Source organism: Thunnus maccoyii, chromosome 12 (genome assembly GCF_910596095.1).
Source record: "Thunnus maccoyii chromosome 12, fThuMac1.1, whole genome shotgun sequence".
Lineage (NCBI taxonomy): Eukaryota > Metazoa > Chordata > Actinopteri > Scombriformes > Scombridae > Thunnus > Thunnus maccoyii.
In genome coordinates, this window is record NC_056544.1 from 15,022,874 (window position 1) to 15,084,276 (window position 61,403).

The 61,403-nt window shown below is 38.4% G+C and overlaps 3 protein-coding genes across 3 annotated transcripts; all 3 read right to left on the reverse strand.

Annotated features, from left to right (window-relative positions):
* Positions 1-27,378: 27,378 nt before the first annotated feature.
* Positions 27,379-36,694, reverse strand: plk3 (polo-like kinase 3 (Drosophila)). Its single transcript, XM_042429566.1, has 15 exons — positions 36,382-36,694; positions 35,254-35,361; positions 35,019-35,135; positions 34,572-34,701; positions 34,358-34,445; positions 33,755-33,850; positions 33,240-33,438; positions 32,986-33,112; positions 32,562-32,677; positions 31,130-31,250; positions 30,933-31,016; positions 30,267-30,429; positions 29,902-30,031; positions 29,598-29,708; positions 27,379-29,424 (listed from the first exon to the last, which is right to left on the reverse strand). The coding sequence occupies exons 1-15, from the start codon at positions 36,595-36,597 to the stop codon at positions 29,227-29,229; spliced, it is 2,004 nt and encodes a 667-aa protein (XP_042285500.1). The 5' UTR covers positions 36,598-36,694; the 3' UTR covers positions 27,379-29,226.
* A 947-nt stretch (positions 36,695-37,641) lies between these two features.
* On the reverse strand, positions 37,642-41,870 carry LOC121908601 (calcyclin binding protein). The gene is made up of 6 exons (XM_042428766.1): positions 41,722-41,870; positions 40,264-40,474; positions 40,060-40,156; positions 39,860-39,959; positions 39,288-39,382; positions 37,642-38,865 (listed from the first exon to the last, which is right to left on the reverse strand). Exons 1-6 carry the CDS (start codon positions 41,737-41,739, stop codon positions 38,703-38,705), a joined length of 684 nt encoding a protein of 227 aa, XP_042284700.1. The 5' UTR covers positions 41,740-41,870; the 3' UTR covers positions 37,642-38,702.
* A 1,178-nt stretch (positions 41,871-43,048) lies between these two features.
* On the reverse strand, positions 43,049-47,105 carry mrps14 (mitochondrial ribosomal protein S14). Its single transcript, XM_042429075.1, has 3 exons — positions 46,999-47,105; positions 44,338-44,502; positions 43,049-43,638 (listed from the first exon to the last, which is right to left on the reverse strand). The coding sequence occupies exons 1-3, from the start codon at positions 47,065-47,067 to the stop codon at positions 43,456-43,458; spliced, it is 417 nt and encodes a 138-aa protein (XP_042285009.1). The 5' UTR covers positions 47,068-47,105; the 3' UTR covers positions 43,049-43,455.
* Positions 47,106-61,403: the final 14,298 nt, after the last annotated feature.

The window sequence follows — 61,403 nt, forward strand, 5'->3', positions numbered from 1 at the left end:
ATAATTATTCTTTAAAATAATTAAACAAATATTAATGCAGTGGTCAAATTAAAATAATAGAATCAGACAAAGCACATACAAAGCTGGAGAATCAGATAAGGAAGAACTTGCAGTTATGTTATGCAGAAATGTTGTAGAAACATGCAAACTGCAAAAGCCCCTTTCAAGACATGGAATCTGTAACATTGCTGGCTTCATCTATCTGTTGAAGCAAATACTTTTTGGCATTCAGACATTGGGTGTCCATTACGTTAATGGTTTTATCCAAACATGACAGGACCGTTACAGACCGAGCTGCAATGCTTGTGTGATATTTGGCACCTGATATGTAAGAGGGAGCGGTAGGCCCTGTGCCACGTGGGGGGGAAAAAAGTGCATGAGAACACATTTTTTGACTAATCTGACTTGAGGACGGTCTCCTAGACAACTTAAGAGTTGGCTCATTCACAGTACTCCATGTTTTTTTTTTTTTTTAACAGGTCTGTGCATACTCGATTCAAATTAAATGAGACATTTATTGCAGTGTTCTTAGAAGGTGGAACAAGATGCAGATTTTATATATTTTCTGTTTATTTAACTTTATGCTGCTGTAGCCTTTATGTCAATCAGAGGGCATTCAATTCAGACTTGAGCTGTGTTATGTAAATGTTACCAGGTCCAACCTACTAGAATTTCCTTACTATTTATTTATGTATTTTTACATAATAAGGTGGATGTCTAAGAGGGGATTTTGTTTGCATCAGTAGCAAAAACAGGATTTTCCAAGCTACTGTTTTTAGCTCTGCACCTGGGACTATACAGGACTCAGCAAGGGAGATGATTCTCAGGATGAAATAGTGAAGACCTAGTTTCTGGAAAACACATCAGAGAGAGAGAAAGATAGAGACAACAAGAACCAGGCAGAGCAAGAGAGAAGCAGCTGCTCACTGGAGAAAACATTAGGGGCACTTCTGAACAATGTAACTATCCCATCTCCTCTCTCTCTCTCTCTCTCTCTCTCTCTCTCTCTCTCTCTCTCTCTCTCTCTCACACACACACACACACACACACACACACACACACACACACACACACACACACACACACACCAATCCATGAGCTGAATGGGAGAAATGCAACAAAGACAGTTACACTGTCTCCAAATATTGACCATTAAAGTTCAATGATGAAATTTAACACATGCTTCCAATGTGAGTTTTAGTTATAAATGTTAACACACACATGATACTGTATGTAGGAGCAATGAGCACTCAGAGGATATGAATATGGATTAACACTTGGTGACTCACCAAGACACACACTCCCTGTGTGATTATGGGTTGTCGCGTTACCAAGGCAACACATCCTGTAATGTGTTAATGTCTCATTTCTGTATGTGTGTGTGTGTGTGTTTGTGTGTTGGTGGGTGGAAGGTGACAGTAATGTCACACTTACCCCTAGTTGCAGAGAGTCAGATAGCACAGATATTTTCAATGTGACACGGGGGCTGCATACTGAGGTTCACTGGAAAGAAATTGCTGCAATGAAATGACTGGACCTTTACAGTGTGTTACTAATTTTAAAATTGATACTGACTTTCAAAGATTTCTTGAAAAAAAAATGTTATAAAAGAAAGCTTGGATATAGGCTTAAATATGCAAATATGCAGCTCTAGTCATACAAATGACAAGCCCTATAATCAAACTGAATTGCATTTCATTTCAGCCTATTTCATTAATTTAGCCTGACATTGTATTCATGTAAGTACATTTCTTGTTGAGAGGGACGTTATTTTGTTTTGCCTTAACAAATCAGTAGTAGTGAGTGACATATCCCTCTTGTCATTTTCAGTTGAAACCATGGATTGTATATAAAGACGGACGAAGAAAGATGCAGCGTCACCCATTGGTTTGCATTGGAGCCAGTTTGAAGTCCAGAGTTGCCAGGACTTTCCAAATAAGCACTGCGGGGTGTTGCCTTTCAGGCTCTGGAAACACACCCTGCTACCTCAGACTGAAGCTAACGCTAGCTTACTGGGAACACCAAGTGGTGCACACTACAGTAAACAGTCAGGCCCTGTAGAGTAAATCATTATGGCAGGGCATTCATTAGAACATTCTTTTATGAACACATATCCATATATTGAAGATTTCTTCCACAAACTTGTACAGCTGTGTTAATCTCATCCATGCTTATCAACATTTTTTCTGTAATATTTTTCATGAAAGTATGCTATGTAGGAGGATGGCGCCCCCATTCTTAACCCGCCTACTCAGATCTGATTGGTCGAATGTTTCTCAATGGCGCACAACACCAGACCAATTGCTGATGTGGGTGGCAATTCAGAAATAACTTAAAAATGTTATTTTCATTCCCTAATCTGTTGTTCTTTTGAAAGGGTCATTTAATATTTTCTTACACCACATACAAACACACGCTTATGTCTGTGACACTGTGCAACTTTCACATCAGTGTGAAAATTGTGCAAGATAAAACAATGACAGTGTACTGTAGCGTGAAATCCAGGCTTGAATATTAAGCTGATAGTAGATATAGACTTGACAGTTTTAAATATGTGTGCATGCAAGAAGTGTGTGTCAGTGTCTATAGGGTCTTTAGTATAGTGCAGTTCACAGAAATGGTTTCATCTGTATATAGTCATTCCTTGTGTATATTTCTGAATATTGCTGTGTTGTTATTCTGTATAATTACATTCAGAGCCACTAAACCAGAGTCAAAGTCCTTGTAAGTGTAAACATACAAGAACAAGGACAAGGATTCTGGTTCTGATATCAGTCTGCAATCTCTCTCTTGTTCTCAGGGTCACAGAGGAACATGGCTGTTGTAAATGCAGACAGCCTGTGTATGTGTGTGTGTGTGTGTGTGTGTGTGTGTGTGTGTGTGTGTTTGTTTTCATACTGTATGAAGTCACTCAGTATGTTTTCACTCTGAGTGAAGACGCATGTGATTTATCCATGTGACATGTGATTAAGTTAGACTGAGTTGACACTATATGGAGCTATAAATTCCACAGGAGTCCCTTTGAACTACCGTGCTGGTGGGAACAGATTAATTAATGACAAACTCTTATGAAAGTAAAACACACACAGAGACCGACACACACTTGACAGATGCAGATGAATATTCAAGACGGACAGGAATATTCATGACAGAGCTAAATATTCACAACAGAACAGAATACAGCCTTTCATGTAGGACTGAGTTTCATCTCAACAAAGATTAGCCTGGAATTTCTGCAATCCCTCAGAGTGGGAGTGGTGACTGCTTACAGGGAAGAGTGCAAAAAAAAATTTTAGGGCTTGACAGAGACTTCAGGAACTGAACTCTGTCCAAACCTTTACTCATACTCAGGGTTAATTAATAACATTTTATAGAGATATATATCTGTGTGGTTGTAAATACCAAGCTTGTAAGACTAACAAGAATGATTATGAAATCATCCTGCGAATCCTCTGTTTTGTGTTTTTATTTCACAAAAGTGGTTACCATGACACTGTATATCAGTGTTGTTTGAACAGCAATGTGATGATCATTATGTAATCCATTGTGTGGGAGAATTAGAGGTACCTTAAAGGGGACATATCATACTTTTTGTGATTTTCTGTCACTTATAAATTGTTATAATATCGGATGTCTATATTAAACATGATTAGAGTTTCAAAACTTGAGGTGAACATATGTAAAAATGCTCCCTGAAAGTCAAAAGGCAGGGCTTCAGCCTGCTCTGAACACTTTGTTTGCAATGTCACCTCTACTTCCTCCTCGTGATGACGTCAAATTGTTCACTCATGCCCACAAATGACCGTCCATTCCGTAGCCTTTGTTGTTAAGGTTGTTCACATTGTCTATTGGCATATTTTGGATCGGATTCAGGCTTGAATATGTATGGATGTATATGAGAAGTTTCCATTTCGAGTAAAGAACAAGAAAGCTGCAGGAAGCCGAGATAGAGCTGACCAATCAGAACAGGCTCATCGGAAGGGGGGCCTTAAAGAGACAGGAGCTAAAACGGCCTGTTTCAGACAGAGGCTGAACTAAGGGGCTGCATAAAGAGCCAGTAAAAGATAAATAAGGAGTTTTTTGAACTCAAAGATATTCCAATAGAGCCCCAGAATAAAAATTGTGGACCTGGAAATGTACATGATACATCCCCCTTAAGTGTTTATTAGGGACAGCATATACCCTCATACAGCATAAGTAAGCTTTTTGTGACCTACTAATTCATGTTAAAGATATTTGAATTGTAAATGTGTGTTTAATGTTTTTCATTTATCTTATCTAGGATGTTCTGGCATATATGAATGGGATGTAGTGATTATGATGTCATTGGTAATTCTGGTATATAAATCTTTCATTTCCTTCATGATGGTATTCACCTGAGGAAGGAAGGAAAATGTCACTGATAAAAATACATATAGAAGCTCTGATGGCATTTTTCTTTTGTGTTCACATCTGTTATTGGTGACAGAATATCTTTGTCTTAAAATGTACTGTACTGTCAGAGTTGGTTACTCCACAAAGGTTCTTAGTATCTTCACCACCTTTTGTCAACAGTCTGAGAGAGTTCAAATGAGGTTCCTCTGATTCACAAAAGTTAAAGACAAATAAAAGAGGGTACAGAAACAGAGTAAAGTATGAGTCAATGGTGTTGTTACGGATGTGTATGTGGAGAATTTATTATTTGATTTTAAACAGGCCGAGGCCATCTGTTTGTTCTTGAGAGCTGATAAGGATCTGATGACATTCAGACTTCCCTCAACATTTTCATAGTTTCACTATCATCTGCTTTTCACTTACCCGTGCCCTCTCAACTTCCCTATTCTTGTTCACTGGAATCTCAGTAATCAGAGAAAGGTCACTGTGTAAAATGAAGTGTGTGTTGTAGCATAAAAACTAAAACCTCAAGAGAGGTAAACTGAAACCTCAGAAAAAATTTACAAAGATTCTGGTTAAATAGAAGCTATTTGTAGTTATCTGACCAAAATAAAAAAAAGTCATAGTAAGGTTAAGAAAGTCACTCTTTTAAAGGAAATGAAAATTTGAGCTACTTATAAGATGTCTTATGAACCCATGTGAGGATACGCCGGAGTAGATGAAAACAGACCAATAAAATTTCATGAGCAAGCAACATCTAGAGGCATTTATAGCAATAAATATCAGACATATCTGTGAGCCATCTTAAAACACAATTCTGCCAATTATTGCTATTTACAGTCTAATCTGATGTTCAGTGATGAGCTATGAGTAGTTTTGATTGCCTTTAGACATGTTTTCCAGCTCTGGTGGTGCAAATTGTCCTTTAAATGTTATTTCCTACCATGATCTTGTGGCATTTATCCTCATGGCCATCTGTTGTGTTTAAATGGGGAAATGCATGCTGGTAAACCCTGAAAAGATTACAGGAAAAAAGGTAAACCCCAACAACGTCAAGCTGAGAAACCTTTGGGTCTTTCATGATAAAGTACACAACTTCTCACTTTGGTTTCACCCACACACCAACACAGACACCTCTACAAACACACACACACATAGTTCAGATGTAGTTGATATAGTTTTCTAGGATCCCCTTATTGAAAGATTAATTATGAGTACACAGAGTGGGTTGTTCTGAAGAAGGTGGGGCAGCCCCGCAGTGTGTATTCAAATATATCAAAGAACTTTATGAAAAATAGTGGAGGCTGTGGTGGGGAGATCCAGAAGTGGGTGGCTGGGTGTTTTGCTGACTAAAAGACCTATTGTTTGACAATTGTTTACCATCTCAATAAATGACAGTGACTTATCTAGTTCCTTATCATAGAATTTCCCTGTGTCAAGAGTTTGGGGAGCTGTTAGAAATAATATCATTTAAGTTCAAACACATATTAAGTGTGTGTACACCTTCTATATGTTCCGACTGTGTATCTGAACCAGCCCCATGCTTCAACTACGGTACTACCACACTTATCTGATGCACAACCCTCTTGTCAATGACAGTGCCACTCCTGCCACCTTAAACAACGTACAGTAGTCATAATCTGTCTTTAAAGGGCGACTACTACTAAGTAATAAAATGCACACCCAGGAATTTTGCTGTCATAGCCCTATCGGTCAGGTACAGTGTTGGAAGAGTTACTTGAAAAATGTAGTCATTTACACTTTACATATTACTTGTTTTAGAAAGTAGTTATATTAGTTTACTAGTTACTCAATAGCAAAAGCGATTTGTGACTTATTACTTTACTTTTGTTACTCAGCCCAGCTCCGTCAAAGGTGCCTTTAAACACCTGCATAGTTTCACTACCCATGTTACACCTTCTACGTCTAACACATGTAGAAAATAAATGAGACGTTGTGGTTTAACAAGCAGCCAGCCTACAGAAGGTATTTCCTGACCATCAGCAGCTTAATGTTAACCCCGATGACTGCATGAAGTACCGTCTTGTCAGAAAGGCTGGATTGTTATTACACCCTCCAACTCTGAACTAAATCAGCTGAAACCAGTAGGTAACGCTTGCGAGCCAGATAGATGACACAACAAGTACATAAGACAACTTTGGAGTTACCTGGAGTCGCATTTTCCAACATCTACAGCCCCCGCACCAAGCTAGCATGTACTGGACCAGTTTGCCCATTGAACACACAGAGTCGCATTTTCCAACATCTCCAGCCCCCGCACCAAGCTAGCATGTACTGGACCAGTTTGCCCATTGAACACACAGAGATCAAACTGACATCAACTCTCCATCAAACTACCGGTAAGATGGCAAACAAGTCAACCCCCGAATCGTTAAAGTAACAGAAGGTTACAGAGATTAGTAACTGTATTGTTATTACTCAATTTCACTACTCGTCACTTAACAAAGTAATCGCATGATTGTACTGCCCAACACTAGACAGCTATAACCAGTAGTTTATGGTGGCTAATGTTAGCTAATAAAACTTTAGATACAGTGAGTATCGCTGTGTAACTGACATTACTCAGTTCGCTGACTTAATGACTTAATTCGCTACGGTGTTGGGCAAGTTATTTGACAAAATGTAATCGCTCAATTACTCAGTGAAAAATAATTACATTTAATTACTCAACAGAAGAAGTGATACATTACTTGTTACATTACTTAGCCCAATGTGTCAAAGGTGCTAAAGCTGCCACACACCTCATCCCCATACATTTAATAAATGTAGAAATAGAAAACAAGACATAGTTTATGAGTACCCAGCCTTTCAGTTTGGAGGTATTTACTGATCAACAGCTATCTTAGCCTTGATGACTGCACACAGCACTCCAGTCCTCCCAGTAAAGCTGAGGGGTTCACACACCCACCAACTCTCAACAAAACCAGGTGATGGTGAACCAGGTGATCTTAAAGGCAGAATGAGTACCATTTTCCTAAAAAATAATGCAAAGGCTAATACAAAATCAATCCCTCTCAATCCTCACTTATGACCCACTAGAACTGTGTGGTGGTGTCTGTATCTACAGAGACCCTGCTCTTTTCCTGTATTTTCTTATTTTGCTGTGTTTGGATGTTTCTGGGTGTCAACCTTTGGGCAGTGGGTGTGTAGCCGCTAGCCAATAAAAGCACGCAGGGTGTGAAGTCGGGACTCTATAAAAACGTAGTAAGATAGTGATGCACGGCAGTGTAGTGCTTCTGGTGTCATTGAGCTGGGGAGGAGGGGCCAACTTTGAATGTTGTGTTTACAAACTGCAACTGACGAATCCTACTCATTCTGCCTTTAATGTAGGCCTATCAGTGGTTAGCTAGCCAGCTAAGACACAATCTGTAAATAAGACAACTTCAGAGTTACCTGAAGGCATATTTCTTTTCTTTTCTTTTGGCCTTCAGCCTCTGCCCCAAGCTAATACATCCAAGACCAGTAGTAGACTGTATTTAACACACACTTTCTCAATTGTAGACTCAGTTGGAACATTCTGACCAAACGTTATCCTCAGCTAATAACATCCTGATTGCAAATAGTTGTAAGTCAAGTCAACATACTTTATCTGAAATAAACTGTATCAATTATATTTTAGTTGTTACATTGTAATGATAAATTGCTTGCATCCTGCCTACGAGATAAACAAATTAACTTACTGTATATATGGTTCCTGGTGGTTAACCACTACCATCTACAATATCCGGTTTCCCAAACTAAGCTTAGGATGGGATCCAAGATGGGGGTTGGACTGAAAAATCATGAATCAAGATTTCAGCTCTAGGGGCTCACAGGGTCCAAGACCTCTTCTGTAGTAAACAAAGTCATACAACTATTCTAGCTGTCGGAGACAGCTTGAAATATAGCACAATAATCCCATTATCTCGGCTCACTGAGTTTGCTTCCAGTCAGTCAGGTTTGTGGGTTTTCCCCTCATTCCTCCTGGATTAGATTAAATTCTTCTATCAATTTGTATTATTGTCAGCTTGCCTTGGGGTTTGATTCGTAGACAGTATAGTAGTATGCTGTCCTGATGACCAAATGCCAATTTCGACTTCCTAAACATCTCTAACAAGGTTTTAAAATGTGTTTCCTAAGTTCTGTATGCCATAAACATTCTTGTTGATCATTAGTTTTTGACATGAATCATGTTGGTTTACTTTTATGTAAACGAGTTGCTGTCTCATTTATGTAAATTCTAAGAAAATGGGGATTTTATTGGCAGAAGTTCTGTCTCATAAACAAGCCTTCTTTCTTTTCTCTAACTACCTGTGTATGTAGGGGAATCACATTGCAGGTGCTTCCCGTCTTGTAAATCAAACGTTTTCCCTTCATGTTTCCAAAAGGTAAAGCTAATGCAGAAATAAATCTTTACTGAACATAAAGTCTAAGATTGTTTAAACATGAGCTTTTCATCTGAACTTTCATGAAACTTGGCTTTTTGCTGTGGCTGTGTGAGTGTGTGTGTGTGAAATGATCCACAGTGTGGGAATTCCCCTCTTATCAGTCAGTCTGGAATCTCTCTTTAGCACTAATGTTTGTTTGGGTTTGTGGAGAACAGAAAAGAGAAACGGTGAAAGAGAAGAGGGGAAGAGAAACAAGCACAAAGACAAAAAAAGAAAGTGTGAAAAATCATCTCACATCTTATCTGTGATCTTCTTCCTTAATCTTTGCATTCAGATAATTCTAATTAGCTGTATTATCTTATAACTTGGTTTCTTCTTTTGCCAGTTGTATTTTTCTACAGAGTCTTGACTTTGAATTAGGAGCTAATAAAGCCTCTGGGGGTTTTTCAAACAACCCCCACACAGAAATGGGCACAGCACAAAGTGTCCCATTGAGATGCGTGAGAGGGCCCATGGTGCCTTGTCCTACAACAAGCTCTTATTCTACAGACAGACTGAAGCTCAAACATACTCATAGTAGGAGGCTTTTCAGTGTGTCAAACAGAGAAAGTAGACTTCAGAGATTGTGTGTGGTGAAAAAGAAAAAAAGGCTTGTCTTGAGGCTTACAAAAACACTTCACAGTGAAAAGGGGAAATGTTTAGCTGAGAGAGACTGGACCTAAATCTGACTTTGCGATCTTGTGAGCTGCCGGATCAAAGGAATAATTATGCCCATACAGAGATTACATTTGAGTCTGTTAGGTAATTCCAGGCATGAAATTCCCATGTGACTGTACATGTTTCCCACTTGTACCACCTTATGTCACAAATGTCATATTATCACATGGATATTCCTAAAACTATATTTTTCAAGTTTAAAACATGTCCCTCATACTTACCATGTGATTGTACCACATGATCAGTCATGTATGTATGAGTTTCACACCCAGGAATCACATGGGATTTTCCATAGTGAACTAAGTTTCTTAAATTTTTGTTCTAGTTGTCATATCAATAGTAACTAGTAAGCACATCTTGAGTTGGGATTTTTTATGTGTGTGTGTGTGTGTGTGTGTGTGTGTGTCTATTTCCAAGGTAAAGAATAAACTTTCATGCTTACCAACATGGATAGAAGTGCACTGAATTAAATCAGAACAGCTACTGAACTTGCATAAAAGATCAATCCCAAAGACAGCAACCTCCATCTGCTGATTAAAACCGTGATATGTTTGAAAGCTCAAAAAAAAAAGCTAGTTTGAATTGTTTTATAGAAAATAAACTAAAATCAATCAAACAAACAATATGAACATGCACTGAATAATGATGATGATGAGTCATGCAGACCTGACAGAACCAGCTTTCTGAGCTACAAATAAAGTTTTTCATATTGGAAAGATTACCAATTACTCATTAAAAGTAGACACAGCAGTAAGGACACTACAGTATGTGGAATCTAAGCAATAGCTTTTGGTCAAAATGGTACTGTCTCTGGGGTTAAAATGCAAATGTGTCATTAACTCAGCAGAGATTTTGGTCAGGGTCAAAAGTGTACTGTCCCACATTATGATGATGATGATGATGATGATTATATCTATAAGAAATAAGGTTTAATGCAGACAAAATTGCTGTCATGCTTGTCTCTTTTTCTTTTTTTGTCACGCTTGTCTTTTGGTGACCTTGCTTATTCAAGTTTCCAGTTTCACTGCCTATCATGTGAGGGAGGGATTGACCTGACAGATGAAAGACCTTGATCAGCTGTCATATGAGTGGAGGAGCTGCTGATCTGTTCGCTCTCAATGATCTCATTCAGCAGGGGATGAGTTGTCCGTCTCGTCATGCTTACTATCACATGTACGCTGGTGACCACAGTGTGGTCTGAGCTTTCACTTGCCTTTCCTACTTCATTCAAAGTACATGAATTTAGTGATGATGACAGTGTTGATGACTGATGATGAAGTAAATATACTGAAAATAATACAACAGTTATTAAACACCTTTTTTCATCTGAAATATCCAGGCATGCAAACACATATCTACAAACTTTGCTTCATAGATGCTGTTGCTGTTTTGAAAGTAAACCTTTATTTACTAAACTTGACCTAATAATTGATTTAAACTATCATTAATCATCAGTTTACTGTACTAGCCCTATAAAATCCCTTTATAAAACTTGGTCTAGAGCTTCAGTGCATCCTCTGCATCACTGTCTTCTGGCCATCTGTTCCCAGGCTCTGTGTTTTTTGTCTTGTCAGCAGAATCTCTCCCTGTACCAAAGACATTAATGGATTAACAGTCTCTCACACAAGGTGTCTCCACATAATTCAAGGGTGTGGACATGCTGTTCCTGAAATAAGGGAAAAATCTTTGTCATGGAGAGCTGACAAAGAGAAATAGAGTATTGAAGAAATAAACAGTATCAACATAAGTAGCATGTAAATACAGTATTTGTTGAACTTTCAGAAGAACTCTTGAGTATTCACACTCTTGAACTTCTTAATAAAAAATAAAAAAAACCCTCATTCACACGAGATATTTGCACAGAAGGTCAGTATAGAGCATTTACATCTTACACAGTCACTTTTCATGAGAAACAGCGGGCAAGTATGAACAACTGTTACCATAATGTCAAGCAGCACTGACTCAACTCTGTTGAGTTAAATGTGTAGCCCACTTCCCAGCACAATGTGTGTCAATCTGAACAAGTAGGCTCCTTATCTCAGTGAGCATAACAATAACTGGCATTAAACAGATTTTCCAACAGCAACAACTTCAAATACTCCACCTGCAAATGATTTCCATCTTTGTGGTTTTTAACTGATGGAAAAATCACATGGTAACACGAACATTTTTATTTTGCCCTGTCTGACAAGTTTGTTGTTGCGTAAGCACTGTGGCTTCCTCAGCACCTGACAATCAGGAGGGTGTATGTGTGTGTGTGTGTGTGTGTGTGTGTGTGTGTGTGTCTGACACAGGATGTAAGATAATCATAGTTGATATTTCCACTAACACTCCCACTGTAGACCCCCAACCCCGTAATTTCTTTTCAACTCAGTTTCCACGCATTTGTTTATTGTGTGTATATGTAAGTGTGTATCTCTATCACAAATGTGCACCCACGCACACACACACACACACACACACACACACACACACAGACAAGACAGTCACAGTTTTGACTTGGCTCTGTGCTCAAAGAGCTTAAAAGCCATCTGCACAGTTACGTTGTCATTAGCAGCACACTCTATCAGATATCAAAAGACTGAAGAGCTCTACTGATGTAGGCTCCTGTTTACAATCTGTTACCACCAGATAGTGCTTTACTGAAGTCATGTACATATTAAAAATCTGCTCTGTGTGTATATTCACCGGCAGTACTGCCATGATCTGGTGTTACTCTGAGCTCATGTCAGCACTCAAAATCTATAACAATTATGAAAAATTTCAAAATGGCGTAGCTCTTAGAAGTTTCATTAAAATAATAGTTTAGATGTTGGTTGTAAATTTTAATGTATAAAATGACTATGACGTGCTTTTAAGAAAAGAAAAACCTGATAAAGAATCTGTGGGGAAAATATAAGTGAAATCAGTTTGATCACCAAATATTAATAAGTTATGATTGACTAATGGCTATGTTGAGGAGGGAGTGGGAGGCAGGGTCAATATGTTAAAATGGTATGACTATGACTAAGGCAGTAGGAGGAATCAGATATAAAGCACAATGTATTAAGACATATAAAAATACTCATTCACTGTATTGAACGATAATGATATGATATGGTTTTTCCACAAAAAAAATTATCACTTTAAATTCTTTGAAATGACATCTGTTCCTATCTACTCATTAAATATTCAAGAATCTGTTTCCACATTATACTTGTGTAAATTGAACTGAACCAGGATTGACCCTGAACTAGTTGTGATGTCACAGATGCTGCTCATAGACCCACCCCTAAAAAGCTCATTTTCGGTGACCACAGAGAAACTTTCCACTTTCAGTATATGAATGTGGAAACAGCTTTCCACTGTCAAACTCTGCATATGCATCATTCTGCACAGTGAAGCTCAAACATTCAACTGTAGGGACAAGAAGAAAAACATAATTTTGAGTGGAGAGAGACTTTAAGTTAGTTTAGTTTAGTAACTAGTTTAAGTAGTAGTATTCTAGTAGCCAAGTGATTAAGAAGCATTCTGCATAATTGCATTGTCCCCTGTTTAATTCTAGCCATTGACCTATGCTGCAAGTCATCCACCATCACAATCCCCATGTTTTCTGTCTGTCTCCACTATCTCTATCAATAAAAGCAAAAATACCAAAAAATAATATTTGTCTAATAATCTTTCATTGTGTGTTAGCTTGTAAGCTTGCATTCTTCATATTGCCCAAACATTGCCTTTTCCTCCATCTGTTGTTCAGTGGATTAGGGTGAAAGGGTGTGTGTCACTTCACCTGCATGCATGTAAACAGCGCATGTGGGTCTTTGTGTGTGTGTTAGTCATCACTAGATATAAACAAAATGAGGATTCACTCAATAAAACGTTGCTCCATAGCACTGTTGGTGGCCAAAACCTCCACAGGGTATCTTTAGAATAATAATGAAAAATTAGCTCTAAAATGTGGAAAACAGAAGGAAACCAGGTAACAGGTTGCGGGTGACACTTGAGATGCTGTGAATGAACTTTATTTTTGTGTGAGCAGACGATGCCTCCTGAGGGAAACATAATTTGCTGTGTTAAAGTGATGGATGGGAAAGCCATAAACATAAGAAATCTATCTGGGAAATGAATGTGCTAGTCTGAACAATGCATTAGGATGCACCAGGTCCGAACACAGAGTCGTGGGAAGGGAAAGGGGTCTGATGAAACTGATGCAAATGACTCGGAAACGCTTGTTCCTGAGAGGAAACGAGTGTTAGCAAAGAGACCCCTCAAAAGTAAAAAAAACCCGCATACACTCACACAGGCCTTGGCTTGTGGCCTTGGCTGTGATTCATATGAGGAAAGAGCATTACAATAGCCTTTCTCTCTCTCTTTCTCACACACACAAACACACGCACACACAAACTAAGGGGGGCTGGGGAGAGAGACAGCTCTTGAGAAAACAGAAGTTACTAATTAGGTAAAATTGTCCCTCAGCAGTTATATGTCTGGCTGAATTCTTCCCCCTTCATCTGTCTCCCTCCAGATGTTTGACTTCCTGATGCATTGACTTTGGTTTTAGCACTGTTTCATGTGCTGTTGTCACAGCAGGAGAAATTGTGGCTGATCATTAGTGAGAATGAATAATGAGCCCAGCTGAAACACCAAAGAGAGAAGAAAGACGCAGCAGAAAAACAGGAAAAATCCCTTCAAACCGGAGACATTAGATACAGGATAGAAACAGGAAGTTCATGATCATGAAACAGACATTTAATTTCCCAGTATGCTCTTTTTGACAAAACTTCATGAATGGGCAACCACCTCTACTGCAGTAGCTTCAAGTAGATTTAATAACACCAGTCCTCTTCAAAGCTCCAAAATGTTGATTAGATTGGCTTTTTAAAAAAATATTTCTTATGAATGGCCAAGGATTTGAATAAATGTGCTTGGAAACCACTTCACCCTCTTTTCTGAATCACTGCTGGCTGATTTACTGAAACGTGGAGAGAAAATTTCAGTCTGGCAGCTGCGAGTGGATGACATTCTCCTTTGTGCTTTTAATGGGAAGCAGAAGGAGCATCGTAAAAGGAAACACACATTTCCTGTAGGACTGGCGTGTGACGTATGCATATAAGTGTGTGTGTGTGTGTGTGATGGACTCATTGCAGCCTTAACAGGCAGGAATGTGACATCAGCAGCAGGATCCCGCATGCGGGATAAGCTACAGCCAACACAAGCACACACTCACTCACATCACAGCCAGAAAAAGATGTGGCCAAGGGTCAGTGAAACAGTAAAAAAAAGGAAGGGAAGGACGTTCCCCTCCTTTGACTCTTTTCCCATACCACCCACTTCGCCCTGCCTCCTGATTTCCTGCTTCAAAGATTCTGAAGATCACAGCAGTAATGTTGATTTTTTTTTTTTCCCCCCGTAAATGTGACGTGGAAACAAGGCCACAAAGTACGCAGTCCTCACAGGGAACATAATCACTTCAACCTTTCTTTAAACAACTGCTTTTCATAACTGTCTTGAAAGACAAAGTAGTGTTGAAATGTGAGCATCGCGCGCACACACACACACACACATAGATTACTTACTCGCACACAGAGTAGACACAAACTCAACAACTACACCGCATTGTAAAACTCGCATTTAATTTTAGGCACTTAGCTAGTTTTTTCCTGAGTGAACAGAGGAGAAATTCACGTGAAGGAAACCAACACGTGGAAGGGAAGTGTGACAAAGTGGTGCTACTGGAAAAAACATGTGATGACTGAATCACCATTTCGTTTTCACTTTATTCTTCTGTCTGACTCTGTATATATGTTATCTACTTTTTCTTTGGGAATGAGGAGGGGAGATAATTTGCTCTAAACAATCTGTAGTGACTGATGTATTCATCCTGTCATCCTGTCAACATAATTTTTGGTCGAAACAAAAGCTGTGGTAGTGTTAGAGCAGTTCATTTCACATTTGTCGATCAAAGAAACAACAGTTGGGTTGATCTCATCCATGCTGGTCGTCATTTTTGTGACCATTTTTCTGTCAATATTATGTCTGGCTCTGGCGCCAGAAAATGCCTAAAAACATACAGTTAGTTGTTTTTCCAACTGTGTAACAAGCTGTCACTAAGCACAACACCAGACTGATTTTATTTGCTGAAAAATATAAGATGTGGTCAGCCTGATCTGTCAGGTAAGTTTTATTGAGTGTAGAAAATGGTTTGAACAAGGTTTGTCAGAGTACTGCAGACACTGCCAAGGAGGGCACCAGCACAAATGCAATTATGTCAAATAAAAAATGTATTTATATTGATTGGATTGCCTAACACTGAAACCTGTTGTTTAATAGGGAATGAAAACTGCTTGATTGATGACTTAACAAGGTTTTAATGTTTATACACACTTGTTTTAGACCTTTAATGAACAGTTTGAGACATGCCATTAAAGACTGACAGACAGGGAAAGGAGGTTTGTGAAACTAATCAGCACTGTCTGACAATAACTACATAAATTGAGTTTGTTGAAATGAATTTAAGACAACAGCAGGGTATAATAACTTCATGCTTCTCAGCTCAAACCATTACAGAGGGATTTTATTTTAGTTCCAGTGGAGCTTAAGTTTGTATCCAAATGTACAGTACTTCTTTACTTTGCGAGGCAGCTGGAGTCGTGAAATCACGACATCACAAGATCACGCAAGCATCCATCTTGGCAGGCTTCAAGTTATGTGCTTGTGTCCACCACCGGTGGTTCAGACCAGTCAGCGTCCTATGAGGATTCTCGCATGATCTCGTGATCTTGTGAATCCAGCTGCCTCGTAAAGTAAGACGGAGATAGACAGATGGTTCATCCAATCACCTGCCAAGTATTTTTTAAAAGTGCCTGCCCTTTTTCAAACATTTTCCAAGGACGACTTCTCAGATGGTTCTGCATAACAAACCATCTGGTGTGTCAGGTTAAGTACTTCTCGCCTCGACTGCACAGGTGTGTCCTTCCACAGGATATCATTTCTGTTTTGGGAGTGGGTGGGTGACCTCACTGTGAAAACATATGACTTCACTGACATAATTCATTTAAGGGATTTATCATTGTATAAATATAAGTGCGACAACAACATATCTTCCGGTTCACACTAAATTGTTAAGCTTAAGTTTAATGTGAGAATAATGTGAAAGGACTCCCTGTATCCACCAAAAGAGACTTTGGAATCTTTTTATTACAATCCACATGTATCAGAATGTAATGATGTTGAAAAAATCGCACTATAACATTTACTGATGAATTCCAACAAGAATTTCTAGTACTTTTACATTGATACTGTAAAAGAGAAGGCTCACATTTTTTCACATCTGTCTTAGAACAATATTCATATGCCGAGATGTACATTAAAAGAGTTCATATGTGACTTAAGCAGTCTGAAATAGCCGAATCAAATGGGTATCCTCCAAAGCTACTGTGTTTTTAGAACAATCTTACAATCCCTCAGCAATGCAACACAAAGCTGCCTGGGGAAACAAAAGGAGGGAATGCTGCAATAAAAAGAACTTTGGAATCTACCCTCTTGGTATGACTAAGTCAGACACGTGATATCTCACATTAGCTTTGGCTTTTTCTCTCTTACATTGGAATTGCGGTAGGAAGGGTTGTCGTCATGGTCAGTAGTCACAGGAAGAACAATTATAGTGACCGACAACAATGTCAACTAACATATCGGCACGGGAGTATTATTTTAAGACAAACTTGAAAAAATGCGAACCCATCTTTCCAGCTCAATTCCTGTTGCCGACAAACATGCATTGTGACAGAGCCACTGAGTGTCAGCAGCAGTATCCAGACATGTTCAGACACATCAAAGTCATAGTCTCCCTTCCCTGAAGCGCAGAATCCCTTCACAATGATAAACTGACCTCATTTAGATCAACAGATTTATAAAAAACTATAATCTTTCGACATGTGGCAATTGATGGTGCCGTTCAGCTCTGTTAATCACTGCCTTGATATCCATTTGCAACAATGAGTGTTTTGACAAAATAAATGAGTGGAAGGAAGAAGATGACTTTGCCAAAGGGGCTGAGAAAGCAATCATGGTTGAGGGAGGTTTGGCATACTGCCATTTAGGTACAGTAGGTATACTGTTGCGGAAATGACTTCATGCTGTAATTGCTGTATCCAAAGCGCTTACTGTGTTTTCTGCTGTTGAGGTGATCAAGGACACACTTTTCCATATGAATTATGTTAGATTTTTTAAGTTTTTTCTTCTGTGTGTATTTGTTTTTATCTTCAAGGACTATGTTTTAGAAAAGCACAATACAAATAAGCATTATTATTAACAAGGCAAGCTGATAGATGATATTTGGTGGTCATTTTGCTCTGCCCTTCCCAGAAACCACTTAATATTCAAAGAGTGACGCCAGTGATATCTTTGGATTTCCGCTGATGAAGTTTGGGTTTTTACAGCTCTGTTGTTTTCACAGCTCATCCTGTCATGGTGGCTGCTGCTTCCAATGTTTAGATCTTGTGCTTAAGTTAAACAAACTGCAGTTGTTGCATAACATGCTTTACTTCCTTTGAATCAGTGGATTTTTCCCAGAAAAGGCCAACCAGATGCTTCTCAGCTAACAGCTTTTATAAACTGAACACATTACTAATGCATTACCTCATTTTGTACAAATAAGAAGCCAAAGGGACTATCATTCGCATCACAGATTACGTCAAAGAGCATTGCTACTTTAAAGCTATTTTTACATGTAATATTGGTTTTGTCGGTGTGGATATATGCGCAGAAATAATCCACAAAATCAGTCATGTGGGGCTAGAAACACAGTCAGACAATCATAAAGGATTTAAGCAAACCCCCACAGCCACGGCTAAGACACAGGTCGCAAAGACAAAGATGAAATTGACTTTCTTAAGTTTTGTTTGATTTTGGGGGATTCACTGACCCCATACTGATCACCAAAGCTGAAGAAAAGCAGCGCACAGTTAAAAAGAAGATAATGAGGCTGGCCTGTGAATATATTCACAACACAGCCAGTTTCTTTCCTCTATTTGTACCTGACAGCGAGAACAGATAGTGTCAGTAACTTAGCAAGAGATTAAACTGTTCATTTCTTTCTTTAAAACTTTACTCCCTATCGTTCTGCCTCTAACATGGATGCACATCAGAACAAAATGCATCTCTTTCTGTATTTTCTTTGCTGCTTCCAAAATCGCCTACTATGTACTACATACCTAATATGTTTCCATCGTTCAACATACTTTTGTGTGAATAAACAGTGGCATGTATCTTTTCGGGCGCACTGAGCTGTAATTATCTTACTTCCTGAGAGCCTCCTTACCGGTTGGACATGTGTAACCATGGTAACCCATGCCAACCTCACCTCTACTTGAATAATTTAATTTAATTTAAAAAATATATTACACCTAGCAAAGCGAAACCTTATACTGACACTTAAATTGAAGTGTTACTGACGTTATGCCGGAGCTGCCATGGTCACAGTCCACCATTGTCTGTTATGTTGTTGTTGTTGTCACCACCGCATTGCATTGTGGGATATTGATGCTGGCTTACTGTCCAGTGCTTACATACTGTAATGTTTCCCTGTAAATAGCATGCAATAAAAGTACTATTCTTTCATACTACGGTTTTGGACATACTAAGAAATCTCACATGCTGTTTTAGCATACCAAATATGGAATTTTCGAACTTTCAGACAACATACAGTATTTCTTTTTAACTGATAACACATTTTTAAGAGCATTAAAGGTGTCCTCATCTGTTTAAGCATATTGCTGAATTCAAAAAAGGTGGGCTCAAGTAATAAATGAATCTCCTCATCAAGGATACACTTCCTGATTTTGTCATTACGAATTATGTGATCGCTGCCCCAAAACCTCAAATGTCATCCTAAGAGGTGATTGAGCAATTAATTGCATTTTAAACATTTGATAATGATAAGCCAAAACATTTACATGCAAGCAGGTCCAACATATTAGATTCATGGTGCTGAAAAACATAATTGCAGTGTAATAGTACAGAATTTAAAAGGAATTTGACAGTAGAGATTCTCATTTACACCTCTGAGGTAATAACTGGCTGAGTGGAGTGAAGTGAACGTCTCATGCAGCAATTAAAGATGTGGAATCAGCACATTTTGCCCTCAGAGTCACAGCAAAGCAGCTCTGTGATCTCTTGCTGTTGCCCCAGTTTCCAGCGTGCAATCAGGAGGGAAGTTTGTCGACCTCTCTCTCTCTCTCTCTCTCTCTCTCTCTCTCTCTTTCTCTCTGTATGAGGGTTTCGTAGAGTAACTGCCAATTGAGTCCTGTCTCATTCTATCTGTTAGCCGTTTTCTTTTGTATACACACAAAACATTCACACAACACAAAACTCTAATAAGACTGTGTTGGCTCTCAATGTCAATCTGACTGTTCATGGTTGATAAGTGCTGCATCATAACAGCAGCTGAGAAAGTGGCAAAGAGCCAGGATGTGTGCGTGCAAGTTTGTTTGTGTATTTTTGTGCATACATTTGCCTGAACTGTATGACTGACAACCAGCGTTCTGCTTGTTACTCATCTGTTGTACTGATTGTATTGATGAGTGCACATGAATGAAATCACATGTCATTGCTGATGTCAATCTACCTGCATTCCATGTGCTTATTCTTTCATATATCAGCCTATTCACATCCCCAGAAGTCTGCCTAAAAATAAAACCATAACAAGTGGAAACTATTGGCAAGGACGTAACAGAAAAAATGGGCCCCTTTCTTGTGCAGATAATATAACATGTTCGGCAAGTTTTAAACAATGAATGTGAATGTTAACCTTTTATTGACGACATGTCTTAAACACTATTATTATCGTCTTATCTGAAGATGGAATCTCTCAACTGATCCTGTATGTAGATTAGTGCTGATAACATGGTTTTACCCAGACCTTTGATTTTTTTCTGTGTATTTTTTTTTACAAAAATATGGGTCATGAAAATTAGAAATCAGATTGTTTTTACGTAGACTTGAATACATGTTGGAAGTGAGACTGAATAATACTATACAGTATGTATAATATAGTAATTATTTTAATCTTGGCATTGATGTTTTACCATCAAATCGATGGAGGTTTTTATAGGCTAAAGTCATGATGATGCAGTAACCTGGTTTCCCAAGTTTCTACCTAATTTAATGCATAAATATTTACTCATTTCCACAATTAATACTGTATTCTAAATAACATTACATTCAAGTGATCATTTCAAAACTATTTTGACATTGTTTTCTTGTGAACACTGTTGTACTGACACTGCAATGAACTATTGTGTCAAACAGAACAGGCTATTTTGAGTTCTTCATCTTTCACATCTTTAACGAAGCTGTGATAAGAAATTCATACCCTTTAGACTGTTGACACTGTTTAGATAATGAAGTTATTCTTGCCAATGTATAGATGTTTTTATGGGGAACTCACTCGGGGCTGTCAGTAATGTTACTGTTCAGGGCGGCAGGACAACAAGACGAAAGTCATGGTTAGAAGCTCTTCTCTGTAAAGAGACGATTGTCTATACAGTCAAGCAATAGATCAGATTTAGAACTCAGTTGTGTCACATGAAACACAAGGAAACATAATATCACTGACTTACAATGGCGTCCACACTATGAATGTAGGTCCTAAATGTTTTTTGTGTGATTGCTGCAGCTACTTAGTAAATAGACAGCACTTCCTTGCTGAGCTGCAGCAGAGGAATACTTCACTGTAATCGCATGTAGGTTTGTTGCCAAGACAAAACACCAACAATAAAAACCTACACAAGACTGCCAAGACAAAGATACCCACTTGATTTGGGTGAGAGACTGCTGAAGGCACACACAGCTTCAACTGAACTTAAGAATACAAGTTTACATGGAACGAGGACTGTGGATTTGTCCCTTGTTTTTTTATAGTTGGACCATATTAGGAATGGATTGTGCTACGGCTATCATGGAGAGGAGGAATAATTTCTGCCCACTAATAACTTTCTTCATCATTCATTTGACATTTGAATATTGTATTGAGATAGATTTGAAAAAGTCCAAACCTAACCTTGAATCTATTTCAATATTAAACAATGCTCCAGGAAGCATTGAAGGTGGTTTCCCAATATGTTATGTCAACACTGTACAGTATGTTATGTCAACACTGTACTGATTGATATTGACATTGAAATTTCTGTGAGTGTACTGAGAACTTACATTGCAGGTCTTGAAGAACTCAGAGACTCCTCGCGCTGATACACTGGAAGGCCATGAAGGGCCAGAGTGCATCTCATGTTGACATAATTTTGTTCCTAGACTGCAAGTCAAAAAGTAATAATTATTACACAAATAATTGTACATCAAGCGAAAAACAGTTCTACCGATTTAATTTCTAAAACATGAAATAATTATGATGGCTCTATTTTTTAAATAACCATAGTTGCCACAGCCAGTGTTTGGGATTGCAAACCATATCACAAAATATGATTGGCAATCCCACAATATGCATACTTTATACACAGCAAGTCATGGTTAAAAGTTTATAAGTTAGCGTAAGTAGGTAGTAATCAATCGATGAATAGGAAACTGCGGTTGACACCGGGAAATCAGAGATGAGGGGTCTCTCTGGCTGGCATGGGGAAACCAGACAGAGTGGTGAAACTGTGGTGGATAGGCACAGCTATGCTGTGAATGGGCCAACGTGGGAAGAACCAGAAGGAATGAAGAGTGATGATAGCATGGGGACTAGTTAGGAGAATGAAAGAACAAGAGAGAAAGAAGGAAATTCTTTTGTCGGAACATGTGTGAGAAAACCCAGGAAAGTGACGACTGGCTCTGAGGGAGGAAGTGGTGAAATGGGGTCGAGAAAAATGAATTTAAGGTGATACTCAGATTTAACAAAGAGAATTGAGTTTACTCTATGAGCCCAGTGAAGTGAACTACAATATTTACAATATATTATATTAATTATACGTATCAAAAATAAAACCAGGAAAGGAGCTGGCAAGTCCAACAAGCTATAGACCAATTGCACTTACTTCACTTGTTGGGAAAATAATGGAAAGGATGATTACAGAGAAAATGACATTCTATATAGAAAGCAGAGGATTGTTTTCTCCTTACCAGAGTGGATTTAGAAAAGGGCAGGGAACAATGGATCCAGTAATTTGTTTGGAGACAGAAATTAGAAAAGAATCCATAATGGCAGTGCTCTTTGATGTAGAGAAAGCTTATAATGTGGTATGGAAAGAGGGATTAATGATCAAGTTGGATAAAATGGGAATAACAGGAAGAACTTTTAATTGGATTAAATTTGATAGATATGTTCATGTTAAAATTGGAGCAGGGTATAAGGTAGATAACAGAACTCCCCATGGCAGCATGATCAGCCCAATGCTTTTTACCATTGTGATTAATGATGTGTTCTCTGACATAGGTTACGATATTGGAAAATCATTATTTGCTGATGATGGGGCCTTATGGAAAAGGGGGAAGAATTTAACACTAATTCAAGGGAAGATACAAGAAGCAGTTAGGGTGGTTGAGAAAGGCTCATACTCATGAGGATTTAAGTTTTGAGGAGAAAAGACAAAGATTGTGGTATTTACTAGGAAAAAGATAAGAGAGGCTGGTGTAAAGATGTATGGGAAACAGTTAGAGCAAAGATGCAAGCACTTTTCAATTTCTGGGGGTTTTATTTGATACAATGTTGACCTGGAGTGATTATATAAATAAGATGGATAGAAAATGCAAGACGGTTCTAAATGTAATGAGATGTCTGACAGGGTCTGAACGGGGAAGCAGAAGCAGGCAGAAGTGCTTTGAAGAATAACTATGTTGCTTTAAAAAGATCAGTGATTGATTATGGAAGTGTGGTGTAAAGGTCAGCAGCAAAAACATTACTATAGAAGCTGGAAGTGAAACAAACTCAGGCACTGAGATTATGCTGTGGGGCTATTAAGACTTCTCTAGCTATAGCAATCCAAGTGGAGATGGGAGAAATACTGTACCACTGAACCTAAGATACAAGCAGCTAATGATGAATCACTGGGCAAATCTACAAGGGCACAAGAAAACCATCCAACTGTGAAGGCCCTTAGACTATGCTGGGAAAGTGGGAAAGCAATGGGAGAATGTTTTGTTAGGGCAGTAAGTAAAATGGCAAAAGAAATGGGATTACATAAGAAAAGACACAGTTCCACAGTACCTTACCCAGTGACTCCGACATGGTTATTCCCCCTGTGTCCCTAGATTTTTATATTCAAGGGAAAATAAAGAGATAAAGGAAAGGGAAATTGGGCAGATATAGTTGATATATGTATATAGTCAATATATACAGATGGATCAAAGAGGCCTAAGAATGGAAATAGTGGGTTTGCTTTTGTTGTCCCAGATTTGAACACCAGATCACTTAACAGTAAATACAGTCAAAATGTTAGCTATTGTAATGGCACTGCAGTGGGTAGAGCAAAATAAGCTAAAAAAGGTCACATTATGCTCAGACTCATTATCAGCGCTGGTATCATTGCAGTCCATGTCAACCCAAAACAGACCAGATATACTCTATGAAATATATGAAACAATGTTCAGACTACATCATATAGAAACAGCAGTCAGGTTTATGTGGATCCCAGCTCATAGGGGCATTGAAGGGAATGAAATGGTGGACTCACTGGCTGAACAAGGAAACAAAGGATATCATCTATATAAAATAAAGCAAGAAATGGGAGGAATGAAAACAATGGGAAAAAATTCCAGAGAGCAAACACTCATATCAAGGCTGAGGTTGGGACATACAGGGTTAAATAAAACAATGCATTTAATAGGGAAACATCCATCAGGACTATGTGAATGTGGCTTAGAAAAAGAAACTGTTGAACATGTTATCTGTCACTGCCAGAAGTATAAAACACATAGAGAAAAGCTAAAGAAGGAACTAAAGAAATGTGAGTGGGAGTATTGAATCTTAAGAATTTATTCAGCATTGAGGAAGGAGAGTAAAAAGCCTTGTTTGTTTAAGTTTTTAAAAGAAACTGGGTTAGGGAAAAGAATTTAGGGTTTTTTTCCTTCCTCCCAGTCCTAATGGAAATAGGGAACTCATAGGGCCCACATTCCAGCATGGTAGGTGGTGGAAATGCATCTTAAACGCTTGTTGCCACCCGCCATTAAACAAAAGATGAAGAAGAAGAAGAAGAAAGAGCAGTACAGAAAAAGGATGTCAGAATAGCTGTGTTAATTTTAAGTTTGATTTGTTTGATTTCATTTCACTTTTTGGAGAAACTTGTTTTTGGTGACACTGGTCAGAATGAATCATCTTTGAGTCTGTCTCTTATCACCTTCCATGACATTCTGGCAAAGCTTTCTCGGAGGTAAAACTTTATTTCACCATAAAACAGTAAATAATTGTTAAAAGTCAGAAAATGTTGCAGAAATACAGTATATTTAATTTAGAAACTTTCTTTGAACACCAAAATGTGCGTCTTCTTCAGGAGATGTTTGCTATTACTTTTCTTTTTTCTAGCATATTCCAGTGATTTTATCTAATTTTTGAAAGATATATTTTTGAGCATTTTTACCTTTAATCAATAGCTGACAGTGAAGAAAATGACAGAAGACAGAGGAGGAGGGAGAGGGGTAGCGTGCAACAGTGACCCCCAGGCAGAATTGAGCTAGGAACGTTGCACATGGCACTTTTACCATTCATCTACCACAGTGCTCCGATTTCATCCCCATGTGGAAATGCTTGACATTAAAACATGGTACCAATAGCACCACCACGTAGTCAGTTATTCCATGTTTTACGTTTGAGCTAATAACTTATAAACCGCGAGGCATATAATGTTTGCACCTGATGTTCCTTGCATGAAGTCGATTTAACTGATATAGGCCACGCCCATTTGCGCCTATAAAAGTTTTCTGTATTTTTCTAATTTTTCTCTACTATTCTCGCAATGTTTCAGTTTAATGTTACTTGATAATGATACAAGCCATGTTAGTCAGCTAATTATAGCACAAGTCTGCACTGCTCAGTGTTCCCAGTAAGTTAGCGTTAGCTTGGGTCTGAGGTAGCAGGGGCGTGTTTCTAGACTCCTTATTTGAAAGGTTCTGGCTCCTTTTTCATATCCACAACTTTACTGGACTTATCACCTGGAATGTTAAGGTAATTGGCCATTTAAACAGGTTACACCACACAGTAATCCAGTCACACCCACAATAATCAGATTACATAAGTAATCCAATTACACCCACAGTAATCAGATTAAATAGTTAAGGTAACTCACCTCGTCCAGCAGGTCAGTGAAGCCCATCTCTGTGTCTTCAGTTATATTATTATTCAGTTTTTATAATAAAAATAAAATTAATAAGAAATATTTTCTAACAGTGATGGTTAAATTTTATCTCCTCTCAGCTGTTACAGTGTTCGCTTTAGTTTCATCAGAATGAGCCTGAGAACAAAAACAAACATTATTTTTGTATGAGTTTAAAAAAAAACAAAAAAACACTGACTTGCTTTAAAAACTCAACAAAAAAAGTGTTTGAATGTTTGAGTCAAAGGTCAAACTCTCTCTTGAAACCACTGTGGAGACATCAATGCTGCTCGCTGTGAAACCAAAACTCTTCCCAACCTCCTCTAAACTATCAAAAACATTCTCCAAAACTATCCTGACCTTCTTCAGACTATTCCAAACCTCAGTGATTTCACTGGCTGTGCTGGTGAGTGAAATCTCTACTTATCATGACACAAGTCCTGCAGCAGTGTTTTTACAGTGAACTCTAAAAAGGTGAAATATTTGTATGGAGTCTGGTGAGAGTTCTTAAAGGATTACTGAGGCTGCAACTGAATAAAAACAGAATCAAAAGAGGATTTTCTCTGTAAATCAGTGAAAACCTACTTACGGTCTCCAGGCTGAGGGACAACTGGACGGATAGAAGTTTGACAAACTGTGGGTGTAATCTGATTACTTATGATACCTTTTGTGCTTTTGGAGCAATTTAAGTCCAAAGTGAGGGCTTTTAAAGCAGTTTTCAGATCTCATCAGTGTTTGACATCTTTAGGCACAGGGGAGAGCAGAGATATTTTTAGACCAGAAAAAAAAAAAGTAAACACGTCTCACTCCCACAGTTAACTCTCCAAGCACGTCATATCTCAAAATGTTGCCACAAGCCTCCTATCTCTCAAAATGTAAATATATTTCCCATAGAAGTAACAGTTTTTGAGATCTAAACCTTAATTGATAGGGAGCACAGCTTTCATTGAGTGCAATACAAACTATAAATGGTCATTCCTGTTTTTTTAAACTTACAGATTCACTCTTCCTTCAAACACTGTGTACATATACATTTTCATCCTCAGCTAGTCCTGCTGCCCCGAATGATGTGCAAATCTCTGAGCTAGAAGCTTCATTTTAGGCAAATCACATTTTCCTCAACAAAATGTGAATTTGTGCTCTGTGTTTCAGAGATCCCCTGCTGGCTCTGTGGTTAATCTCTGGTAACAGTCAGCTTTCCCTGTTAGATTGCAAGGTTCTGGGTTCGATACTGTCTCAGGGCAGTGCTCATCATAAAATTGTGCTTATGAACAAAGTTGCTTTATAGGTTTATCATGTACCATCATTCAATGCGACTCCAGTGCTCTTTACTATTATAATGAAGCCATGATGAAGAGAGATATACATGTTAAAAAAAAAAAAAAAAAAAAAAAGGTAATCCTTTGTCTTTGGGTAGCAGTATATCCAAATAGTCCAGTGGTTAAAGATGTTACCACTTAAGTGCCCCTTTTAGATTCCAATGTTATGAGTTTGATTCCTGCTATGGGCAACACTCAGTGATACTAGCATGCACTGGCACAAAACACAAAAACACCCCTCCTTGTCACCTGTCTCCCCTCTCTTCAAATTAAGTTCTTATTTAAATGTGTGACAAGAGCAAATGAAGTTTTCAATAAACTTTATTTTTGTCCCATTTTCCCCCAATACGTTACATAGAAAAGGTGATCGGAATTGAACATTTCCTTGTGTCAAGACCGTAACATTTGCACAATAAATAAAAAAACATGTATAAATAAAAAATAAATAAACAGGACATTATGTGCCAAAAAATAAGGACTCTTCTGAATTGGCAGATGGCTTTCACAATGTTGGGTTTTTGAAAACACATAATACTTGCATTCCAGGTCACAGTTTTTAGGATACAACTCTTGGTCGAGAAAGCGATGTAAACCGATAAGGATTACAGTACAGTACAACAGAGTACAATGTTTTTTTTTTTCCATAGTAGATATTACTGGGATATACACATTTATGATACCAGTTGTTTCTAAAAGCTTATACCAGGTAGTGAGAGTGTAGTGCTATTGGACTTGCTTTTAAACTTGGCTCAAAGTACAAAAGTAAATCCAACCAGTAAAACCCATCTCGAATCTTGTTTGTATCCAGCTTGACATTCACAAAGGGTTGTTATTGCACTATACAGACATCCCTCAAAAAGGCACTTTTATCCCCCCTCCGCCCCCCCATTTTCTGACCAACAGTTTTGTTGACCAGCACATGTGGCACACACACCTACTGTATGTGAGTTTAAAACAGAATCATTTTAAAAACCAACGAAGAAAACGCCTTTTGGTATTTGGTAGTTAAAAACAAATAAAACATATGTGGTAGTAAAAGGTTTTGCTTTTCAGATGAAATTAGAAAAAAGAAAAAAAAAAAAGTGCAAAATTGTGTTGCTCCCATAGCCCCTTTAGTATGCTGTGTACCACATCAGTGAAATTTGTTTCTAATAAACTAACAAAAAAGACAAAAGTGATGTTGGAGCAGAAGCAGTGAATCTCTAAACTTCAGCATCACTATTATCAAATAAGGCCAGGAATGTTTTTTGTGCATGTGAGGTCAAGACCGTAGTGTGATCCTAAAGCTGGCTCATATTCTTTTTTTTTTTTTTTTTTTAAAAAAGAAAAAAAAAAAAAAAAAAAAAAAAAAGGAGAAAGAAAATGAATGTGTGCACCATAGTCCATAGAGGCCAGAAACCAACCGAGGGTAGGAGGGTCGCTCTATCTAATCAAACCACAGTTCTTCCCAAAGCATCTCTGCTGTAAGATCACTGTTCCAGTGCAAGTCAACGACAAATGACCTTGCAGCTAAAATACTTTTTTTTTTTAAGAAAACAAATCTAAAAAAAGCATTCCAGCTGCAAGATTATCCTTGTTCTGTTGCAAGCAGATAGGACCAATTTTAGTGTTTAGATACCTTTGAGAAACCATGCCTGGGTTATCGGCTGTCAGGGGAAGCTGAAAGCTGCAGGGATGGTTGGTGGCTTTGAAAAGATCCAGCCAAGAAGCAGTGATTTTGAGTGAGTGAGGGAAGGTAATAGGAGTTTGGGTGTTCATGTAGGCATCTGCCTGTGAGGGATCCATCATTTCAGGCCAGGTAGGTGTCTCTTATTTTAGGTATCAATACCTTCCAGGTACCTTTGAGGCATATGCTGGACAGGCACAAACCCTTGAGGCAGATGCTGCATCGGGCAACTTCCTGACTGCTTGATGTTTATCAAGGTCACTCAATTTGATAATCAGCTGCCTAAGCACCAGTCCAGACAAGAATATTGCTCAGAAGACTTGAGCAGCCTTCCATCGTCAACTGAAGAGGCGTCAGCCCCTCTCAGCACTGCCTTGAGAAATTATATCAAACAGTCAGGCTGCCTAAGAAGAAGGTGGTAACCAGTCAGGTTGCCTCTAAGGCAGCTGCCACTCAGGCAGCCTGGGAGGCACTGAGCTGTGCTTTCAGGCATCAGCATGGTGTTGGAGCAGCTGGACCACATATCGGAGTCTGTGTCGTAGTTCAGAGGTGCAGCCCATCTCATTTAGCATGCTGAGGAGGTAAGTGTAGGAGACGCGGTCCCGGCTGATGTAGGTGAGCAGGTAGGAGTCATCAGATGACTTGCACAGGATGATCTTGGTGTGGTCTGTGTAGAAGTTAACCTGGAGGGATTTAAAAATAATGGATGGGATTTAAGAAAAGGAGGGCCATAATTCAAAACAACCGTTACCAAAAAGTGATGAAATCTGAAGTAACTTTAGAGACTTGTATTGTATCAAATTGAAATACATTCTGCATAAAATCTATAGAACAGAAATTATCAGCTTGTTCGAACCTGTAGAGTGCCATTGTTGAAGAGCATGACAAGTGCGTGGTCAGTCTTCACCCACTGGAGCAGCAGAGGAGGAGAACTTGAGACCTGTTCCTCACAGTGCAGATCTCCACCCTGAGGAAGACAGAAAACATTTGAGTTTAGATCACATGATGTCAATTCTTAGACAACTTTGAAAACCTACAAAAATTAGTTAAAAAACCCCACTTATTTTAAAGTTAAATGCATATGATCATCATTTAGTATTTGATTAACCAAACTAGTGGCTGCACCCTGCCAGCTAAAAACAATAAAATACACCCCATACCTCCATAAGGTTCTGTTCCATGTAGTTGGCCATGAGCTCTACAATTTGTTTCTGGCTGCGAAGCTGCTCAGGTAGAGAGTTGGCAGGGAAAGTGAAGTGTTTGTTGTTGGTCAAGCAGTAGTGGACAGTTCTGTTTGGAGAGAAAACCAAATATAAATTAGAAACATTTTGAATTTTGATTGAGGACAAAGTTAAAAATTTGAAGATGCCCTTAATAATAATGGCATCATGATCAAAAAATGAATGTTTGATTAGGGACCACCATGTTGGCTTTATAAAAATATGTGACCCTAACCTAACCCTATGCACACTGAGTAAGTGTTCACACGAACCCTTAAACACTGAGGCTTTAACATGGTACTTACTTGCGTTGGTCACAGAGACTGAGATGTGTTCCCTCGTTGAAGAGAACACCGATGCTTTGGTTTGAGAGCTGGTAGCCAAAACCATATTTGTTTGAGTAGTCGACCCATTTAGTCACCCACAAGAAGGACTGTGGCCTGGACAAGCAGGGTGGGTTTCTAGTGGCTGGAGAGAGAAAAAAAATAAATAAATGTTAGGAACTGTAGAACAAATTTCCCAGCAGAAAAATAATATCAAAGAGAGACTACAGTAGGAAATAAAAAGTAATGTTTACACTTCTAGAAAGTCCAAGTCAGCATTTTACTACAAATGTTAAGGAAGCTATAAGTTTGAGGTCCTTCAGGCTACATGAGTCAGCAGAATTCAAGAGGATTTTAAGAAATGGCTGAGACAAGCAAAAGATCTGGCTGATTAAACTTGAATGATTCTTTATCATTTCCAATTCAATGCAACAAAAGAAAGACATAGCTCATGTTAGAGGAAGCAGCATTTATCTGCTGTGCTGTTTTGGTACTCTGTAACCCAATCTCAGATGCAATGACTTAAAGATGCTGCTCAGCATTTGATGTTACATACATCAGATGTGACTTGACAAAATATTATTGTTAAGCTTTAGAGCAAAAGTGCTCTTACAGTCTAATATCTCAGTTTACTCTGGGCTCTCCTACCTGCAGGCATGGTGGCTAAACAGCCGTTGAGAATTTTCATGGCCGATTCAGCCACAGCTGCTGGGGTTAGGACATCCTCACATGCTGGAGAGAAAACACAAAGCAAGTGAAACACTGATCATGAAAGACAAATGAAGTTTTAAAAAAGACAAATATGAGAAAAAGATATCTATTCAGGGGAAGTATTGTAAACCTACGCTCAGTGCTGCTGGCCATGGTACCCTTGAAGGAGCGGGAGATGGACTTCCTGGATTCCTCCTCAGCGGGAGTCTGTTCTAGAGGCACAGAGCTGACCAGCTGGCCGGTGGGAGATTGCACCTGAGGAGCAGCAATAATTATTTTAGAATGTCAATGTCAACAGAAAGAACATAAGTGGTTTCACATGCACAAAACAGCTTGCCAAAAAAAGGTAACTACAGAACTAAAAATAACTTCTTGCACAATTGTTAAGTGTTGTGGGACTAAACACTCACCAAGCAGATACTTTATTTCTAAATTCTGCTACAGCTTAGTGTTTTTGCTTCATTGGTTTTAAATGTTCTAATCAGGTGCATTTCACTGCAACTGCACTGGTATGAAACTACTTTTAGTACCACAGTTTCCTTCTGTGTGCTTGCTAGCCTGATGCAAGTTTCTAATGTCATGTTATCACAAAACCTTTTTCACCTTGAAGTGTTCATATTTAGCCTGACACAGCAGTCCGTTTAGTATGTCTTGTCTTTATGTAAACATACTGTATCTACAAAAAAGTAAAGTACTTTTGACTACTACTTTGTGGTGGCGTAGAAAGAAAAACAAAATGAGTACAGCATATTCTCCTTGACAAAAACCTTTAAAAAAAAAAAAAAAAAAAAAAAAAAAAAAAAATCAAGGTCATTATCAAGCCAATAAAGAACTTAACACTCCAAAAAGCAAACAATGTAGTTCCTATTGGGCTCTATAAATAGCAACTATATCAGTCTGAATAGGGATTGGTCATCTGAGCTTCCTACTATTCTGGCATTTAGTCTCAGCTTCAGTTGTAAATGATATTTTCAAAATGAATACCGAGATAGCCTGTAGTATTAAAAAAAAAATAAAAATTGGATTTTGCCAATTATGCAATAACCTCACTTTCATACCACAAAAACTGTCCTAAATGTCTAAATCTGCTTCAGTTTAATTATTAACAGCTACAACAAACAGACTGTGCTACATTTATTATCTCAATCTGACAAGCTGAAGGACTGCTGGGACAATACAGCATCTTTCAGTGCAATTTCAAAGCTTATAGCCAAAGAACAAACTTCTGAAACCTTTTTAAGAAGGAAAACAATTCCTTTCTCTGTTAAAACCACAATGCACTGTTCAAATAATATGGCTGCCCAATATTCAAAGCTGGTATTTATAAGATAGTTTTATTGTATAAATGAAATGCTGTGAAGGTGCTTTGCATCCCTGAATCTGAAGTTTGTCATGACGAGTGTCATGAAACCATGTACCTCCATTGTTATCCTTGCAGATTTAAGATTAATTGAGAACAGTTGTGGGATTTGATTACATTATTAAATAGCTGGATTTACCCCATTCTTGTTTGCAGTTAAAAAGAGGCAAACATTGGAAAGTAGAGGAGAAAAAAAAAAAAAGTACCTCATTGGGTCCGACTGTTTTGTAGCTGATCTGCCGGTTGATGGAACATTTAACGATGCCTGACACCAGCTTGGAAATGTCTTTGTCGTCTTTCTCCTCGCATGGAATCTTCTCCACTGCAACGGCAAGATTTTTGTATTGTAGTCACAACAATCATGTTCAGCAACAGAAACCTTTAAACACCTACTTCCTGGAAAGGTTAAAGGGAAACTGAAGTTTAAGTGTTCTACAGTTTAAATTTTTTTTTTTTTTTTTTTTTTTTTTAAAAAAACGTCAATTCTCATGAGACAAAACTAGATCAGCAAGGTGTTGCATAATTACATTTGGAATGACATGAATGTGTAACTAATCCGATGACACATACAAAAGAGACGACCTGGTCCTTCTAGTGTATCAGTCACTGACTGCTGCTGCTGCTGCTTACCTTTTGCTTTCTTCTTGCCAAAGAGACTCTTGGCCATTTTAGTGAAGAATTTCTTGGCAGGGCTGGGGGGGTGGAGCTCGGGCACCATCACACAGCTGCTGGGGGGAAGTTTATCAGGAGTGAAACCCTAGAGAAGGAAGAGGAAGAATGCAGAGAAGAATGCATTAGCATTTCAATATCTAGATAACGGCAAAACAGATCAATAAATAAAATCCCATTAGAAGGGGAAAAAAAAAAGCATCCGTTTTGCATACTTTGGTGAAGAATTCATGGTTGAGGATCTGGTCTAGGGTCAGTCTGTCGCTGGGGTTTTTCTGTAGGATGCCTGAGATGAGTTTCTGTGCAGTAGGGGAAAGCGTGGAGGGCAGGTGGTACCGAACTTCCTTTATACACTTGTAGGTCTCCTTTAGGTCAAGCGTCTCAAAGGGAGGGTTGCCGCACATCAGCGTGTACCTGGACGGATGAAACCAAGGCAACCCATTGTTTACTCAAGCAACAAAACCTGATGATTTAGACCAAAACACAATCTCATTGCTTAAGTAAAACATCCTCATTTTGCTGTTGACTAAGGATGGTCATTCATGTCCTTGCTTGCCACATGAAAAGTCATTTACTAAATATTCTTCTTCACTTACATAAAAAACACCAGATGTAATCTACTACCCTCTAAGATAAAACCAAAACCTCAACCTCCAACATACACAACTGTTATTTCTCACATGACTGCACAAAGCAAGTTACTCCAGGTTAAAATTAGCACAACACTTACATGACGCATCCGAGGGACCAAACGTCAGACTCTGTGCCGTGGCCCTGTCTGTTGAGCACCTCAGGAGCCAAGTAGTTGGGAGTCCCACAGATTGTTCTGAGGAGGACGAGTAGAGGATAAATTTAATCTCAAAACGATTGAAATTGTTTCATTTCTGTTCAGTAGTAACCCATACAGACTATGAAGTGGTGGCAGTGATACATATTTTTTTCACACTGTACTCATTGCTCTGGTATTCCACAGGAAGGTGTCAAACAGGAATTGAAACTGCTCTAAGCGGTACTTGCAACTGCTACCAGGAAACTGGTTTAGTTAGGTTCTTTCTTGGGGGGAAGCAGTGGGAGGAAGATGTTCTAGTGTACCTGACGTAATGGTTATAAAGGTTAATGTGCCTTATGCAAGCCTAGAAAGTAGCCAACAGTGTAATATTCAGGTTTCTGGATATTATATTTATGTACAGGAGCCACTCCTGGAGAGGCAAAAATAAAATAAGGATTTTGTTCCAATTTATCATCATCAAATAGCTATTTGAGTTTGTGGCTACCTTTATTAGATGTATACCTAGAGAGGGAGAAAAAAAAAAAAGTAGTAAAAAATGCTAACTTTTTCCTCTGTTCGACTGTCTCCAGTTTGGCAGCGAGGCCAAAGTCTCCCAGCCGCAGCTCCATGTTCTCATTGACAAAGAAGTTGCCTGAAAGAGACAAAAACATTTGTCCAGTCAGCATTCCACAGATAACATGTGCCTGTCCAAAGTCACAGCGGATTCCTGGGATGCTTTTGTGTTCGTATGCCACGTTGCAGTCACATGCTCACGTACCTAGTTTGAGATCTCTGTGTAGGATTCCTCTGCTGTGGAGGTACTTGAGGCCGGATATGATCTGTCTGAGGTAATATCGCACCTCTGGTTCTGTGAGTGTGTGTCTCGCCTTCCAAATGTGTGCGAGGGACTGCAGAGACAGAGCAATGAGTGAACTGTCAACCCTGCATTCGTCATAGGGACGGTACACACGCCATACACACACACACAGATTAGATGGTGTTATAATTTGTCATGCAGGTGGGTGCCTGGGAATTTACATCAGTAGTGATATAGCTGTTCAGAATGGATGCATTACATATGGTAAAAAAAAGAAGAAAAAAGGAACCGAATATAGTCTGTACAGTCTATTGCATCACCACTGTGGAGCATTACAAGACAAGCTGCATAGATGCAAACAAACCACATACACAATTCAAACTGTTCTAGAGATTTCTGAAGTCTCACCTTCCGACTGCAGAGCTCAAGGAATATGTAGATGTTTTCTTGGTCCTCAAAATGATGAGAGAACTTCACCACATGCTTGTGTGACAGGGTCTTGTGGAGCTCAATCTCATTTGTAATCTGTTAAAATGATAATTCTTTTGTAAGCGTATTTCAATCTTAACATAATCCAAATAATGTGTTCAGGTTATGCAACTGCCTCTCTGCAAGACACACTGATATATACAAGATCGTGTACCTTGTCCCTCTGGTGCGGTTTGGACACCCTGCTTTGTGGAATCACCTTCACAGCATACATTTTGTTGTTGGAGAGGTCTGTCATCTCATAGCATCGAGCAAAGCCACCCTTGGGAGGGACAAACAACATGATCAGTTGACAGAGCAGCAGGTAGAAAACCTGCAATGACTATAAATGTGCCAAAATGGCAGGTTTTTGATTTGAGGATCAGTAGCTAAAACAACAGACAATTGATTCAACAATGATTGAGCCAATTCTGAAAGCCTGGTGTGGCTATAAAACAGGGGAAGGAATAAACAATCCAGCATTTAACTTCATTTAAAAAACGGGGTTAAATCATCATTTCATAATCAAGATAGTCCAATCAGTTGATCAGCATCCTTTGTTGCCTTAGATGCTCTAACCGAAAATACCATGTTTACTGCTGTTTATTCATGCATTTTTCTTTGCCCACTGGTAGCTTCAGATGCAATCAAGACTATGTACGCTTTGAGGGCATGAGGGATGAGGCGGACAGAGCTGCTGCATTCATTAACCGTGAAATTGACGGAGACGTTTCCAGCTCTGCGGCAGGCAGCAGAGAAAAGACTTGGCTGGGTGCCCGACGCAGCGTATTGATGACGAGCAACATGTTGATACAGTCGCTCCATTCATACAGCGCACTTACTGTGTCACAAATCATGATAGCGTCGTAATTGTCAGGGAGTGGAATCACGGGTATGTCAGGCAGATGTATTTTTGGTTTAACAGTCGTCTGAAAGATTGTTACAATAACACTAAATAATAGTTATAATTAAGATTTTATCAGGTGTTGCCAATCATGTGTGATAACGAGAGCTGGGCACACCTTGCGCCTGATTGATTCAGCCATGACGCGCACAGCAGGGGGAAATTGGTCACATCCACCACGAGGTCATTCCCTATTCCCGCATTAGTAACACACCTGGAAAAACAGCTGCTGGTGAATTTTAATCATCAGTAGATTCCGCATCTATAACTAAAACAGCGACTCGTTGAAAGAGATTCTAGATCCATCTGTCGCCTCTGATAAAATGCCTTAAAAAAACACTCAAGATTCCGGTGTCTGAGCGAGACAAACACATGTATAATCAAAAAAAATCATTGTACCTTTCCCAAAAGCTTCCCTTTACTGTAGGATCTTCCAGTCTTGGAGTCTGTCACCACCTGGGCCAGCTCGGGTTTGGTTTGTTCGGGTTTATTCCTGCTCGTTTTCACCGGGGCAGAGGACTGTTGGGGTCCACGCTCCGGAATAGGCTTAAATAAATCCGCATTCATGGTGTGGCACGAAATACGCTGCGCCGCGGTGAAACAACCGGTATCCATTTAACGCGGTGGTATAAATTATCAGTCTGTATGTCCTTCTCTCTTATTCTTTTCAGTAGTTGGTCTTGTGCGTAACGATGTATCCATCTGGCGTGTCTGGGCACTGCTCTGACTATATACGAGCAGCGACGTCACGGAGCAGGAGGCGGGGAGAGGCGGGGCACAAGGGAGAGAGGCCAGACGATTTGCTCAGATAAAGTTTCAATCAAAAAATGTATCTGGAATTTAAGAAAAATATGAATGAAACACCTCATGAAAAAAGAATCAGTCTAAACTCACGTTGATGTAGCTCATGTCTCAATGCTGCTGTTAACCGGCCAGCAGCTCCAGATGTGTCATCTCCACACTACAGCATGTTGAGTAGGTTACTACAAAATCTCCTATTGTTTTTAATCGAATTTAAATCTTCATTTGTCTAGTAATTGTCTGTAACTAATCCCTGTGATAATTCTGATGAAAAAAATATTAGAAATCATATTAGTTTTAGACACAGATTTGTTACTCCATCAAAACCTTCATAAGTCTCTTCAAATCTAGCATTTCTATAATAATAAAACTGAAACTTGTGTTTTATTTCCCTTGAGCATGTGTAATCTCCCGAGAAAACCTCTGTGAACTGCTGATCCCAGCTGCCACCTGCTGGACAAAATCTGAAGTTCGTCTGCAGGGCTTTGTATAATTTATTTTAACTCTTTATACGTAGGTTTACATTGTGTTGTGTCAATATAGGCAAAGACAGGACATTAATCATTAAAAACTGTGCTGCATCACAAACAATAATCTACAGTATCATTTTTGTTCTGGTAGTATCTGGACCACTGCTCATTTTAACATTTATTTTAATGTTTATGTAAATGTTGATGTGGGCAGATGATTGAGTGCAGTGTTCTTAGTCAGGACTTTTTAATTAAGACATATCCAAACTCTTCAAGACATTGTGAGGCATGCATAATGTGACATTTATTAATTGTTGCTTATAAAACTGAATCAAATCTTGTCTGATCTCAAAAAACAGCAAAAAAAAAAAAAAGAGGCAAAGAAGACTCAAGTTCAAGAGCTGTATTTGAGAGAACTGCATGAACAACCTGAGGGCGGGAAACAATAGATGTAAACTGATGACAAACGCCAAAATTAAAAAAACAAAAACAAAAAACCCAAACTATTTAAGTAGAACATAAATCTTTACATTATTCACAAATGTTGGAAGGAAAATCCCCATTTTAACAGCGCTACCATAAGTAGAGAGTTAGAGCAGAAAAATGTCCAACATCATCAAAATGCAACAAGTCACATTAAGGAATTACAAAGAATGTGTTTTAGAGCATCACACTATGCAACAGGTATGAGTCAATGCATTACATTTCAAACACAGACCCATGCAGTGATGTAAACTATTACACTAGATAGATGCATGAGTAGTACTGTCGTTTGATCAGTTTATGGAATGACAAAAAATAAAGGCTAATGTGAAAACTTAGAAAAAGTTAAGAAGAGCCCCCTGGTTGTCTTAATTTAAGGAATATGAGCATGACTTTGGCAAATCTACACTTTTTGTACAACATTTGAAAAATCAATTCAGTTTAGCTGCATTGAATTCTGCACAGGAACACCATTAACAAGAATTGACTTTACAGAACATGTCTCACATTTTTTTAATGAACCTGGTACAATCCAAACCATGAAGTAGTGAAGTAGTGATGACGTGATTACTTTCTTTTTACCCTTTTAATCTGGCTTTGCAAAACCCAAAGCAGTGATGAAAAGGTGTAATTTCTTGCTGTGTAAGGTTGCCACCTGGTGGACAGGACGATTATTTCTGTTTATGACCTTTCCTAAAGCAATTTGTCAGTTTTATGCACTGAGGTCCCACAATTAACAGAGCCTGCTTTTCTAAACAAAGCCGAAATGAGACCATCCAGGTCTTTGACATTGTTCCCAGCTCCTTATTTATGAGATGCATATCCAATTTCTAGATTTGTGGAAATATGATTTAAATATTGGACATAAGTTTCAAGCCATAACATTCAATCTTAAAGTCATTTCAGCTGAGAGTTGCCCTGGCAGCTCTCTCTTGGTCCTGCAGTGGAAAAAGGTGTGATTGCAGTTCAGAAATCCATCATGTCTCCTCCTCTGACTTTCTTTTCTTGGGACTCCGACCAGGCTTTGTTGATGGTTCTCTTCATCTCGTCATCGCCCTCTGAGTAGATCTTCTTCAACATGCTCATCAGGCCCTCGCTGGGGTCGGCATTCTCATCGACAGCGGGTTTACTGTTGGGAGGCAACAGGAAAGTAGGATAAAGAGTTTCTATGTGTTCAGCAGAATAGCTGGGGTTTTCATTTTGTGTGCATGCACCCAGGTTGCATTATATACAGCACATAATCTACAGTGACACCTGGCACGCAGACATGGTACCGCACTTCATGGAACAGGCTTCTAGATGCTCCAGGGTACTGTCAGATAAAACTACTGGCAGGGCTTGAAATAGTTATAAAATTATGGTTATAATAGCCAATATAGTTACTGATGACACATTAGCATTAGTTGAAGTATCAGTAGAGGTACAAATCATATACCTTGTACAAACTAACTTATGTGAAGCATGCAGTGGCCTTAATTCACTTAAAATGCCTGCTTTGCGCAAATTGCTTCAAATAAAATGTACAAATATTCCTTATTTCTATGAACTTACTCTTTCTCTTTCGACTGCTTGTCCACCTTTGTTAGGCACTCCCACTTCTTTGTTGCCTGCTTCTTGCACATGATCATCACCATGTCTGTTTTTATCTGTTGAGGGGAAGAAATATGGTTAGAGGCCTTTTGAAAAGCCAGCAAGAGTCATATTTTTCCCAGAAGTTGCCAGACCTAACCCTGCATTCAACAGTTGGCTGCATGCAAAAGGACTGTTAGATGCTCATGTTTCTTTGTTGCTGCTGGATCTGATGGAAACATTTAGCAATTATTGAACAGAACCTTAGCTATGAGAACTTGATAAAACAAACAAAACAGCTCCAAGATGTTAAAAGGTGTAACATAACATTCAAGCCTCAGAAATTAACTTGTGACATTATGTTGTGAGATATAACACTTTTTAGTCATTGTATTATAAGTTAGGCCCATTTGCTCTTTCTCATTTTTGAATGTTAAGCTGTTGAACTCACTGCCTCAGTTTATCTACAAGCCACCAGCAGATGACTCAAAAACATCTATTGCTGCTCATAAGATACAATCTATTGCTTTAACTGATGAATAGGCTTTATTCACCTTTTTATAGCTGTCCTTCTCATCGATTGGATATAACAGATTGAGAACTGTCATCTGATGATTTTTCCCATCTAGATCCTTCACAAGCACAGAAAATGACCTGCAACAGAGAGAACAAGCAGATGCAATTGTGTGGTTAATGGCATCTGACAAATAATAAGCAATGTACTATGCTTGTACCAAGTTGTAAATCAACTTACTTTTCTGTAAAGTTGACGTCCACATTTTCTGATGGAATTTTGTGCACATCTTTCAATGTAAGGTAAATTTTGACAAATTTGTCTGACTGGTCCCACGCTGTGTAGGAGATGAAAAGGTGTTAACAGCTTTGAAATACTTATTTTCATTTCTAATTCAAAATCTAACTGAAAACAGACTGAAAATATTACTAAATGACACTATACCATAGTTTGTGATCTTGACTGTGTATGTTGCCTTTGAGGCTGCAGCTGGGTCTGCCTGTCTCCTGGCCTGTTGCTCCTTCTGTTGTCGTTTGACTGCAATCTCTTTCTCCACCTTTTTCTGCTCCTGCTTTAGCAGCTCCTGCACTCTCTTCCTCTCTGCCTTCTCCAAGAGGGACCCCAGCTCCTGCAAGTCTGCCTCCAATTGGTTGATCTGTGTTTGGGAAAGCATTAAATCACTGAAAAATGCACATCCCCGACTTAGACATCTTATACACAGTTTAACAGAGGATCTAAATTAGATGCTGTGTCACATCCCAAACTGCTCATTTCACTTCAGTCTAAAGTTTACGGCTGAAATTGATTCTCGATTAGTTGATTGACAAAAAAATTCATTTTAATAATCAATCACATACATAATATATAACAGTAAACAAACAAAAACTAAGATTTGCTTGACAAAGATTGCATAGACTTGATTACATTTCTTAAGTTCACATAAATGTAATCATAAGGGTATTTCTGGTCAAGCATCAAGTGTAAGACGCCAGTTTAAAATTTCTCATCGTTTTTGACACTACAATGATCAATTTGTGAAAAACAACAGATCACACATTTGTCCATAATGACAGCAACCGGTATCTCCGGTCCTAAAAGTCAAATATTACTTTCTCTGACTCAGTATTTTCGTCTCATCTTTTCTGTCCATTGTCTTTTGTAATGCAGATCACCCTGCTATGTAAACACCATGTAAAATAGTACATTCAATTGTTTATTAACTAGCATAACACCAAGTGTCTGTCTGGCGTTATTTACTAGATAAATCGTACCTACACTAATATTTACAGTGATATTTAGCGATAGTCTAGCCTCATCACATTCGTTTACGTCTTCCTTTGCTGCTTTCTTATCAATGTAAGATCATTATTCAAATACATGAACAGGATGGATGACCCTGATTATTAACGTTACACGTGCATGTAACTAAACTGGATGTCATCAGAATCAGTATCAGCTTTATTGGCCAAATATGTTTGAACACACAAAGAATTTGACCCCAGTTTCCAGTGTAGTCACATTCAATGTATTGAAAGATAACGCATACAGAAGACATACAGCTGAATAAGTAGCCTACAGCAGGCTAACACCAGAGACACTTTCCTTTACATGTCTCTGAGGCAAATTAGCATTTGCGTTAGCCGGCTATGTTCACATCCCGCCGACATAACTGGGTAGTTTTATCATCTTTGGAAAACAAGTGATACATATTCACATAAAGGTTTACCAACCACTCGAAGCTAAAGATAAAAAATAGCTGACATCATTTTGCCAGTTTGCGGTGGTCGTTATCTAACTAGCTAGCTAATGAAGCATTACTTTCAGTTACCTCAGCTACAACCATACAACCCCTAGTTTAGCTCTGTCGGCCTGCGGTTAACTGGCTAAAAACATGCTATCTACCTGCTCGGTAAGATCCATTTTAGCCTCGTCTTAGTCAGTTATATTGGCTATTCTCTGCAGTTTGTTTGTCCGCTCTTCGCTGCTATGCACTATACAGTACTTTCACTTTTTTGCATAATCTCCTCCTCTTTCTTCTTCTTCTTCTATGTTTTCCGTCTTCTTCTTCGTCCTTGCAATTATTGGCGGTTGGCAAGACAGCCTGTAAGCACGTTACCACCACCTATTGGACTGAAGTAGCAAGTCATGATATTTTAAAATTAAAGGACGGGTTCAAAATGTTTCAAGTCTCAAAAACCAACAGCCACGTGCCCAAATGAACAATGTAATAGGTTTTTCTTGCCATAATCATTCCTCCCGTTCATACTGGACATTGGAAGATCCATTCATAATGCACTTACAATGTAAGTGATAGGGACCAAAATCCTCAGTCCTCCTGTGCAAAAATGTATTTCAATGTTTATCTTAGACTAATATGAAGCTTCAGCCGTCCAAATTAGTCAAATCAATTAGATATCTTTCAACATTACAGTCTTTTTAGTGCCAAAGTCTCTCTTTTTGTTACTGTAATTCCACTGCAGCTCAACAGGGTAACACTGTCCGAGGAAAGGAGGGAATTTGAGGCTAAAAAGACTGTAAATGTGGCAGATATCCACTTAATATGACTAACTCAGACTGATGAAGCCTCATATAAGCTTCGACCATTTTGAAATACATGTTTGCACAAAAAATTTTGGCCCCCATGACTTGCATTGAAAGCGCATTTGAAGGGGGTCTTTTAAACAGCCAGTATGAACAGGAGGGATGATTACAGCAGGGAAAACCTCTTTCAGTGCTCATATGGACACCTGACTGTTGTTTTAAGACAGACGTGAAAAATTGTGAACCTATCCTTTAATACACAGTAAATAAATTTGTCCCACCCGTTTCCTTTGAGTAGTTAATTCATTACTTTATTTTTTTTTTAAATTATGTCTACTAAAGGAGTTTCTAATTTAACTGAAAAAATGATAATTCTGATTCATTTTTGGCTCAATGGATGATTGGCAGAGTTATGATTTTGGGATCATTTTAAAAGGAGTACAATCTGATCAAATTTCATTAATGTATGTATTGTTAAAATATGTTTTATTAACATTAAGGTCAGTGGTTCAATTTAATCAAAAGATTGACCATTTTTCTAGGCAGGTTGGGACACAACTCAACTTGGTTTTGGGTCTCTCAGTCATTAAATAATTGAATTTTTCAGTTTCTTTTTACCAAATTTAGAACCAATAAGCCTCCGCTTTGCACACATTCTACAATAAAAAGACTTATAAAAAGAGGTTAGTAATGTACAACAGTATTTATTAATCCATTTTTGTTAAGTTACAGGGACATGTAGTTTTCTGAGAAGCCACATTATCATTTTCTCTTTAAATATTACATGTGCTGTCATTTTTCATGTTTATTCAGCCATAGGGAAATAAAAGCAACATACTGCCCTGAACAAACATCATGTAGAGAAATGACAGATTCTCTTCGACATACACAAAATACTGAAAATATGCTGCAAAAAAATCTTGGTTCATTTTAAACATCAAAGCCTCCGAGCCTTTTGTGGACAGTGATGTATATGTTTTTTTTATAATCAGCTCCTGTAATAACTCCTGAAAGTCTGTGTACGCTGATGTTCTGATCACAGCCACTGAAACCATTTGTCACTATCCGATCTTGTAGCATCCACTGGAGCCCAAGTCACCACCTTGCCCTCAGAATACCAGACATCTGGTTGTGGTCAGCTAGGTGACGGAAGACAATCCGGCTAAGTCGCCACCTCCGTTTCACTCCTCTAGGTCGGGAAGTCATCACACACCTGTTGCGTATCCTCACAGGACAGCTGTCTCTGGGTAACGCTGCAATCTCTTTATCCGCCACCTCCTGCAAATATTATAAAACTGTTTAGGACATCAGTCTTTATTTGTATTTGAAATTATTTTCAATAACTCTGAATGTTGGTTTTTCATCAATCATCACCAACTGCTGTACTTGAAACATGAAAATAATACACTCAGACTCGGCACACTGCTTCCTTTCATGCAGATGAGAACAGATGAGAAGAATTTCAGTACAAATCAATAGGACAGCACTTCTATTTATGAGTTATTAATGCACAGATGTTTCAGACAGATGCCCTTCCACATGTTGTTGGCGTCCAGTGTTGTATCAAAGCACAGATGTAGTTTGTAACATAATGAAGCACAAAAACACAGGCTGTGTCTAAAATGACTCCCTCATTCACTACTCTCTATAAACACTCACTGACAAGTGTACTGACACATAAGTTGAACTGCACTGTGGGACTTTTAGCAGAAAGTAGTGTACATGCCATGGACACTACTTTTTCATGCCAAAGGGATATTCCACCCAGAATTTGGACACTAGAATAAAATGTTGCACAGTATTTAGTTCACTATATAGTAAATACAGAGTGATTTACGACACAGCACAGGGTGTGTTGATGAAGAAGCCTGTAATACATGATCACAGTATATTAAAGATTCATTGTCTTGCGCCGTACGGAGCTGGAAAAGTCACTCATACCAAACAAGTAGACATAGTAGAAATATCGCATTATACCTGAAGCTCTTTGGGTAGGATGGTGTTCTTCCTCAGTGCATTGATTCGTAGCCTCTCATCAGCATAATCGAAGGCCATCTGTCTTCTCTTGACATCTCTCAGCATCCTCCAGTCAACATAGTAACCCCTCACCTGCTCCACAGCCCCCCAGCAGCTCCTCAGGGCCTGCACACAACATTCCAGCAGTTGTTACTGATTGATTGACAGCTAATATCCTGCATCTGTGTAGCACACACAGAGTGAATGGCTCGAACTGAATTTATTCCAAGATCTGAGGCTATTCCTAAAGGCTCTTAGCAGATTGTAGAACGTAAATACTGGTCACTGACACGTGTAGATTTACATAGGGATGATGTGGATACATCCCTGCAAACTTTCAGGAAAGATATGCCTACATCTTTGCTAGGGCTGTGCGATATGACGATATATAGCCTCTCGTGTGACGAGAGGAAAATGTTATTTCATATTATGCTCTATCGTGCATATCGTTATGCAAATCATACTCCTTACGGCAATATCTTTCTTCATTTCGAGTCTGTCCATCTTTTGTGCAGATTACATTGATAAATTACTCTTCTTGGCTTTTTACTCGTGAAGCTTTTATTGCACTTACAGTAACATAACGAGTTTAGTTGTGGTCAACTGTGTACCGCTGTCTGTCTCTACTCTGCTGCGCTGCACACACACTGAGGGCTCAGCCCCGCCTGCGCTGAGACAGAGCAGAGGAGCAGCAAGACGGTGACCATAAATGATAGCAAAATGCAGTACAGACTGTCTTTATCTGTGTTATTTACCAAATTTATGTGCACTCTTTAATTTCAGCTCAGTGTGTGAGAGAGAGTCTCTGCTCACTTGACCACAGCTGCTCTCTTTCTCTCGCTGGTGCTCTCAGCTCTCTTTTTCTTTTTCTCTCCTCTTTTTTAAAGTCCGGTAGCCGACAGAAAAGTCTAACTGTTATCAAATGAAGAGAAATGTCCTCCCCTCGTCCTAGTAACGTCTTTGTCCTCCCTCGTGGCAGAGTTTACACCTCTGATCAGTCTGATCTCCATCCTGCATGCTATGTAAAGCACACACGGGGGCGGCTTTATGCCGGCGGGGGGAGACGGAGGGGATGGACAAACTATTTATTCATTGAATTAAAATGTGCTATATCGGGATAGGTATCATTATCGGGATATGAAATTACCTATATCAGGATATGAGATTTTGGTCATATTGCCCAGCCCTAATCTTTGCTTGTTATCACAAGGATGAGACTGATTTTGGTTCAATCTCATCATCGCTGTTATGTGCCATAGATGAGTCCACAGTCTGTGCACTCTGTGGAGCAAGCTCACTGCACATGAATAGAGTCACTTAACATCACCTTGTCACCCATCCTCATTGTAGCCTCATATAGCCATCTACCAAGCAAATAGAGCTGCAACGATTAGTTGATTAATCGATTAGTTGTCAACTATTAGCCTAAATTAATCGCCAACTACTTTGATAATCGATTCATTGTTTGGAGTCATTTTTTGAAGAAAAAAAAAGTCCAGATTCCCTAATTTCTGCTTCTCAAATGTGAATATTTTCTGGTTTCTTTAGTCCTCTATGACAGCAATCTGAATATGTTTGGGTTGTGGACTGTTAGTTGGGACAAAACAAGACATCAGAGGACATCATCTTGGGCTTTGGGAAAAAATGATCATGTTTCAGTATTTTCTGACATTTTATAGACCAGACAACTAATTGCTTAATCAAGCAAATAATGGCAAGATTTATTGATAATGACAATAATTGTTAATTGCAGCCCTACAAGCAAATATAACCTATAATGATTGGGGACAAAAGTATGGATTGAAGAAGAATGAAAAATGAGTAATTTGTCTGCAGTTGATTGAGTTGACAAATAGAATAGACAAATAAACGTGATTCTACTGCCATTACTTCATGCATTTTTGTAGTAGAGGAAAGAATGGTAATTCATGTACAGATCACATGCAGCAAGTTATATACACTTCATCTATATACATGCCAGTAGATGGCAATACTTATCTTTGTAACAAAGGATAATGGTATTGTTCAAATTCACGTCATTCTAGGTCGTAGCATAAACTTACTTATATCCTCTACAGATGTTTGAGATGCAGTTTTAATGAGGGGAAATAATGCTTGTACTTTAATTAAGCACTTGCCTTTTAACGACCTTGATGTCAGCGAACACCAATCAAAATATTCTTATTTTCACAAAATAAACCACATAATGTACTTGCCTCATTTATATATTCCACCTCAGCTTTGTGTGCAATCAAACGTCTTTGCATTGAGTCTCTTGTTAACATAACTGAGACTGATGTGACGTACAAAGCATGACGTTATCTTCTAAAAACGATTATAACTCATAGTCTTGTCATCTACCACCGCTAAAAAACAGTAAAAACATATTTTACCCCGAGTCAACTAGAAAACTCCGTTACTATTAGTTACAAACGAAACACTAACTTAGCTTCACTGAATATAAAAGACCTCTGTCAGAAGCTAGTTAGCATTAGCTTCACATTACACGTCAGACAGTGATATTGTCAGCGTTGCCGTTTCTTTGCTCTCTCACTTGTACGCTATTCAAACGAAATAAAACATTCAAAACCACAAAATCAAATGTTATAATAAGCAAGTTACCTGCTTAGGGGCGTAGACAGTGGAATAAAGGGCATTTAACCCTAAACATGCTATCCTGTGGGCAGCCATAATGGATTTGATTTGTTGTGCAAAAACTACAGAAAGAGGAAGATAAAACCCTGAAAATACCGCCGCCTGTCGACCAGGAGGTTGAAACGATACATGATACCAGAATTCAGCTGCCAGGCTCCTAATAAGACAAGGTAGTCCAAGTTTCTTTTAGTATCATAAAGTGCTTTTACTTCTTTTTAAGGTCTTAATGCGTTAGGACCAGCCTACGCCACAGACAGCTTGACACGTTAGGCCACTGTCCCACATGCCCTTATAGGTCATCTGCTGCTGGTTTCTTAGAGATTGGAAATCGGGCCCACAAGAAAATTCACTATCATTCATTCAATATCAGAGCAGACATAGCTAATTTAAAAAAAAAAAAAAAAAAAAACCCCAGCTAAAAACATATTTGGCTACAACCTCACATTTTATCAACTCCCTTCCTTACCTTGACCTTTGACCTTTTAATTTTTTACCCACATATCCTAATTTTATCGGCCTTTTATTGTTTTTGTTTGTTTTATTTGTTTGCCTGTTTTTGTTTCTTTCTTCTTATCTGTTTTTATTGATCTTTGATTTTACTTTGTCCTGGTATTTTGTCTTTGTCATCTGCAGTAAAGCACTTTGAGCACCTTGTATGAAATGTGCAATACAAATAAAGTTATTAGCCTATTATTATTATTATGATACATGAAGGTAATGTAAAACACACACTCCCCATCTTTAAAGTTCCCCTCCATTTTGCTCCTACAGTTGGATGTTTGAGCTTCACTGTGCAGAATGATGTATTTTGTCACTAGAAGGTGGTTTTCACACTCATCATTCAGAAGGAATAGATGCCATTTTAAAGATTTTAACTTTTTTTTCAGAAAAAACATATCAGATACATTATTATTCCAAGCAGAGTATTTTGCATGTCTTAATACATGTATGGAGGGGTCTTTAACCCTCCTAATGTGTTATAAAAGAGTTTACACCTTTAGTGTTCACGGGCCAAATTTGACCTGTATTTGAATTCATTAACAAGCACTGAAAAAAACACCAATTATCATCCAGTAAAATATTTTACCTGCTAAATGACTTATTATTCATCAATAACCATAATATATATATACTTACTTTGGTATTTTATATACCTTAGACCACATTTAACTCACAATGTACAAATCATTTTTAGTCTAAAATAGTCACAATTTATCTATTTTATTGCTTATGATGAACAGAACATGCAAATAAGACCATGATATGATCTGATAAACAAAATAATTCCCAAAATAACTTGTTTATATTTTCTTACACATTAAAAATGTGCATGCTGTGCCAGGTGTGCGGTGAGATGTGATAAATAAAGCACGAGAAAGCCCAGCCTATATACTGCTATACAGCTGGGGAACAGGAGATGTGTATCTGTGTGTGTGTGTGTGTGTGTGTGTGTGTGTGTGTGTGTGTTTGTGCGTGCATGTGTGTGTGTCTGTCATAGGCTATTTTTGGGGACAAATTTCAGACTAAAGACCAGTTAATTGGGGATGGCTTGTCCAATTGGGGATAACAGCTGTGTCCTCAAGTGGTTAAAAAGCTGATTTTTGGGTCAGTGGATAAGGTTATGGTTAGGGTAAGTCTCCAGGAAATTAATGTAAGTCTATGTAATGTCCCCAAAAGTGACCTAGGTCAATGTGTGTGTGTGTCTGTGTCTGTGTTTGTGTTTGTGTTTGTGTATTGTGCCAGGTGTGTGTTGAGATGTGAGAAATAAAGTGAAAGAAAGCCGCAGCCTATATATTGCTATACAGATATATCCATATATAGCTGGGGGACAGGAGATGTGTGTGTGTGTGTGTGTGTGTGTGTGTGTGTATGGGGTGTGAGTGAGAGAGAGAGATAAATTATGTTTTAATAATACTGAAACATATTTTTAATATTATTACACAATATTATTATACTATTTTTACAGGATTTCATTACTATTATTTTTGTTTTGACAGATGCTTAATTTGGACTTTATTTATTTTGTTCACATGGAATAAAATCTCTCACACTGTCTCAATAAAAAAAGCAAGCATTATAATTCTCTCAATAATATTCTGGTGTAGAGTAATTTACTGCTTCTCTGATTTTGTCACATTAGATAATTATAAACATCTGAGATCCAGATGTGCACCCCTTTATAAACAATATCCAATTCAAGTTTACACTAAGTGCCACATTGATACAGCCAGATACTGATTGAGTTAATGCTACATTTTATTACATCATTTAAATGAATTCGGCCACTGCAATGCTTAAGGTGACTTATATGATATGAATATAAACATGGGTACACAAACTAGAAAACTATTTTTGAAAGTAGCTGATTTTTCTTTAGCTAACAGTGCTGTAAGTGTTGCAATTATTTTGCATTTTTGGGTAGTGAATCATTTGATTGGTTTGATTGCAAAATTAGATTTGGTAACAATAAGGATGGCATACTTAAATGCTAGTTCAACATGAGCTTTGCCATATCCTCTTGCAGCTTTGACTCTATTTAGGAGAAGTCAATCCAAGCTTAGCATTTACATTTTTAAACCCTGTAGCATGACTTAAAAACCAAGGGGTGGCAGTGTATATCCATGAGTATAAGCTCATGCTCTCTCTTTCTCTCCCCACCTATTAAAGGAGCTCAGACTCTCTTCATAGTGAATCTAAACCTTATGTCTGACACATGTCCTGTTCTTAAATCTACTGAAACCCAGATGCATCTTTTCTCCCTCGACACTCCTCACAATTTAAACCTCTTGTGTTTTAAGAAAGTTCATACTGCATATAAAACACTGCACTGTGGTCTTCCTTCAACATATGGTTCAGGAGCACACTGTCCTAAAAAGCTTTTTATAGAAAAAACTATTTAACAATAGCTGCAGATTCCAATTAAGTTTTTTTTTTTTAAAACAATCCCCATTATTTTGGTGCCATGAGGGGATAAGTACTTGGATAAATATTAACACATGACAAACTGCAGACAGCGTTTCCTCTATAAAGAGCCAGAGATTATGAAGCTGGCTGGAAAACCTGTGCAGGCCTCTCTGGGCATTGAATTCAGTGATAAATAATGTAGACAGAGTGTATCAATGTAGCTTACAGATAGCGGTATTTGTAAAGTTGTGATTGAATATGCAGCACGTCTTCTTATCTTATAGAGCAAAACCACAAGCACTATAAATATAATACTGAAGTATCTTTGTTGTTGCATGAAATGATTTTTCATCTTTTTTTTTACTTGAGGTCAAAATATTCAACTGAGTTTTATTTTCTTGGTTAGTAGGCAACTTATCTCCTCAGTTCTCTGTAATTGTAGAATTACATGGTTGTCAACCAGAAAAATCAGTTCTGTTGAGGTTTTTGAGATTTGGAGAATGCAGCATTTTCATTTGACAGCAGCAGTTTATCATAATGAAACTGCTTTTTGGCCCTCAGCTGGTATTGGCTTATAGTTTAAACCTCTGAGCTGGCTGTTCCAAGATCACCATGAAGGCAAAATCATTCCTTATATAATGTCTTTTACCTTTCTAGCATTGAGATGTCAAGGGCTTGGGAGAATCTGAAAGGTGACCTTCTACGTTTCCATATTGTGAAATTTATGATAAATGCCAGACTGCCAGCTGAAGCCAGCATGATTAAAGCTTTGCATTGGTTGGCAAAAACAGCTTTCTAGCAAGAAGAGTTTAGACATTCTTTCATCAGACCTATAGCAACTGGATTGGAGTAATCAATTAGCCCCTTTTTGGTTAAATTATGTAACAGTCAGGCTTCTTATAGAGTTGACTATGGCACATGCATTATGAGGCGCCTGAAGTTTAGCAAACTTGCCTGTAAACAAGATTAGACTAAATAACAAGGAAGACAACATGTGGTGTAAGCAACACAGAACCGACATCAAGGTATCTATCACCAGTTACTCAATATGAACAGCAGTTCAGTAAAGAATGCGAATATGAGGTTTACCGTGCCTCAGACCCTCATTCAGTGATAATGGCAACCATCAGAAAGAAATTGAGCTGTTTTGTGTGATTGCTGTGTGTCAAGAGAGCAATTGTGAGAAAGATCCTTGAAAGCTAGAGTTTGACACATTACTAACTGACTGAAACTTAAGACTATGCCATCTCCTGTCAGCTGGCATCAAAGAAGCAATTGAATGTACAGTAAAGTAAAGTGTAGACTGATGTGTGCTTTACAAAGGATCAAGACATCAGGTTAGATTCTCGCACAAACTGCAAACCATTGAGTGAAGGATTTGGGAACAAAGCCATGCAATATAAAAACGGATCTGTTGCTGAGATAAGTTAAGATTTCTCTGTGACACTGCAGACAAGTGGGCTCATCCATAAAACTGACAGCAGTGCAGCGAGCACGGTCAACATACAGTTACTGGCCTGGCCTGGTAAGTCTTGAATTATTGGGTGAACTGATTACATTTGAGAATTGCAGTAGTGAGTAGAATTTTTAACCAGAAAGAAATGAAGTACTGTGAACAGTAACTTTATTGACTCTGTGGATTGTTGGATTCATTCTGACCTTAATGCACCGCTCAATCAAATTCACATCCTGAATGTAACAATACATTATACATACTGTAATAAAATTAACCCATAAAACAAATCCTTCTGAGAGTAGTGCCTTAAGTTAAGGAGATGTAAAGTCCTTATAAAGCTCTTAGGCTTGTGCCCTGCATGAGACACATCCGAACTGAAGGAAAGCTCTGTTTCCACTAATAAGTACCAGACAGACAGCCATAGCCAAGCAGCTAACCTTTCTGGTGTTCATCAACTATATGTACCGTCTTCTTTAGTGGTTTTTAGGCATTCTTTCATCCCACCCTAAACAAGATGATTATGTAAACAATGATCCTCTGGCTGATCAAACAATAGACTGAACTCCAACGTACCACACAGAGGAAAATGTGACAGAACGGTGTGTTTTCTGTGGTTGTTTGAGATTGTTTGATTCTGATGCAATTTAAGCTTCAGAAGGAGGGTGGGAAAGTGCTGTTTCAGCCACTAATATATAGGTCTCTGGCCTCTCTTATCTCATCAAGTATGAAAGATGCAGGCCAAGATACACACGGAAACTAGTCTAAATTCCTGTAGACACAATGACTTTGTCTCCTCTGACCAGGATGACATTTTTATAGATGCAATTCAACTTGTAAACAAAAACAAGCTGCTGTTTCAAAGTGGGTGGGCTTTCGCTCCTTTGACATTAACTGCACAACACGACCTGTGAATATAAATCATACACAGCACATATAATCAGACCACATCAGGCAGAAGCAAAACAGGAGTGAAATATATATTAATAAAACCCAACAATGCTTAACTCCAGCATCCTGGAGTGAATGTGATCTCAGTCAGCACTGCTCAAGGTCATGGAAAAAGTATAGCATCACATCTCAGCATGTACACTCCTCTGGCAGTTCAAATATTTAAAAACATTTTGACTTCAGTCGCCTCCAGCTGCCAAAACAAAAATGTTCCTTATATTTCTATACCATAACATAATATTATATGGGGCCCTAATGTGATGGAATTTGGCACGGAATGGAGAGGTGTCATGCCTCTTTGATACAGTTTGTTATATCGCCTGGCAATTCCTGGTACGCAATTTTGCTTATTTCAAGTATTTTCTGAAGAGTAAATGTTGAACCACAGGGAAGGGCTGCATTTTAATTTATTGCATTTTGATCCAAAAAAAACCAAGATGACTGTACTCAAACAAGGACAGGGGCAACTCACCGACACATAAGCCCTGAAATACTGTTAATGAGACAAATTTAAGATTCTTATAGATTGGTTGGATCAGTGTAAAAAGGTGATTAAAGTTTTATACACATTTTCTTACTTAGCTACTTTGGTTTGCCTATTTTTGTCTACACCAAACAATCCACACTCTTGAAAGACCAGTCTATACAAATGTGGTTAAGTGATTGCAGTTCATTTTAAATATCCCACCATTTCTATGAAACCCTAATCAAATGCATACACTACCTGGTGCAAAGAGGAAATACGTAACAGTGAGACATTTCCTGTGTTTCTGTGACTGGGTAAAATAAATAACTCTTTCTCCTCACGATGTCGTAAATGTTTTCAAGCCTTCAACCGGCCCATTATTCTATTCCGGACTACTCTGACGAACTCGTTTGCCAAATGAACCAAGCACATGTTACAGTATTTAAAGGTGCTTTAATAAATCATTGACAAGAAAACCATTCATACTGGAGTTTTGATAATGGAAAAGTCATGCAGCGCTGCAAGTATATTTAAACAAACGCAAAGACAGCAAAAATGAGGGGAAAAAAGACATTTTTAGGCCCTCAAACATTTTTAACTTCACACTGTCTGTCAAAAGAATGCTTAGTTTAGTGCTAGTTTCTTTTTCTTTTATATAGCCAGCCTCTGTTGTCTCTGTGTCTCTACATTGATTTCTACTCCATCACAGTATCAAGCTTACATTTACTCATACCTCAAGCAGTCTGGTGAATACAAAAACATTGGGTATCAGACACTGAATCAGCAGTCTAGCTTTTATGATTTATCATCATTGGCATGTCAGCATAGGAAATCCCATTACCCTTAGTAATCAGTGTCCATTTGAAGAAGATACAGCTCATTTAGTAAGAAGCCATGGCCTGACTGATTCAGAGGTCCCTGCTTTCCAGACTTCTGGAATGTCTAGCGTTCCCCCAGGAGACAGAAATGGAGTGAAAGCAAAGAAAGACCATGGTCAGATTCATGGCATGAATGCGAACAGGTGAGTAACCCGAATGTTCCTGATGATCACATAAAAATACAGGTCTATCACACCTCTCAAAGTAAATCCTCTTGACTTCCTTACACTCAGCCAAAAGTACCACTTTAAGCCACTTTAAGTCACTGTATGAGTCAAAAGGACATGAGCCTTCTTGGAAATATGAGTGTTTCGTCTAGTATCAATAAAGGAGTGCACCAGTGAGTACAACTGACTTGTATTGTAGTTATCTTATAACAGAAATTTGGGCTGGATTTATGGGTTATATATAATTTTGGATCGGTATAGAGATATAAATAATCAATTAACTGTTCTTCTTTTAGCTATACATTAATCATTTCTTAGTGTAAGTATAGTGAGTGATTAGTGTGCACACTTAGTCTAACAAGCATATATACACCAAATCCCAATACTTGATACATTTTGTCATGTCAGGTTTTTGAGATTTTGAGCAAATGAGAAAATTAAACTAACAATCACACTTGTTGTGATGAGCCTGATCATCATTCATGTAAAGTTTTATGGGGAAAAATCGTAGTCAAAAGTTTCCAATGAAGTTAAAATAGTTTCATAAAAGCAATATTTGTAGTCAAAGTCTAACTCAAAATAACTAGATTTCCTACTTTCTGAGACCATAAACATATAAATTTGTCATTTCTAGCTTTGGTGTATATTAGATAATGTTTCCATCAACTCTTTAAAATAGAAATGATATTTATTTTCAATTTTTTTGGAAAATTGTGCACATCATTAATTATTAAAACTACTGTGGGCACCGGTCATATGCATGATTGTCTCATACCATCTGTTTTATCATTTATTGTCCAGGCAGATATATTACCAGCTTAATATTTTCAATCACAATATTGCAATACTTGGAACTGAGCGTTCTGGGTCAAGTAAAACTGATGAGCCCCATCTGCAGATATGCTGAATTCACTTATGCTCTGCCAAGGGGAACATTTTCATAAAACCAACAACAACCAACTTTCCTTTCAGATTCAAGCACAGCTGCACTATTTGTGTGAATGAAATGTTTGATGTATAACCTCCTAAAAAACATAAGCTGGTTTGTGTTTTGTTCCACTACCTTTTTTTTTTCAATTTCAGATGATATAAAGTCATATTTGTAAAAGCCAAAACTGTATTCCCTTGATTTTCTGGTTAGGTGTTACCGTCATTGTCAAGGAGAAGAACAGAAGGAGTGGAATGGTGAGTTTTTAATTTAAATGAAACTAGTTACTTTGGAAGGTAGAGAAAAAGAAAAAGAAAGTAAGAGAGAGAGAGAGACGGAGAGAGAAACAGTCACATCTGTGATTATACTTAGTTACGGGACCACCAAGGCTTTAGGAAGTGTAGCCCGCAAGCTTTGAAAACAAAACTTTCTTGACCCAAGAGAATCAGGTGAAGGGTAACTCCTGGTGCCGTTTTACAAAGCAGAAATAATTTCCTTCATGTCAAGGTTTCAGGAAGTTTTGATTCATATGACCTCTCATTTTCCATGCTTGCGTTGAAGTCATATTAATACAAGCAGGAAATGAGTATGTTAAAACTCCCCATGCAAGAACAAGAGTACATCCGTGGTGTGTTATTTGTCACTGTCACTCTCTCTGTAACCGGGTACCACTTTTTTCCAGGGGAGACCCTAAAGGTCTCGGCCTGTCAGTCAGCAGCTATCTTAACTTTGTTTTTACTGTCAGCTGAAATCAGATATTCTTATGACATCTTGTTACTGTTTGAAACAATAAAATCATGCAGATAAGGTATATTTAGTGTCACAACTGCAACAGATTTACAGGATTTTGTTTCATTGGATTATTTTCACTCTTTTGGAAGTCCACGGATAAGCATATGTCCCCAAATCTACACCATGTATTCTATCCCATAACTGTTTGTTCCATTAACAGTGTAAAATGAGCATTAGCCACAAATGTTGGCAGGAAGTGACACAGTTTTACTTGCTTGAGCTTGTCTCTTTTTTAACTCTCACCTTGTTTCTTCTTCTCAGAGACAAGCAGAAATCACCAGTGAGTCCATGAGATCAAAAAGCATGAAAGTATGAGCAGTGCTGGGTTATGTCAGTAGGTGGACCTGGGGTCAGGTCTATTCATGGGGTCTCATGACAGCATGACCCGACCCTGAAGACTGGTATTCACATCAGCCCAGGAAGCTCTGTAACAGCTGTTGACACCAGCTCATTTGTCAGAATGCTGCTTGACTTGGCTTGTCTATTCCAATTAACTCATTTACTAATGTGCTTCACTGGCTCATATGAATAAGGACTCATTAATTATCATTCTCATGGCAGGTTCGTCTTATTTTATGTGCGCATGTGCCTATTAATTAATTATGGTTTTTTTTGTGAAAAATTGAGACAAATGGATTCACACTTCTGGCAAATGGCTCTTAGTTTTGTAAGTTGTGATCTAAAGCAGATGTGACAGAAAAAGCCCCACCATGTACTGTACTCATGATGTCACGTCTGAATCCAGACCACAGACGATGTTACAGATTATTGTCAGATCATTGTAATGCTCATTACCATATGCTGCCTAACAAAACAGAAGCCACATTAAAATAATCTTTAAAAACTATCTGCCCGGTCACAGTAGTTGAGCAACATTAACGGATAATCACGATGTAGACGTACAATTACCCCACATATGCTGCCTTTGTACACTGTGTGGTTGATAAAGAACATAAAACTTAGCTGTGGTGTGCATTAGAGCGGACTGGAAACAGAGCAGCAGCTTATAGTCTCAAGTGTGTGTTTATGTGTGTGCAAGTTTGATTGTATGTGCACCATGTGGTAACAACAAAGGCCTTGAAAGGAACACATTCAACCAAACCAAACCAAACCTCCAACCATATGGCATTAGTTTGTTTCCCCTTAAATGACTTGAGTCTTTATCTAAACTGCATCCTCTAATCTGATCTGCTTTCCACTAGACTCCCACACATTCAGTTTACACTGTTAGAAAATAAAAACAGCCTCCAAAACATCTCACCATAAACATGAAGAATGTGCCATCTTTGACCCTGCTTTCTCTAATCTGATCTTATCTTTTACATGTAAACATGGGGAAACAGTGTATCCCTACTTCTGCGTGTTTAGACAAGAATGGAAAAATCTACTTTCTTGCCACGGTGAGGGAACGTGTCAGCTTTGAGTTGGCTGTGTTAATCTAGCCTAATAACCTGCAGACAAGCCAGACATTTAGTCCGTCTTTAAACATATTTCATGTGTTATATATCTGTGGGTGCTATTTGGATCTGTCTGTCAGTTCCCATTTCGCACACAGCCCCTCACACTGCAGCTCCCCTTCAGATCAAATCAGCCCTCTCAATCAACAGTTTCCAGATCCTCAAGGAAACATGCAATCAGTGATGTTCCAGTTCAGCTTACCACAGTTAGCCTGTGCGTGATTAAATGTGCCATGCGGTTCAAAGGGTAGAGTTAATGTTCTTCTTGTATATTTACTTGAAAGGACTCGTTGAGAGTTCAGGTTTAAGTTACTGAAAGCGGTTGTTTGAGCCCAGATACACATGCTGATTAAGTTATAATGTACCAGTAAAATGTCTTTACTAATGTCATCAGTAGCCTCAAACCTCTTAAGTGGAGGGTCTGTCTGATATATGTGTTTTAATGACAGGGGGCTAGCCTTTGTGTGGACCCACAAAATCTCTTTTTTTTTTTTGTCCATTAAAAACATGTCAGTGAGCCTCAATGTTGCATGCTCCTTTGGCCCAAAGATTACCTTGACATTAGTTTGTTTAGAAACAGCTCCAAAGAGTAAGAACAGCAATCACGTTTTCAGTCTCAAGAGAGTAGTTCTTTGTACAGCAGATGCCACTGCGCATGTGCAGGAACATGGTTCTGTTTACAGTCGCTTTGTCAGCTAGGCTACATATCACAACCTATTGACTTTGTACGAAAGTTCTTTGAGAAATTTACAATGTAGTGCAAAGTCAAGAGGTTGTGATATGCAGCACAACAAGCTAGTGAAGCACTGTATACGCAGTGGCGTGTGCTGTACATAGAACTACATAGAACTCTGGAACGTGATCGCTGTTATTAGTGTTTGGGACAGTTTCTAAACAAATTAAGATGCTCATACTCTGAGGTGAAGGAACATGTCACTCAGTGCAACGGTGTGTCTCACTGACTGTTTTGTTTTGATCTATATCACAGAGGAATGCAATATATCAGGCTTTGGACACACATACAATACTTGTAAGTAGGATGAGATCATTGTTGGTTTGGCTCTTCACATGAGATTTAGAAGAAAATATAGAAAATCACCACCCATTTAACATAGAGTTCATCGTAATAGCACAGATGTGTTAAGTCAGACATGCACTAATATATAATGCTGGCACGTAGCTGTAGGTGGGCCTGAGTGCCAAGTGGGTGGGCCCAGACCCACTCAGGCCCACCCACAGCTACGTGCCAGCTCAGAAAGCTTCCTTTTTTGCTGGATCATCCAGTGAACAGCTGTCAGTGAATACTGTTGCAATTATCTGACCATTATTATTGTTTATTGGGTATAGTTTTTGTTGGGTGTACAACTGGATTTTATACTGATGTTGCTGCGTCTGCCATCTGTGTGTGTGTGTGTCTGTGTGTTTGTCTGTGTGTGTGTGTGTGTGTGTGTGTGTGTGTGTGTGTGTGTGTGTGTGTGTGTGTGAGTGAGTGAGTGTGTGTGCATGTGTGTGGTTTATGTGGCCACCATGCCAGGCTATGTTCAGGCGAAATTTTTAACATTACTAGGCATGATGGTGCAAGTGTACCTCTATCCATATGCTGCACTGTTGCATCTGTCAGCTGTGTGTGTGTGAATATGAAGCCACCATGCCAGGCTATGCAATGCTGTTAATGTTCATCTTGGTGCCTGTAACATTACCTCTGGCATGTATAATTAAACTGTGGTGCATTCAGGCAAGTATGGTTGCAATGACCTATGCGTTTCAGATCCCATTAAGTGATCGGTCTTTGACACGCTAGGCCCACCTGATTTTCTCTGTGCCCACCCACACTTTGATTTCTGCCTATGCTACTGATATAATGTAGTCATTAGCTCGGTTAACAACATCTTTGGCATAACTGGTTGTGTTTCATATATCATCTTAATTATGGCAGTGCGTTCGGCAGCTTAAATTCCTTTTGTAAACAACAGTTGAAAGTTCTCACACCATGGCTGTTCAAACTGGAAATATATGAGCATCAGGAGAGCTGCTATTTATCTTGGCTGGGAGGAAAAACAAGATGATACCAAATAGCTGCAGCAAGACAGAGGAGTGGACAATAAATGACTTCCTCTATTTAGCAAGCATTCAAACTCAGATCCAAAATCAGCAGAAGGGATTATGTCGGGAGCAGAGATCAAGGTTTGTCAGCAATGTCATAGTTTCATTCTTAACATAGTGTTATTCGAGAATAGTAACAGAATCTGATATAAGTAATTTGTTAGTGGCCATCATAATGGACTACTGATAAGATGTATGTGAGTAAGAGACAGGAGTGCACTGTAAAATCTTATACTTTTATAAATGGCTAAGAATCTGTGGAAATCAATAGAAACACTTTTCAATTTATTATAACTATTGATGTTGTCATGACAAACCTTCATAGGAAAGAATGTGGCCCACAAGGACTTTAACAGTGCTTTTCAGTTTAAATGAGAAACTCTGTAACTATTGTTGCCCCACCACTGTGTCTTAATGCAGCTTTACAAGATGTTTTTAAAATATCACCATAGCAACCAACTACCAGCAATACCCACAGAATGCTAAAGACAACATCTATGATTGGCTGAACTGAAGTCTGATTCTAACCACAAGGCAGATGCTGATATGTGGCCAAGACAAAACTTCATATAAGCATTCAGGAAAGATTGTTTATTATGCAGGATAGTGAGAGAACTCTTATCTGCATCTTAAATGACCGCTTCTAACAGGTTTTGATATGGATCCAAAATAGCATTCTATTTATGGGGGTTCGGTAACCAAAATCATGATGAGGGACTTCCTTAACTTCTTGAGGGTGATCATCGTTCCTGTTCTTGAAACTTGTGTCTGCACTAAATGTTGTAAGACGATGAGGTAAATATAAACCACATGCTATGACTAACCCTACTAACCAGATCCCAACTTAACTGAAAAGCAGTGTAATTGTTATTGTGCATCCAACCAGTAAGTTTTCACACATTTTTCTAAATTTTTTGCATTGTAAATCTGTCAGTATCTCTATATTCTCTAGCTAAGAAGTTAGAGGTAAAACATAGTAAATGTTTTATGAGAAATTAAAGTAATTTGTTTTATTTCAGGGTGTTTTCATTTTGTTCCAGATGCTTCTATTCAGCAAGTGCATGTGTACTGTACATACACAGGATTAAGTAAGAATTTAAATACAGACTCAAAATGAATACATTTATTAATTAATAAAGCAGCCTTATCTTCATATAGGAGGCTGATTATGCTGCATTCATGCTATGTCGGATGGATGGGAAGGATCGGGAAAAAAAGGGTTTAAAATACTGTGCACTGGCAAAATTACATTATAACCATTAAATGTGGGTTTAATTACATAGAACGATGTACTTTGGCTGAAGTGAGGCGTCCATGTTGGCTTGGTTTTCAGGCTTGGTTTTATTATTAATTGCCAAGCCGGATATAGCGGAGCTTTCAGAAAAAATTCCAGTTTCCCAGTCACAATTATGACTTGGATGTTGACGTGAACGATATTTACAAGTTGGAAACATGTAATTATGGTAACTCTGATATGGCATGAATGTGGCATTATTATTTATTCTATAAGCATCACAGGGAAGAGGAAGACATTTTATGCCCTGTCTCAGCATCTTCTTATGAAGTGCAGGCAACTTCAATGAGATTATGCAGGTATCTATCAACTGTGGTGACCTTTATATGTCATGGTTCCCATTTTGATGTTGTCAAAAAAAAAAAAGCACCTTCAGCCAGACAGGCAGCCTGACAGAAAAAGAACAGGGATAAATGAAAAGGAATGTAAGAGGTGTGTGGGCTCTTTTAATAAGAGTTCAGAGATTGTCTTTTTCCCGGAAAAGGGATACAAAGTACAGACATGCGTCACATTAAAGGAGACATAATATAAAATTCCTCCTGCTGTGACGAATTCTGTTACATCTGCTGCTAGTGTGGTGGGTTACATTTCCTGGCATGCTGAAACCAACAAGCGCTTACAATGGAAAAACGTAATGCATGAAATATTTTCTCATTGTCCCGTGACGCACTGTAAATGTCATCACATCCCACACAGCATGTCTTTACAACAGAGTGCTTGAATGGAGTTCAATGTGCCGATTTGATATGATGTGTGTTCTTTATGTTCACCGAAGCTGAGGATTCCCCCTTGTTTTGTTAGGAATGACCGACAGATTTGTTCAGATCAAATCCGGAAGGAAAGAGGAATTGATTAGAAGATAATGTGATGGGATTATTTAGCACACATGTAGTGAGTGAGGACAAAACTTCTGATGCTCTGAGACCCTCTCTTTTTGAAAACTTTCTTATTTTTATGATTTCACACAGGGTAAGTAAAC

Coding starts and splice junctions, on each gene's coding strand:
- LOC121908601 (XM_042428766.1), bottom strand. Junction 39,383..39,859: donor AGAAGGACAGCTATAAAAAG/GTGAATAAAGCC, acceptor TCCCCTCAACAG/ATAAAAACAGACATGGTGAT. Junction 38,866..39,287: donor AAGCAGTCGAAAGAGAAAGA/GTAAGTTCATAG, acceptor GCCTCCCAACAG/TAAACCCGCTGTCGATGAGA.
- plk3 (XM_042429566.1), bottom strand. CDS start 36,597: ATGGATACCGGTTGTTTCACCGCGGCGCAGCGTATTTCGTGCCACACC. Junction 35,362..36,381: donor AAGGGAAGCTTTTGGGAAAG/GTACAATGATTT, acceptor GTCCCTCCCAAG/GGTGGCTTTGCTCGATGCTA. Junction 34,702..35,018: donor TTGAGCTCTGCAGTCGGAAG/GTGAGACTTCAG, acceptor CTGTCTCTGCAG/TCCCTCGCACACATTTGGAA.
- mrps14 (XM_042429075.1), bottom strand. CDS start 47,067: ATGGCTGCCCACAGGATAGCATGTTTAGGGTTAAATGCCCTTTATTCC. Junction 44,503..46,998: donor CTGTCTACGCCCCTAAGCAG/GTAACTTGCTTA, acceptor TGTTGTGTGCAG/GCCCTGAGGAGCTGCTGGGG. Junction 43,639..44,337: donor TCCTACCCAAAGAGCTTCAG/GTATAATGCGAT, acceptor TAATATTTGCAG/GAGGTGGCGGATAAAGAGAT.